General features: G+C 42.3%; 1 protein-coding gene across 2 annotated transcripts; it reads right to left on the bottom strand.

Moving 5' to 3' along the window:
* Positions 1 to 17812: 17812 nt before the first annotated feature.
* Positions 17813 to 45291, bottom strand: znf281b (zinc finger protein 281b). 2 transcript variants are annotated; one of them, XM_029629666.2, is made up of 7 exons: positions 45148 to 45291; positions 32217 to 32716; positions 31866 to 31970; positions 31545 to 31668; positions 30794 to 30877; positions 26043 to 26161; positions 17813 to 22683 (listed from the first exon to the last, which is right to left on the bottom strand). In XM_029629666.2, exons 2-7 carry the CDS (start codon positions 32658 to 32660, stop codon positions 21094 to 21096), a joined length of 2466 nt encoding a protein of 821 aa, XP_029485526.1. In that variant the 5' UTR covers positions 32661 to 32716; positions 45148 to 45291; the 3' UTR covers positions 17813 to 21093. The 2 variants fall into 2 exon arrangements, with proteins under 2 accessions (XP_029485526.1, XP_064864110.1); XM_065008038.1 differs by having other exon boundaries at positions 45152 to 45291.
* Between the last annotated feature and the right edge of the window lie 26798 nt (positions 45292 to 72089).

The raw sequence follows: 72089 nt of genomic DNA, 5'->3' as shown, positions 1-72089 counted from the left end.
ACGATAGAAAAACAGAGCTTCAAAAATTCTGCTCATTTCCTGTTTGAGGTTTCATCTTGGTTTCGCCTGTAGCATGAGTTCCGTGGCACTCACAGATAATATCTTTGCAGTTTTGAAAACGTCAGAGTGTTTTCTTTCCAAAGCTGCCAATTATATGTATAGTCGAGCATCTTTTCGTGACAAAATATTGCGCTTAAAACGGGAACGTTTATCCAATAATGAAATAGCGCCCCCATAGCTTCAACAGGTTAACACATTTTTGGTTACTACATATCTGTTATTTCATAGTTTTGATGTCTTCACTATTATTCTACAATGTAGAAAATAGTTTAAAAAAAGAAAAACTATTGAATGAGCAGGTGTGTGCAAACTTGACTGGCACTGTATGTGAGCTAAACATAAAAATTAAAAATATATAAAAACATTTTCCTTAAAGTATAATTTTAAGAAACTACTAATGTTACTGTCACAACTACAACAAAATAAATACTTAAATACATGTAATTTTGTCTTTACATTTAAATGAAATACTGTAGAATTCCATTCATTCCTATGGAGGACTGCTTTTCTGAGGAGTGCCAATATGGCCAACCAGTGCCTTCAAAGCATTTCCATGGCCAAAAAAATAACATCAGCAATCCAGGGTTTATATACATCATTGCACTGTACCCACTATAAGACAAGGCCCATTGATTGTCATAAAACTTTGACATTGGCCTCACAAGGGTCTACAGATAAGAGCAGAGACCATTGTGAGAAATGTAAACACTAGAAGAGGCTTATAGATTAACAGGCAGGCATGGCAAGGGTGCATCATCGTTACTGCTCGGAAATTGCCACTGTTGCATTCCCATGGGAAAGTCCACAGTTTCTCACGTCACTTGCGGGCAAGGCCATCTCAACCACACCCAACTCGATCATTGCAGATGGTGGCAACATACTTTAACGATGATTAGGACCACAATTTGAACACATTGGACCAAGAGTTCACTTGGCCCAGCCCTACAGTAGTTGGACAAAACTTCAGCCAACAGCTTTGACAGGGTGAGAGATAGTTAGCTTGGCTTTGACGGCAGTGTAATTACACACTGTATTTTGATGACAGAATAAATGTGTTGATAATATGAATATAATGGTAAGATACTCAAATATAAAGACTCAATGACCTAACTGGTGGTTTAAATCTAAACTTGGAGAGAGGAGACTAATAGAAAATAAAACTGTATATTTCCACATAACGCTCCAAAAGAGCCAGCATGAGGTGAATCAGAAAACATGCTTGAAATACATTTGACGATTAATTGTTTTTAGGGCAGGATGTGGATGAAAACTACACTCCAAATATCAAATGGGTTAGGGGGAGGTTGAATACTTTCTTTAAAAAAGTATTCAAGCCCTAGCCTGTTGGGGGCCCTAAGCAAAAATGTTGTTGGGGTCAGGGCCCTTGGGCACATGTCCAGTGGGTAATTAGACCATGATTAGCCTACTACAAGTTTAGATAGCTGGCTAGACTAATTTACCAATCTAAAAAAATAACTGATAACAGAAAACTGCTTAAATCAAATCTAAGTTTATTGGTCAATTATACAGATTTGCAGATGTAGCAGGTGCAGCAAAACACGTGTGTTTCTAGCTCCAACAGTGCAGTAATACCTAGCAAAATTCTTCGGGCATGGAAACAGTCGTCAATTCATATCAAGGGACCTAATGTGTGCCAGGAAATCATTCCCCAAACCATTACGCCACCAGCCTGTACCACTGACACCAGACAGAATGGGGCCATGGACTCATGCTGCATACGCCAAATCCTGACTGCCAACAGCATGACACAACAGGAACCGGATTCGTCAGACCAGGCAATGTTTTTCTCACTCATCAATCGTCCAGTGATCGTGTGCCAACTGAAGCTGCATCTTGTTGTTTTTAGATGATAGGAGTGGAACCCGATGTGGTAGCCTGCTGCAACAGCCCATCCGTGATAAGGACCGACGAGTTGTGCGTTCCACGATGCCGTTCTGCACACCACTGTTGTACTGCCCTATTATTTGTTTGAGGCTCGCCTGTTAGCTTGCACGATTCTTGACATTCTCCTTCGACCTCTCATCAACGAGCAGTTTTGGCCCACAGGATTGCCACTGACTGGATGGTTTTGTTTTCTTGCCGCACCATTCTCGGTACACCCTAGACACTGTCGTGTGTGAAAAGCCCAGGAGGCCAGTCGTTTCTGTGATACTGGAACCGGGGCGCCTGGCACTGACGAGCATACCACGCTCAAGGTCAATGGAACAGGAACTGAATGCCTCGATGCCGGGTCTGCCTGCGTTACAGAGAAAACCCCTGCTTATGTGACTCTCAGTCTGTAGAAGCGTACCATTTTCGTGAATGAAGTGGTGTACCTAATATCATGGCGTACACACGGAGTAAACCAAACATTAGAAACAACTTCCTAATATCGAGTTGCACTGCGCTCCCCCCCACCCTTTTGCCCTCAGAACAGCCTCAATTAGTCGGGGCATGGACTCTACAAGGTGTCGAAAGAGTTCCACAGGGATGCTGGTCCGTGTTGACTCCAATGCTTCCCACAGTTGTGTCAAATAGGCTGGATGTCCTTGGGTGGTGGAACATTCTTGATGCACACGGGAGACCGCTGAGCGTTAAAAGAAAGAGAGGCGTTGCAGTTGTTGACACTCAAACCGGAGCGCCTCGCACCTACTACCGTACCCCGTTCACAGATACTCCAATATTTGGTCTTTCCCATTCACCCTCTTAATGGCACACATACACATACACACACACACACACACAACTCATGTTGTGATTGTCACGAGGCTTAAAAACCCTTTCATCTACACTGAATGAAGTGGATTTAACAAGTGACATCAATATGGGATCATTGCTTTCACCTGGGTCAGCCTGGAAAAAGTTCTTCATGTTTTGTACACTCAATGTATAGACAGTATGGACAGTATATGAATAGAAAAGGTGTGTACAGCAGTAGATGTGTAGGATGAGCAATGACTAGAATCATTACTGTATGAAGAGGGTAAAATATTATGTAAACATTATTACATTGACCAGTGTTCAATGACTATGTACATAGGGCAGCAGAAGATGAAGCATAGAGTAACGGGTGGTAGCCGGCTAGTAACAGTGACGAAGGTTCAGGGCAGGCTACTGGGCCGGCTAGTGATGACTGTTTAACAGTCTGATGGCCTGGAGATAAACAGCTTCTATCAGTCTCTCGGGGCCAGTTCTGATGCACCCGTACCGTCTGTCTTCAAAACAATTTTATTTGTCACGTGCGCCGAATAGAATAGGTGTCGACCTTACAGTGGTAAGCTTACTTACAATGCCTTTAAAACCAACAATGCTTTAAGAAAAATAAGTGTTAGTTGAAACAGAAAATAAAAGCAACAAATAATTAAACAGCAGCAGTAAAATAACAATAGTGAGGCTCTATACCGGGGGTACCGGTACAGAGTCCAATGTGCGGGTGCACCGGTTAGTTGAGGTAATTGAGGTAAGATGTACATGTAGGTGGAGAAAGTGATAATAATAAACCTCTGCAGCAGCATAAAGAGGGGCCTGGGTAGAGCCCTTTGATAAGCTGTTAAGGAGTCTTATGGCTTGGGGGTAAAAGCTGTTAAGAAGTCATTTGGACCAAGACTTGGCACCCCGGTACCTCTTGCCATGCGGTAGCAGAGAGAACAGTCTATGACTTGGGTGGCTGGAGTCTTCAAACAATTTTTAGGGCCTTCCTCTGACACAGCCTGGTGTAGAGGTCCTGGAAGGCAGGAAGTTTGGCCCCAGTGATGTACTGGGCCGTACGCATTACCCTCTGTAGTGCCTTGCGGTCGGAGGCCGAGTAGTTGCCATACCAGACAGTGATGCAACCAGTCAGGATGCTCTCGATGGTGCAGCTGTAGAACCTTTTGAGGAACGGAGGACCCATGCCAAATCTTTTCAATCTCCTGAGGGGGAATAGGCTTTGTTGTGCCCTCTTCATGACTGTTTTAGTGTGCTTGGACCATGATAGTTTTTTGGTGATATGGACACCCATGAACTTGAAGCTCTCAACCTACTCCACTACAGCCACATCGATGAAAATGGGGGCGTGCTCAGTCCTCCTTTTCCTGTAGTCCACAATTATCTAATTTGTCTTGATCACGTTGAGGGAGAAGTTGTTGTTCTGGCACCACACGACCAGGTCTCTGACCTCCTCCCTATAGGCTGTCTCATCATGGTCGGTGATCAGGCTTACCACTGTTGTGACATCAGCAAACTTAATGATGGTGTTTGGAATCATGCCTGGCCATGCAGTCATGAGTGAACAGGGAATACAGGAGGGGACTGAGCATGCACCCCTGAGGGGCCCACGTGTTAAGGATCAGCGTGGCGGAAGAGTTGTTACCTACCCTTAAAACCTGGGGGTGGCCAGTCAGGAAGTCCAGGATCCAGTTGCAGAGGGAGGTGTTTAGTCCCAGGGTCCTTAGCTTAGTGATGAGCTTTGCGGGCACTATGGTGTTGAATGCTGAGCTGTAGTCAATGAATAGCATTCTCACATACAGTTGAAGTCGGAAGTTTACATACACTTAGGTTGGTGTCATTAAAACTCAATTTTCAACCACTCCACAAATTTCTTGTCAACAAGCTATAGTTTTGGCAAGTCGGTTAGGAAATCTTCTTTGTGCATGACACAAGTAATTTTTCCAACAATTGTTTACAGACAGATTATTTCACTGTATCACAATTCCAGTGGGTCAGAAGTTGACATACACAAAGTTGACTGTGCCTTTAAACAGCTTGGAAAATTCCAGAAAATGTATTTAGAAGATTCTGATAGGCTAATTGACATAATTTAAGTCAATTGGAAGTGTACCTGTGGATGTATTTCAAGGCCTACTGTCAAACTTTGCTTGACATCATGGGAAAATCAAGAGAAATCAGTCAAGACATCAGAAAAAAAATTGTAGACCTCCACAAGTCTGGTTCATCCTTGGGAGCAATTTCCAAAATCCTGAAGGTACCACATTCATCTTTACAAACAATAGTACACAAGTATAAACACCATGGGACCACACAGCCGTCATACCTCCTAGAGACGAACGTACTTTGGTGTGAAAAGTGCAAATCAACCCTAGAACAACAGCAAAGGATCTTGTGAAGATGCTGGAGGAAACAGGTACAAAAGTATCTATAGCCACAGTAAAACGAGTCCTATATCGACATAACCTGAAAGGCCGCTCAGCAAGGAAGAAGCCTTTGCTCCAAAACCGCCATAAAAAAACCAGACTACTGTTTGCAACTGCACATGGGGACAAAGATCGTACTCTGGTCTTATGAAACAAAAATAGAACTGTTTGGCCATAATGACCATTGTTATGTTTGGAGGAAAAAGGGGGATGCTTGCAAGCCGAAGAACACCATCCCAACCGTGAAGCACGGTGGTGGCAGCATCATGTTGTGGGAGTGCTTTGCTGCAGGAGGGACTGGTGCACTTCACAAAATAGATGGCATCCTGAGGTAGGAAAATTATGTTGATATATTGAAGCAACATCTCAAGACATCAGTCAGGATGTTAAAGCTTGGTCGCAAATGGGTTTTTCAAATGGACAATGACCCCAAGCATACTTCCAAAGTTATGGCAAAATGGCTTAAGGATAACAAAGTCAAGGTATTGGAGTGGCCATCACAAAGCCATGACCACAATCCTATAGAAAATTTGTGGGCAGAACTGAAAAAGCGTGTGCGAGCAAGGTGGCCTACAAACCTGACTCAGTTACACCAGCTCTGTCAGGAAGAATGGGCCAAAATTCACCAAACTTGTTGTGGGAAGCTTGTGGAAGGCTACCTGAAACTTTTGACCCAAGTTACACAATTTAAAGGCGATGCTACCAAATACTAATTGAGTGTATGTAAAGTCCTGACCCACTGGGAATGTGATTAAAGAAATAAAAGCTGAAATAAAGAATTCTCTCTCTACTATTATTCTGACATTTCACATTCTTAAAATAAAAGTGGTGATCCTAACTGACTTAAGACAGATACTTTTTACAAGGATTAAATGTCAAGAATTGTGAAAAACTAAGTTTAAATGTATTTGGCTAAGGTGGATGTAAACTTCCTACTTCAACTGTAGGTGTTCCTTTTGTCAGGGTGGGAAAGCGCAGTGTGGAGTACAATAGAGATTCTATCATCTGTGGATCTGTTTCGGGGGTTTCTGGGATAATGGTGTTGATGTGAGCCATGACCAGCCATTCAAAGCACTTCATGGCTACAGACGTGAGTGCTACGGGTTGGTAGTCATTTAGGCAGGTTACCTTAGTGTTCTTGAGCATAGGGACTATGGTGGTCTGCTTGAAACATGTTGGTATCACAGACTCAGACAGGAAGATGTTGAAAATGTCAGTGAAGACACTTGCCAGTTGGTCTGTGCATGCCAGGAGTGAACGTTCTGGTAATCCGTACGGCCTTGTGAATGTTGACCTGTGTAGAGGTCTTAGTCACATTGTTTACGGAGAGCGTGATCACACAGTCTTCCGGGCCAACTGATGCTCTCATGCATGTTTCAGTTGTACTTTCCTCAAACCGAGCATAGAAGTAATGTAGCTTGTCTGGTAGCTTGTGTCACTGGGCAGCTCGTGGCTATGCTTCCCTTTGTAGTCTGTAATAATTTGCAAGCCCTGCCACATCTGACGACTGTCGGAGGCGGTGTAGTACGATTCAATCTTAGTCCTGTATTGACGCTTTGCCTGTTTGATGGTTCGTCAGAGGGCATCAAATCAAATCGTACATCAGCTGATATCTCAAAGTGCTGTACAGAAACTCAGCCTAAAACCCCAAACAGCAGGCAATGCAGGTGTAGAAGCACAGTGGCTAGGAAAAACTCCCTAGAATGGGCAAAACCTAGGAAGAAACCAGGCTATATGGGGTGGCCAGTCCTCTTCTGGCTGTGCCGGGTGGAGATTATAGCAGAACATGGCCAAGATGTTCAAATGTTCATAAATGACCAGTGTGGTCAAATAATAATAATCACAGGCAGAACAGTTGAAACTGGAACAGCAGCACGGCCAGGTGGACTGGGGACAGCAAGGAGTCATCATGCCAGGTAGTCCTGAGGCATGGTCCTAGGGCTCAGGTCCTCCGAGAGAGAGAAAGAAAGAGAGAATTAGAATTAGTGAGAGCATACTTAAATTTACACAGGACACCGGATAGGACAGGAGAAGTACTCCAGATATAACAAACTGACCCTAGCCCCCCGACACATAAACTACTGCAGCATAAATACTGGAGGCTGAGACAGGAGGGGTCAGGAGACACTGTGGCCCCATCCGATGACACCCCCGGACAGGGCCAAACAGGAAGGATATAACCCCACCCACTTTGCCAAAGCACAGCCCCCACACCACTAGAGGGATATCTTAAACCACCAACTTACCAACCTGAGACAAGGCTGAGTATAGCCCACAAAGATCTCCGCCACGGCACAACCCAAGGGGGGGGCGCCAACCCAGACAGGAAGATCACATCAGTGACTCAACCCATTCTCAACCCATAAAATGGAGCTCTATAGGAAAAAGCCCTGCCTCCAGCTGTTTGCTTAGAAATTCTAGAGACAATTAGGAGGCCTGCGTCTTGTGACCGTAGCGTACGTGTAGGTATGTACGGCAGGACCAAATCAGAGAGATAGGTAGGAGCAAGCCCATGTAATGCTTTGTAGGTTAGCAGTAAAACCTTGAAATCAGCCCTTGCCTTGACAGGAAGCCAGTGTAGGGAGGCTAGCAGGAGTAATATGATCAACATTTTTGGTTCTAGTCAGGATTCTAGCAGCCGTATTTAGCACTAACTGAAGTTTATTTAGTGCTTTATCCGGGTAGCCGGAAAGTAGAGCATTGCAATAGTCTAACCTAGAAGTGACAAAAGCATGGATTCATTTTTCTGCATCATTTTTGGACAGAAAGTTTCTGATTTTTGTAATGTTACGTAGATGGAAAAAAGCTGTCCTTGAAACAGTCTTGATATGTTCTTCAAAAGAGAGATCAGGGTCCAGAGTAACGCCGATGTCCTTCACAGTTTTATTTGAGACGACTGTAGAACCATTAAGATTAATTGTCAGATTCAACAGAAGATCTTTGTTTCTTGGGACCTAGAACAAGCATCTCTGTTTTGTCCGAGTTAAAAGTAGAAAGTTTGCAGCCATCCACTTCCTTATGTCTGAAACATATGCTTCTAGCGAGGGCAATTTTGGGGCTTCACCATGTTTCATTGAAATGTACAGTTGTGTGTCATCCGCATAGCAGTGAAAGTTAACATTATGTTTTCGAATGACATCCCCAAGAGGTAAAATATGTAGTGAAAACAATAGTGGTCCTAAAACGGAACCTTGAGGAACACAGAAATTTACAGTTGATTTGTCAGAGGACAAACCATTCACAGAGACAAACTGATATCTTTCTGACAGATAAGATCTAAACCAGGCCAGAACTTGTCCGTGTAGACCAATTTGGGTTTCCAATCTCTCCAAAAGAATGTGGTGATCGATGGTACCAAAAGCAGCACTAAGGTCTAGGAGCATGAGGACAGATGCAGAGCCTCGGTCCGATGTCATTAAAAGGTCATTTACCACCTTCACAAGTGCAGTCTCAGTGCTATGATGGGGTCTAAAACCAGACTGAAGCATTTCATATACATTGTTTGTCTTCAGGAAGGCAGTGAGTTGCTGCAGTCTTTTCTAAAAATGTTGAGAGGAATGGAAGATTCGATATAGGCCGATAGTTTTTTATATTTTCTGGGTCAAGGTTTGGCTTTTTCAAGAGAGGCTTTATTACTGCCACTTTTAGTAAGTTTGGTACACATCCGGTGGATAGAGAGCCGTTTATTATGTTCAACACAGGAGGGCCAAGCACAGGAAGCAGTTCTTTCAGTAGTTTAGTTGGAATAGGATCTAGTATGCAGCTTGAAGGTTTAGAGGCCATGATTATTTTCATCATTGTGTCAAGAGATATAGTACTAAAACACTTGAGTGCATCTCTTGATCCTAGGTCCTGGCAAAGTTGTGCAGGACAACTGAGCTTTGAAGGAATACGCAGATTTAAAGAGGAGTCCGTAATTTGCTTTCTATTAATCATGATCTTTTCCTCAAAGAAGTTCATGAATTTATTACTACTGAAGTGAAAGCCATCCTCTCTTGGGGAATGCTGCTTTATAGTTAGCTTTGCGACAGTATCAAAAAGGAATTTCGGATTGTTCTTATTTTCCTCAATTAAGTTGGAAAAATAGGATGATCGAGCAGCATTAAGGGCTCTTCGATACTGCACGGTACTGTCTTTCCAAGCTAGTCGGAAGACTTCCAGTATGGTGTGGCGCTATTTCCATTCCAATTTTCTGGAAGCTTGCTTCAGAGCTCGGGTATTTTCTGTATACCAGGGAGCTAGTTTCTTATGAGAAATGTTTTTAGTTTTTAGGGGTGCAACTGCATCTAGGGTATTGCGCAAGGTTAAATTGAGTTCCTCAGTTAGGTGGTTAACTGATTTTTGTCCTCTGGCGTCCTTGGGTAGACAGAGGGAGTCTAGAAGGACATCAAGGAATCTTTATGTTGTCTGTCAATTTATAGCACGACTTTTGATGTTCCTTGGTTGGGGTCTGAGCAGATTTTTTGTTGCAATTGCAAAGTAATAAAATGGTGGTCCGATAGTCCAGGATTATGATGAAAAACATTAAGATCCACAACATTTATTCCATGGGACAAAACTAGGTCCAGAGTATGACTGTGACAGTGAGTAGGTCCAGAGACATGTTGGACAAAACCCACTGATGATGGCTCTGAAAGCCTTTTGGAGTGGGTCTGTGGACTTTTCCATGTGAATATTAAAGTGACCAAAGATTAGAATATTATCTGCTATGACTACAAGGTCCGATAGGAATTCAGGGAACTCAATGAGGACCGCTGTATATGGCCCAGGAGGCCTGTAAACAGTAGCTATAAAAAGTGATTGAGTAGGCTGCATAGATTTCATGATTTCACGTCAAAAGACGAAAACATTTTTTTGTGTAAATTGACATTTGCTATCGTAAATGTTAGCAACACCTCCGCCTTTACGGGATGCACGGGGGATATGGTCACTAGTGTAGCCAGGAGGCGAGGCCTCATTTAACACAGTAAATTCATCAGGCTTAAGCCATGTTTCAGTCAGGCCAATCACATCAAGATTATGATCAGTGATTAGTTCATTGACTAATTGCCTTTGAAGTAAGGGATCTAACATTAAGTAGCCCTATTTTGAGATGTGAGGTATCATGATATCTTTCAATAATGACAGGAATGGAGGAGGTCTTTATCCTAGTGAGATTGCTAAGGCGAACACCGCCATTTTTAGTTTTGCCCAACCTAGGTCGAGGCACAGACACGGTCTCAATGGGGATAGCTGAGCTGACTACACTCACTGTGCCAGTGGCAGACTCCACTATGCTGGCAGGCTGGCTAACTGCCTGGCCTGCACCCTATTTCATTGTGGAGCTAGAGGAGTTAGAGCCCTGTCTATGTTGGTAAATAAGATGAAGCACCCCTCCAGCTAGGATGGAGTCCGTCACTCCTCAGCAGGTCAGGCTTGGTCCTGTTTGTGGGCGAGTCCCAGAAAGAGGGCCAATTATCTACAAATGCTATCTTTTGGGAGGGGCAGAAAACAGTTTTCAACCAGCGATTGAGTTGTGAGACTCTGCTGTAGAGCTCATCACTCCCCCAAACTGGGAGGGGGCCAGAGACAATTACTCGATGCAGACACATCTTTTTTAGCTGATTTACACGCTGAAGCTATGTTGCGCTTGGTGATCTCTGACTGTTTCATCCTAACATCGTTGGTGCCGACGTGGATAACAATATCTCTATACTCTCTACACTCGCCAGTATTAGCTTTAGCCAGCACAGATTAGCCTTAACGTCGGTAGCCATGCCCCCTGGTAAACAGTGTATGATCGTTTTAAGTCTAATACTGAAGGTAATGGAGTCACCAATGACAGAGTTTTCAATTTGTCAGAGCTAATGGTGGGAAGCTTCGGCGTCTCAGACCCCGTAACGGGAGGAGTAGAGACAAGAGAAGGCTTGGCCTCTGACTCCGACTCATTGCTTAATGGGGAAACCCGGTTGAAAGTTTCTGTCGGCTGAATGAGCGACACTGGTTGAGCATTCCTACAGCATTTCCCTCCAGAAACCGTGAGAAAGTTGTCCGGCTGCGGGGACCGTGCGAGGGGATTTATACTAACATTACTATCTGTACCTACTGGTGGCACAGACGCTGTTTCATCCTTTCCTACACTGAAATTACCCTTGCCTAACGATTGCGTCTGAAGCTGGGCTCGTAGCACAGCTATCCTCGCCGTAAGGTGATCGTTCTCCTGTATATTATGAGTACAGCGACTGTAATTAGAAGGCATCTTGTTAAATGTTACTACTTAGCTTCGGCTGTTGGAGGTCCTGACGAACCATGTCCAGATAAAGCGTCCGGAGTGAAAAAGTTGAATGAAAAAAAAAAGTTGAGGGAAAAAAAACAAAAATATAAAACGGTAATTAAAAAGTAAAAACCGTAAAGTTGTCAGGTAGCAAAGTAAGGTTGGCAACAAAACGCACAGCAACACGGCATAGCGGGATTTCTTATAAGCATCTGGGTTCGAGTCCTGCTCCTTGAAAGCGGCAGCTCTACCATTTAGCTCAGTGGGGATGTTGCCTGTAATCCATGGTTTCTGGTTGGGGTATGTACGTGAGGTTACTCTGGGAAAAACGTCATCGATGCACTTATTGATGAAGCCAGTGACTGATGTGGTGAACTCCTCAATGCCATCGGAAAGAATCCTGGAACATATTCCAGTCTGTGCTAGCAAATCAGTCCGGTAGCTTAGCATCTGCTCCATCTGCTTGTAAGTAGGAATCAGGTCAGATTTGCCAAAAGGAGGGCGAGGGAGAGATTTGTACACGTCTCTGTGTGTGGAGTAAAGGTGGTCTAGAGTTTTTCCCCCCTCTCGTTGCACATATAACATGCTGGTAGAAATGATGTAAAACGGATTTAAGTTTCCATGCATTAAAGTCCCCGGGCATTAGGAGCGCCGCCTCTAGATGAGCGTTTTCCTGTTTGCGTACGGCCGCATACAGCTCATTGAGTTCAGTCTTAGTGCCAGCATCAGTTTGTGGTGGTAAATGGACAGCTACGAAAAATATAGATGAAAACTCTTGGTAAATAGTGTGGTCTAAAGCTTATCATGAGATACTCTACCTCAGGCGAGCAAAACCTTGAGACTTCTCTAGATTTCGTACACCCGCTGTTGTTTACAAATATACATAGGCAGTCACCCCTTGTCCTACCAGAGGCCGTTGTTCTATGCTGCCGAAAAAGCTTAAAACCCTTCAGCTATATGTTATTCATGTCGTCGTTCAGCCACAACTTGGTGAAACATAAGATTTTACCGTTTTTAATGTCCTGTTGGTAGGATATGTGCTCGTAGCTCGTCTAATTTATTACCCAATGATTGTACATTGGCTAATAGGACCAATAGTAAAGGCAGATTAACCACTCGTCGTCAGATCCTTACAAGGAACCTAGACCTTCGTCCCCGATATCTCTGTCTCTTTCTCTTGTGAATGACGGGGATGATAGCCTTGTTGGGCGTCTGAAGTAAATCCTTCCCATCCGACTCGTAAAGAAAAGGTATTCCTCCAGTACAGGGCGAGTAATCGCTGTCCTGATATCCAGAAGCTCTTTTCGGTCATAAGACACAGTGAGCAATCCGTGGCTCAGGTTGCTGAGGTCCTTGATGATGTTTGTAGCCTTCCTGTGACACTAGGTAATGTAGTTGTCCTGGAGGGCAGACAGAGTGCCAGCCCGACAGAATGATCGATGGTGTATCTGTAGAAGTTTGTGAGGGTAGGGATCTTTTGACCCTGTCCACTGCGGCCCATCTATGTGGATGGGGGTGTGCTCTCTCTGCTGTCTTCTGTAGTCCACGATCAGCTCCTTTGTTTTGTTGACGCTCAGGGAGAGGTTATTTTCCTGGCACCATCCTGGCATTCTCGTCGTTGTTAGAAATCAGGCCTACCACTGTTGTGTCAGCAGCAAACTTGACGACTGAGTTGCAGAAGTGTGTGGCCCCAATGTCATGGGGGAACAGGGAGTACAGGAGGGGGCCGAGCACACACCTCTGTGTGATGGGGCGGTATGCAAATTGTAGTGGGTCTCGGGTGTCCGTTAAGGTGATATGATCCTAAATTAGATGACAGAAGTGAGTGCTACGAGGCAATAGTCATTTAGTTCAGTTACCTTTGCTTTCTTGGGTACAGGAACAAGTGGGGACAACAGACTAGTATATGGAGAGATTGAATATGAAGCAGGCAAAGAAGGGGTTTCCCTTTATAATCCGTGACTGTCTGAAGTCCCTGCCACATACCTTGTGTCTGAGCCGTTGAATTGCGACTCCACTTTGTCCCTGTACTGTCGTTCTGCCTCTGATATCCTTATGGAGGACATAGGTGGTCTGCTAGTACAGATCCATGTTCCCAGTTACCTTGCAGTGGTTAAATGCAGCGGTTTGCACATTCCGTTTTGCACGAATGCTGCCATCTATCCATGTTTTTAGGTTTGGGTCAATTCTAAACATCACAATGGGAACAACATCCTCGATGCACTTCTTGATGAAGAGTCAGTTGATACTCTTCTCAGATGCAACACGGAACATTTCCCAGTCCATGTGATCAAAAAAATCTTGAACCATAGATTCCAATTATTCTGATGCACAACCAAATTTCGAAATTCCACCTTGTGTCTTCTACTATTCTAATTCTCAACAGTAAGTTGAGACACCGACTGACTTCCTACTATATCGGAATCTCTCTCTCTCTACACCACTTGGAAAGTATTCAGACCCCTTCACTTGTGACTTTATAGCCTAACTCTAAAATGTTTAAATAATTTCCCCCCTCAATCAATGGGGTCTGAATACTGTCAGAATGCACTCTCTCTCCCTCGTGAGTGAGTGAGTGAGCATATACACACACACACACACACACGACAGCCCGCTTGGGATATTGCCAAAAGGCACCTCAAGGCCTCTCAGACCATGAGAAAGAAGATTCTCTGGTCTGATGAAACAAAGACTGAACTATTTGGCCTGAATGACAAGTGTCACATCTGGAGGAAACCTGGCACCATCCCTAGGGTGAAGCATGGTGGTGGCAGCATCATGCTGTGGGGAAGTATTTCAGCGGCAGTGACTGGGAGACTAGTCAGGATCGAGGGAAAGGAGTGGAGCAAAGTACAGAGAGATCCTTGATAAAAACCTGCTCCAGAGCACTCAGGACCTCAGACTGGGGCGAAGGTTCACCTTCCAACATGACAACGACCCTAAGCACATAAAGGAGTGGCTGTCTTGGCTTCGGACAAGTCTCTGAATGTCCTTGAGTGGCCCAGAATGGGAGAAACTCTCCCAAATATAGGTGTGTCAAGGTGTCTGAATACTTTCTTCTGAAACTCATCAGTCTATTCTTGTCCTGAGAAATGAAGGCTATTCCATGCAAGAACTTGCCAAGAAACTGAAGATCTCTACTCCCTTCACAGAACATCGCAAAGAGTGGGAGGCCCCGGTACATTAGAGTGTCTAGTTTGAGAAACAGATGCCTCACAAGTCCTCAGCTGGCAGCTTCATTAAATAGTACCCCCAAAACACCAGTCTCAACGTCAACAGTGAAGAGGCGACTCCGGGATGCTGGCCTTCACAATGTAGAAAATATATATATTTTTAACTTTTAAAAAACTAGGTGTTCTAAAACTTTTGACCGGTAGAGTGTGTGTGTATGCATGTATGCTTGTATAAATACACCCACACAAAATATATATATATAAATGCATCATGTAAAGTGTTGGTCCCATGAGCTGAAATAAAAGATCCCAGAAATTGTCCAGCTTATATCTCTCAAATTTTGTGCACAAATTTCTTTCCATTCCTGTTAAAAAGCATTTCTCCTTTGCCAAGATAATTCATCCACCTGACATGTGGAATATCAAGAAGCTGATTAAACAGCATGATCATTACACAGGTGCACCTTGTGCTAGAGACAAAAGACAACTCTAAAATGTGCAGTTTTGTAACAATGCCACATGTCTCAAGTTGAGGGATCGTGCAATTAGCATGCTGACTGCAGGAATGTCCAACAGAACTGTTGCCAGATAATTTAATGTTAATTTCTATACCATAAGCCACCTCCAACATCGTTTTAGAGAATTCGGCAGTACGTCCAACCAGCCTCAACTGCAGACCACGTGTAACCATGCCATCCGGTTTCTTCACCTGCAGGATCATCTGAGACCAGCCACCCAGACAGCTGATGAAACTCGAGTATTTTGGTCAGTAATAAAGCCCTTTTGTGGGGAAAAACTTTGCCTAGCTCCCAATGTCTCCACTAGAGGTCGACCGATTAATCGGAATGGCTGATTAATTAGGGCCCGATTTCAAGTTTTCATAACAATCGGAAATCTGTATTTTGGGCGCCGATTTTTTATAATTTTTTTTATTTTTATATACCTTTATTTAACTAGGCAAGTCAGTTAAGAACACATTCTTATTTCCAATGACTGCCTAGGAACGGTGGGTTAAATGCCTCGTTTAGGGGCAAAACGACAGAACGACCTGCCTCTCTCTCGTTGCACTCCACAAGGAGACTGCCTGTTACGCGAATGCAGTAAGCCAAGGTAAGTTGCTAGTTAGCATTAAACTTATCTTATAAAAAACAATCAATCATGAATCAAATCAAATTTATTTATATAGCCCTTCATACATCAGCTGATATCTCAAAGCGCTGTACAGAAACCCAGCCTAAAACCCCAAACAGCAAGCATTGCATATAATCTGACTGAGCATACAAGTATCTAAGTATCTGACTGAGCGGTGGTAGGCAGAAGCAGGGGCGTAAACATGAATTCAAACAGCACTTTCGTGTGTTTTGCCAGCAGCTCTTCGTTGTGCTTCAAGCATTGCGCTGTTTATGACTTCAAGCCTATCAACTCCCGAGATGAGGCTGGTGTAACCGAAGTGAAATGGCTAGCTAATAGCGTTTCAAACGTCACTCGCTCTGAGCCTTCTAGTAGTTTTTCCCCTTGCTCTGCATGGGTAACGCTGCTTCGATGGTGGCTGTTGTGTTGCTGGTTCGAGCCCAGGGAGGAGCGAGGAGAGGGACGGAAGCTATACTGTTACACTGGCAATACTAGTGCCTATAAGAACATCCAATAGTCAAAGGTTAATGAAATACAAATGGTATAGAGGGAAATAGTCCTATAATAATTACAACCTAAAACTTCTTACCTGGTAATATTGAAGACTCATGTTAAAAGGAACCACCAGCTTTCATATGTTCTCATGTTCTGAGCAAGGAACTGAAACGTTAGCTTTCTTACACAGCCAATCTGTAAATGGAACACCCAACTACCTCATCCCCATATTATTACTTACCCTCTTGCTCTTTTGCACCCCAGTATCTCTACTTGCACATCATCATCTGCACATCACTTCAGTATTAATGCTAAATTGTAATTATTTTCACCTCTAGGGCCTATTTATTGCCTACCTCCCTACATTTGCACACAGTGTACATAGATTTTTCTATTTTTATTTTCTTATTGACTGTACGTTTGTTTATGTGTAAGTCTGTTGTTTTTGTCGCACTGCTTTGCTTTATCTTGGCCAGGTCGGAGTTGTAAAATGAGAACTTGTTCTCAACTGGCCTACCTGGTTAAATAAAGGTGAAATAAAATGTAAAGAATGTATCAAGACAGCAAACATGAACACATCAGTGGGATACATGGTTGCAGTAACTGTCAAGCTGAGAACATACGCAAAAAAGAACATGGAATATCTGAACATGAAGCTTTAGGATAAAGATGATTCCTTACAGAGGGGGAAAATGTGTACCCTGTAATGAGAGATGGTAAAGGGTTAACATTAGATAATGTCAAACTAAGTCCTAATTCATATTAATTGATATTTAACTGTCTAACTACTTATTAACCACTTACACATTTAAAGGGAACCTTAATGTAAAGTATTACCAAAACATAAGACATGGAAAAAAATGTAGTCATTTAGCAGATGTTAAGTGCCTTGCTCAAGGACACATATTTTTCACCTAGTTTCCTCAGGGATTCAAACCAGCAACCTTTCGGTTACTTGTCCAACACTTAACTGCTAGGCTACCTCGACCAACTTAAGGTTGGGTACACACAGTTGTCTGTGTTGAGGAACAAAATGGTAACTAAATGAATGGCCGAGTGTGGTAGAGAAAGACTATGGGAGAATCTCAATAGCATACTCCTCGCCTCTTTCTCAAAACCCATTGGATGAGAAAGCCAGATGTACCTCTCCTCCAACATTCTCCTCTAAACGATTTTGAGGAGGAGAGAGAGCGGAAGAGGATATGCAATTGAGATTCTCCCTATGCCAGGTCACTTACCAGTCAGTACCGATGTTAGCGTCCACTTTGAATTGAGAGCATTGATAAAGAATCTTAAAATATGATTTTAAAGAATAATCATATCAGGAAGATTTTAAAGGATTACAATAGAACATATCATGGTCCAAATTACACTAACATTGATATTTCCATTATTTTGCTCCCGTACCCCCCCCTGTAACTCAAATCTCACAATATAATTGTGAGTCAATCCAAAAATCTAAAATGTGAGCTCTTGCCCGTCTTTACTGTGGTTCAAACCCTTACAAAAATCATTGCTGACGTGTTGAGGACTTCACTATCACAATCAAGTCCAGTCTGCACAGGCATTTTTTTTTATTACCAAAAAATGTTTTTATTGGCTTCTCTAAATCGTTTTATAAATTCAATAACAGGTACAGCCCTGGAAATCATATCACAAGGGTCTTGAACAAAAAAAAAAAGACAGGGATGGGGAGGCATCTGCTACAAAATTTGGTGTTGTGGTGACGATCAGAAAAAAAGCCATAAAAACATATCATGCATATCGGTAGAAACAAAAACATAAAAATTAACATACATTTGTAGTGTTTTTGTACATTTTTGTAAACAATATCCTTCTAGAGATCATATCAACACATTTATGGCAAGTAACAAAAATAAGGGATATAACATGAGAAATGAAAGTTTCTATGAGGCATCTAGAATGCAACACTGCTTGGCGTGAAGGCTTTAGACAAAACAAATACATTTTGCAATTCAACGAGTCAATTGCTCTTCTATAATTGTAAACACAGGCATTGTTACATGATTATACAAATGTTTAACCTATACTACAAGTATGTCCACTACATACATGAAACGTGTCCCTGTTTTCTGACGCTTCAGTGATATGAGGTACATTGATCTCTGAAAGACACACTTGACAAAAATTAGCAAAAATTGCTGTATAAAATCATTCCAATACTGAGCTATATTGCATGCCGGGGAAAATACAATATTGAATACTAATACAATTGCTCAGAGAACGAAGGTGGGGGTCAAAATTATTGATACCTCTTGTTTTCAATACCTCACCTTCAGAGGATAATGGCACTGAAGCATAATCTAATATTTTTCCCCCATTTGTTTGAGAATACAATATAGCTCAGTATTTTACAGTCACTTTTATTGATCTTTATCAAGGTTGTCAATTTTGGACCCCACTGTATATTTAGGTCAATCCTATTTTTTATTTCCTCATCTGTCTCTCGCTCTCCCTCTTTTCTTTAAAAGCATAGTGTGTGTTTTGGAGTGAAGTGGCCAGTCAGTCATTATTTTGTTCCCTGTGATCTGAGCAGCTTTAAAGTCTATCAGCTGTGGTGGGGGTGGGGAGGGGGGCACACAGGAAATTAACTAAATATCAACCCTGACTGCCAGGAGAGAATGGCTTGAGCTGCGGAAGACAAAGAAGGCCATTGTTTAAAGGACTGCCTTTTTGGGGGATATATATATATATACACATACACCATAACGTTGAGCCTGTATGAGTGAGGTAATTTTTATGTATCAGGCCTGATTTCATAAAGGTACAGACAGATTGATGTACAGTGAGTACTTGCACTTCAAAAACACCCTGCAAAAATAAAAAACTCTTGCTAGGTTACAAATAAATAAAGGGAAAATAGTTTGATTTTTGCATCCAGTAGAGTCTTAGTACATCAGTGGGAAGTGTTGCAGCATATTATCCGCCCCCTCTCAAAACAACTTACACCGAACAAAAATATAAAACGCAACATGTAATGTGTTGGTCCCACATTTCATGACCTGAAATAATAAATCCCAGAAATGTTCCATACGCTCAAAAAGCTTAATTCTTTAATTTGCGCTGAGCAGTATTTTGGTATGTAATGTAATATTATTTATTTAACCTTTAACTAGGGCAAGTCAGTTAAGAACAAATTCTTATTTAAAATGACGGCCTACCCTGGATGACGCTGGGCCAATTGTGCGCCGCCCTATGAGACTCCCAATCACCAGGTACTGCAGTGACACCTCTTGCACTGGGATGCAATGTCTTAGACCACTGCGCCACTCAGGAATCAAAAATAATAAAGCCCTTCTGTGGGGAAAAACTCATTCTGATTGGCTGTGCCTGGCTCCCCAGTAAGTGGGCCTATGCCCACCCATAACTGTACCCCTGCCCAGTCATGTGAAGTCTATAGATTAGGGCATAATGAATACATTTCAATTGACTTATTTCCTTATATGAACTGTAACTCAGTCAAATCTTTGAAATTGTTGCATGTTGTTTATATTTTTGTTCGGTATCAATACAGAGATCTTCTCAGAACATTGGGTTACATACAGTAATGGCAAATCATTTGTACAACCCTTCCCCCTTGACCAAACCGTCAAAAAAACACAAACAAAAATACATCTATTCAATCCCAGTCTAACCCTCCCTACAGAACAACAAACCACCCTATCCCACCCACCCCCGTTCACAGTTCTCTCCTCTAATAAAATAAAAAATAATAATCACTTGGTTTTGCACATCCTTAATTGAGTTGGGATGTTTTCAGTTTTCAATGACAATTTTGTTTTTCAAAGTGCTTGTTTGATTTCCACTGACAAAAAAAGAAGAAGTTAACAGCCAGGAGTGGAGTGGAACCCAGTAAAAATGAGCGACAACAGTTGTTGAAACGTCGCCAACGGGGCCAGCACATTTCCTTGTCACGGGCCACTGAAGGGGCCATCCAAAAGGTGCATGGCCTAGACAAACATCACTTGACACTGTTTATAAACAAAAAAGGTTTGCGGATTGAAACCTCTTTCCGTTGAGCCTGGACTGTGTGCACTACGAGTTCTTGAGTGTATAAATGTCCGCGTCGGCGTGTGTTTTACATGTGGCCCTTTACGGGAAGGAAATGGGAACGGTCATTTTCACATTGACACAGAAGTACCGTAATCTCTACACAGCTACACGTAGAGGAAAGGGTTGTTCAATGGCGAAGAAAACTGAACAGGAAGATCCGCTGAATTTGTTTTGTCTTTTTGTTCCCCCGCTCCTCGAGGGATAAATAGTAACAAAGCTTTGTAGTCTCAAAGCACACTTTAAAAAGTGTGCTAATTGCATCTCATAATACAAAGTTTTTATTATTATTACACAATTTTGCCTTAATACCTGAGTAATACGATTCTAGTAACAGACAATATAGAACTTTTTTTGCCATTTGAATTCTGGGCCTTTCCCTGCCACAAACGTAATATTATTGAAATTATTAACATCATTCATCATTACTTTACAACTGTATGATGATTGGTAAAACAAGAGTTCAAAGAAAAATCATCAAGCTTAGCTAACCCCTAATTTTTCAGTTTAAATTACATTAAAATCTACGTTTACGTTCATATCATACCAACTACGCTAACAAAATAAAAACAAAATACAGATAAAAAAAAAAAAAAATGAATATAAAAAATTGCATTTGAGGCCTTGAAGACCTTCCCCTGGTAGAGTTCTCGTTATCAACATTTAATGGCAGTGTTTAAAAAATAAATTGACCTCGCTACAAGAACAAAATGTAGAAGGGTATAGGGACACAAAGAAAAACACAAGACCCGCAACTAGGTTCACCTCGTTTTAACCCTTACCTGAAACTTTGGCTTGTTGGGGTTTTCGATCCTGTACTTACTGGCTCGCTGACGTCAGCTAACAAACTGGTATACCCTGAGAATTCTGACACGGGAGTTCGTATTCGGTGGTCGACCTCGGCCCCAGTGCTGTAGCCCAGCGGGGTGCGGCGGCCCGACTTAAATTGGGAACCAAAGGCCTGGGCGAAGTTCTCGATCTGGTAGGTGGCCCGCAGGTCCATTTCCTTGGGCGTGTCCAGGTCGGAGTAGCTGCCGTTTCTCCCGTTGCCCTTGGCCCCCTGCTCCTTGGGGGCTCCACCGGCGGCCGTCAGCTCCTGGGGCGTGAGCTGGAACGCAGGGGAGTGGTGCTGCTTCTCCAGCTGCTCTGTGAGCTCCTGAGAGGGGATGAGCTGCTGGTGGCCAGCCGCCTCCAGGCCACTGAGGTGGAAGGCCGGCTGGGAGGGGGAGCCCACCACCATGCTGTAGTGGGACTTAGAGGAAGACAAGGAGGAGGAAGAAGAAGAGATGGAGGGGATGGGCAGTGGCGAGGAGTCGGCGGGCGGGTAGCCGCACTCCAGCGGAGACGTAGTGTAGACATGCTTATCGGAGAAGAGGGGCCCCGTAGGGCTGGAGAGCAAAGGGAAGGGCCCGCTGGGTCCCAGCGTGGAGAAGGGCCCGCTGTGGCTGGTGCGCTCCAGGGCCTGCAGAAGGAACTTGGAGTACTCACTCATGACCACCTGCTTGTCGCCGCCACTGGGCGAGTCGTCGTCCAGCTCTGGGGTGACAGGGGCCGCTGGCTGCAGGGTCACGTGGTGCGGGACGCTGTGGTCCGAGAGGTCAAAGGTCACGTCGTGGTGGTGGTGGTGCGTGCCATCCGACTTGTGGCTGTAGTGGTCCAGCAGGCTCTGGAGCACTTCGTCCGGGATGACCGACTTGTCGTGGTGCTTGAGGTCCAGGGGCGAAGTGTCCAGCATGGTGAGGGTGGGCTCGTTGTGGTGTCCCAGCGAGCCTTGGATCACGCTGCTGGCATGGGACTGGCCCATGTGGAGGGAGGGCGCCGCATAGTCGTTGCTGGCCACGTGTTGGAGGTAGCGCCGCTTCTTCACAAACTGCATGGCGTCATCGTAGTTGTTGCTTGTGGCTGATGGGCCTCGTTTTGCCCCTCCGCTGGAGGAGCCCTGGAGGAGGACCATGGCATCTAGCCCTGAGCCCCCCGCCAGCTCCATGGAGCCCTGCTTCTGAGACAGCAGCTTCTGCCCCCCGTCCTCCATGGGGACGAGGCCCTTCTTAGCCTTCTTGAACACCAGCTTGGGTGTGCGGCCCTGCAGGCTGGGGTCGGAACACTCCATTCCGTAGTCCTGCAGGCCCCCGGACGACGCGGTGGTGGCAGCAGCCTTCTTACGCTTACGATCACCGCCCTCGCCTGCGTTTTTGGACTTGCCCCTCTTGCATGCAGAGGTGGCGGTAGCGTTTCCCTGAGTGAGTGAGTAGTTGCCCTGGCCCATGTCCCCGTGGGCAAGCTCCAACATGCTGGGGTCCGGGCCCTTCTTTATGGCTTCTCCGCAGGTCCGCTTGTGCTTCAGTAACCGGTCTGTCCTCGAGAAAAACTACAGGGGAACAGGGGGGTGCAGAGTATTTGAAAACTTTCTAGTCACTGGATTGAGCAAATGGCTCAACGACAGCAAGATGCATCGGTCCACTGTTAGATGCACCCAAAGTGCTTTATGTAATACATGTATCACTGGCCACTTTAAACTATGCCACTTTATGTTTATATACCATACATTACTCATCTCATATGTATATACTGTACACTATACCATCTACTGCATCTTGCCTATGCCGTTCTGTACCATCACTCATTCATATATCTTTATGTACATATTCTTTATCCCTTTACACTTGTGTGTATAAGGTTGTAGTTGTGGAATTGTTAGGTTAGATTACTCGTTGGTTATTACTGCATTGTCGGAACTAGAAGCACAAGCATTTCGCTACCCTCGCATTAACATCTGCTAACCATGTGTATGTGACAAATAAAATTTGATTTGGCTCTTGACCAAGTGTTATGGTTTGAAATGTCTGATGACAGAGCACATAGCAAGCGTCCAACAGTGTGGAACACCCATGACATTTTGAGCAAACACATGCTAGATTGAGATAAACTGCAAACATCAAGAACTGACATCAATAACTATTGTCAATCGGACCTGGGATCAAATAAATGCGTATTCAAGTATGTTACTAAAATACATAGAACATGTGTATTTAAGTATTTTCAAATAATGTGGCCAAATCAGTTACTTCTATTTGACATATTATGTAGTATTTTCAAATAAATTCCTATAAATGGACAAAACTATTTTCAAATACTTACTTCCAAATACATTATATCAAATACACCTAGGACCAAGCAGACCTTGGTTCAAGTGTATTTAGTACTTAAACCTTTTTCCATTGGCCTATATGGATAGGGGCACAATGTTTTTACCGGAAGAAATATGCAAATAGAAACGTTAACGGAAGAAATATGAGAAGCATATGTATAATCATGGTAGCAAATGAAAGAGAACACTTTGGAAATCCACAACAGTTCACCTTACCGGACTTCAAGACTGAATCCAAACATTACACTTTTTTTTATGTGCATTTTACATTTACTATACTTTTTGCAGCATTTGTCAATGAAAGAAATCTGAAATAACACTGGTTACATTCAGTAACATGGTAAGAATATTCATGAGACTTGGGGTTAGGTGCATCAAACAAAAAAAATGACAAGGGTTTTAGTGAGAGGTCTAACTAGTGTATCCATGTAGCCACACACAAATGGACTGGTTGACTGAAGTAAGGAAATGTGTTCCAACAATGAGCTGCATTTTTTGGAATAATTGAAATTGTCACTAGTTACCACAGCCACAAAGTCAAAATGGCCTATTTAAATAATACAGAAACACAAATTACATTTTTGCTCTTCATTTAAGGTTCGGATTAGGCATAAATTTAACAATGTGGTTAAAGTTAGATTTAAAATCAGCTTTTAAGAGAAATCGTACAAAAAGCCAGGGTTTATGGCTGCGGGGACCCTACTTTGCGAACTGCTAGTGCCATTTAGAATTGGTTAGCTTAAGCTTTAACCCCCTATACAAAAACATTAGTTTGACAAAGAGCGTATATTCATCAGAATCATTATCCCTAGGCCTACTCCAGCATATTTCACCCCCCCAGTTCAAAGTGGAATTGTTATTCCATTTAGAAAATTCCAAAAGAACAGGCCAAATCGAACGGTATATTGAAAAGGACATTTGTTTGTAACCCTGAAAGACTTTGTCTTTCAACCCGTTTCAAATTAACTCTGAGAATAACTGTTCCAGACACGAGATGCGCGTCACCTCGCACTATTCCGTTCTATTTCATTCTGTTATATTATATCATGTTTTTTATACTATAAAACAGATGCGTCTAGACTGCAATATGGGCTCGGGAAATAAGAGGGTATTGTCTACTAAATTAACAAAACAAGACTATGCCATTGCACAGCCATAGGCTTCTACAAGCAAGCGCCACTGAGGGGACTACCTTTGTGAAGATCGTGTTGCATAATATAACCAGTTGATATTACGGTTTCAATAAGGGAATCTTAAATGGCACTTTTCGTTTCTTGGCTGTACAAAACATTAGGAACACCTTTATATAGAGTTGCACCCCCCTTTAACCTCAATTCAATGTGATTGGCACCTACTACCATACCCGTTCACAGGCAAAAAAAATATTTTGTCTTGCCTATTCACCCTCTGAATGGCACACATACACAATCCATGTCTCAATTGTCTCAAGGATTAAAAATCCTTATATAATGTCTCCTCCCCTTCATGTACACTGATTGAAGTGGATTAAATTAATTACATCAATAAGGGATCCTAGCTTTCACCTGGTCAGTCTGTCATGGAAAGAGCAGGTGTTCCTAATGCTTTGTACACTCAGAGTCTGAGGCAATTTAGCAATTAGGATTCGTTATCTGTAATGGTAATAAATGAGGCATTGTTGCGCACTGTTGGCATATAGATAATTAGACCATCACCCCCCCCCCCCCCCCCCCCCCCATTGTGGGCCATTTCTAAAAGGTACTTGACTACTCGAACATAAAAATGTCAAATGCCCATCGCTACTAGCGAAGTTATAAAATATGATCTTACAGTGCTAGACTTTCACAAAGAACTTCAGAGACACATCGTATTTCTGTTGGGCATAGAATAGAGTCATGAGTGCATTTGGGTGCTTGTTCTCATGATCATTCTCTTTACAATATGACCAACACCGGCTCATTCTGTTCAGAAGAACCCAGGGTATGACGCCATGTCATCCTCGTAACTGTACATTAAACAAAGCGATCATAAATGTTGATATACAAATGACAAGTTTTATCATATGGAAATGTGAAATGCACATTTGGACTCACGGACGTGTGGTTTGCTTTCATGACATCAAAGCGGTATTTTTTAAAATAATTCTCAACGTCTCAGAACACATTGATTTACAGCATTGCCCTCACTCAGACAAAACATTTGTAAAAGGAGCCCAATTAGCGGGAGGGTTGGGGGCATATTCTTGTTGCGAATAGTGCTCAGGTTTAGAAAGGCTGTCAGTTGAATCCCATACAGAGCTGAAAAGGCGGAGACCCTGAACTCTGACTTCATGTACATCTTACTGTACAGGTACTGCGTTCCATTTTAGGAGCTTATCAGTAACCAAATTTGTTGTGAGTGTTGAAGGCTACATATTTGTACTTGAAAATACTTAAAATAAATACACAACAATACTTTACAAGTATTTCCAAATACATTCAACTACATTTAAAAAAAGACTTACCTCGAAATGTGTTTGAAAGTAATTGAAATACTAAATTTCAATCTGTTCTGCTTGAGGGTAAAACCGAGTTACCCTTGTGACTGACTGACAGACTGACCTGTTGGCAGGTGTCACATCTGTATGGCTTCTCTCCGCTGTGGGTCCTCTTGTGTCGCTCCATGTGGTACTTCTGGATGAAGCACATGTTACACTGGTCACAGCTGAAGGGCTTCTCTCCTAAGGAAAGAATGGGACAACATTGACACAGAACCAAATTGTTGTTTCTCTTTGCTTATTTGAGCTGTTCTTGCCATAATATGAACTTGGTATTTTACCAAATAGGGCTATCTTCTGTATACCACCCCTACCTTGTCACAACACAACTGACTGGCTCAAAAGCATTAAGGAAAGAAAGAAATTCCACAAATGAACAAGGCACACTTATTAATTGAAATGCATTGAAGGTGACTAACTCATGAAGCTGGTTGAAGAATGCCAAGAGTGTGCAAAACTGTCATCAAGGCAAAGGGTGGCTACTTTGAAGAATATCAAATATATTTTGATTTGTTTAACACTTTTGGTTACTACATGATTCCATGTGTATTATTTCATAGTTTTTGAAGTCTTCACCAGTATTCTACAAGGTAGAAAATAGCAAAAAGAAAAGAAAACACTTGAATGAGTAGTTGTCCAAACTTTTGTGAGTGCACACACAGAAACTATCCGGACCCCTCGACTTCCCACATTTGTAACGTTACAGCCTTATTCTAAAATGGATGAAATGCATTTTTCCTCAATCTACACACAATACCCCATACGGACAAAGCAATATATATATATATATATAAAAATATAAAAAATGAAATACCTTATTTACAAAAGTATTCAGATTCTTTGCTATGAGAATCAAAATTGAGCTCAGGTGCATCCTGTTTCCTTTGATCATCCTTGAGATGTTCCTACAACTTGATTAGCAGATGTTAATAATGTGAGTGTAGCGAAATGCTTGTGCTGATAGTACTGCACTGTCGGAACTATCTAACAAGTAATCTAACAATTCCACAACTACCATATATATATATATACACACACATACACACGCACAACTGTAAAGGGATGGAATAAGAATACGTACATATAAATATATGGATGAGCGATGGCCGAGCGGCATAGGCAAGATGTGATAGTATAAAATAGAGTACAAACATAATGAGTAAAGTAAGATATATAAACATTATTAAAGTGGCATTATTTAAAGTGACGAGTGATCCATTTATTAAAGTGGCCAATGATTGAGTCTATTTAGGCAGCAGCCTCTGTGTTTAGTGATGGCTGTTTAACAGTCTGATGGCCTTGAGATAGAAGCTGTTTTTCAGTCTCCCGGTCCCAGCTTTGATGCACTTGTACTGACCTCGCCTTCTGGATGGTAGAAGGGTGAACAGGCAGTGGCTCGGGTGGTTGTTGTCCATGATGATCCTTTTGGCCTTCCTGTGACATTAGGTGCTGTAGGTGTCCTGGAGGACAGGTAGTTTGCCCTCGGTGATGCATTGTGCAGACTGCAAAACCCACTGGAGAGCCCTGCGGTTGATGGCGGTGCAGTTGCCTACCAGGCGGTGGTACAGCCCGATAGGATGCTCTCAGTTGTGCGTCTGTAAAAGTGTGTGAGGTTTTAGGTGCAAAGTAAAATTTCTTCAGCCTCCTGAGGTTGAAGAGGCGCTGTTTCGCCTCCTTCACCACAATGTCTGCATGGGCGGACCATTTCAGTTTGTCCGTGATGTGTATGCCGAGGAACTTGAAGCTTTCCACCTTCACTACTGTCCCGTCGGTGTGGATAGAGAATGCTCCTCTGCGGTTTCCTGAAGTTCACAATCATCTCCTTTGTTTTGTTGAGGTTGAGTGAGAGGTTGTTTTCCTGACTCCGAGCACCCTCACCTCCTCCCTGTAGGCTGTCTCGACTCAATGTTTCCTACCTTCACCACCTGGGGGCGGCCAGTCAGAAAGTCCAGGACCCAATTGCACAAGGCAGGGTACAGACCCAGGGACTTAAGCTTAATGATGAGCTTGGAGGGTACTATAGTGATGTGGTGTCCTTGGAGTCCACATGTGGTAAATTCAATTGGACATGATTTGGAAAAGCACACCTGTCTATATAAAAAAGTCCCACAGTTGACAGTGCATGTCAGAGCAAAAACCAAGCCATGAGGTCGAAGGAATTGTCCGTAGAGCTCCGAGACAGGATTGTGTCGAGGCACAGATCTGGGGAAGGGTACCAAAACATTTCTGCAGCATTGAAGGTCTCCAAGAACAGAGTGGCCTCCATCATTCTTAAATGGAAGTTTGAAACCAACATGTCAGAAGCCACTCCTCAGTAAAAGGCACAGCCCGCTTGGAGTTTGCCAAAGGGCACCCAAAGGACTCAAGACCATGAGAAACAAGATTCTCTGGTCTGATGAAACCAAGATTGAACTCTTTGGCCTGAATACCAAGTGTCACGCCTGGAAGAAACCAGGCACCATCCCTAAGGTGAAGCATGATGGTGGCAGCATCATGCGGTGGGGATTTTTTTACAAGGGCAGGGACTGGGAGACTAGTCAGGATTAAGGGAAAGATGAAAGGAGCAAAGTACAGAGAGAGATCTTTGATGATAACCTGCTCCAGGAGCTCAGAATGGGGCGAAGGTTCAGCTTCCAAAAGGACAATGAATGTAAGCACACAGCCAAGACAACGCAAGTCTCAATGTCCCTGAGAGGCACTGCCAGAGTTTGGACTTGAAACTGATCCAACATTTCTGGAGAGACGTGAAAATAGCTGTGCTGCGACATTCCCCAACCAAGCTTACAGAGCTTGAGAGGATCGGCAGACAAGAACAGGAGAAACTCTCCAAATACAAGTGTGCCAAGCCTGTAGCGTCATACCCAAGAAGACTAGATGTAATCACTGCCAAAGTAAGGCGTAAAGGGTCTGAATACTAACGGAAATGTGATTTCAGTTGCTAAATATTATTTGTCATTATGGGATAATTGTGTGTCGATTGATGAGTGGAAAAAAACTATTTAATCAATCTTAGAATAAGGCTGTAACATAAAATAAGGGAAAAGTTAAGGGGTCTGAATACTTTCCAAATGCACTGTGTGTGTGTATGTAGATACACACACACACACTACCAGTCAAGTTTGGATGCACCTACTCATTCAAGGGATTTTCTTAAATTTGTACCATTTTCTACATTGTAGAATAATAGTGAAGACATCAAAACTATGAAATAATTTCATATATGTTATGTTGTAAACAAAAAGGTGTTAAACAAAACAAAATATATTTTATATTTTGAGATTCTTCAAAGTAGCCAACCATTTGCCTTGATTACAGCTTTGCACACTCTTGGCATTCGCTCAACCAGCTTCATGAGGTTGTCACCTTGAATGCATTTCAATTAACAGGTGTGCCTTGTTAAAAGTTCATTTGTGGAATTTCTTTCCTTCTTAACGCGTTTGAGCCAATCAGTTGTGTTGTGACATGGTAGGGTTGGTATACAGAAGATTGCCTTATTTGGTAAAAGACCGTAGTATGGCAAGAACAGCTCAAACAAGCAAAGAGAAACAGTCCATTAGTTTAAGATAAGAAAATCAGATAATCCGGAAAATATCAGGAACTTTGAAAGTTTCTTCAGGTGCAGTAGCAAAAACCATCATGCGCTATGATGAAACTGGCTCTCGAGGACCGCCACAGGAAAGAAAGACCCAGAGTTACCTCTGCTGCAGATGATAAGTTCATTAGAGTTACCAGCCTCAGATTGCAGCCCAAATAAATGCTTCACAGAGTTCAATAACAGACATATCTCAACATCAACTGCTCAGAGGAGACAGGCCTTCATGGTCGAATTTCTGCAAAGAAACCACTATTAAAAGGACACCAATAAGAAGAAAAGACTTGCTTGGGCCAAGCAATGGTCATTAGCCCGGTGGAAATCTGTTCTTTGGTCTGATTAGTTCAATTGGAGATTTTTGGTTCCAACCACTGTGTCTTTGTGAGACGCAGAGTAGGTGAACGGAAGATTTTCACATGTGTGGTTCCCACCATGAAGCATGAAGGTGGTGTGATGGTGTGGGGTGCTTTGCCGGTGACACGGTGAGTGATTTATTTAGAATTAAAGGGACACTTAACCAGCATGGCTACCACAGCATTCTGCAGTGATACGCCATCCAATCTGGTTTGGGCCTAGTGGGACTATAATTTGTTTATCAACAGGATAATGACCCAAAACACACCTCCAGGCTGTGTAAGGGCTATTTGACCAAGGATAGTGATGAAGTCCTGCATCAGATGAGCTGGCCTCCACAATCACCCGATCGCAACCCAATTGAGATGGTTTGGGATGAGATGGACTGCAGAGTGAAGGAAAAGCAGCCAACAAGTGCTCAGCATGTGGGAACTCCTTCAAGACAGTTGGAAAAGCATTCCTTATGAAGCTGAGAGAATGCCAAGAGTGTGCAAAGCTGTCATCAAGGCAAAGGGTGGCTACTTTGAAGAATATAAAATATATTTAGATTTGTTTAAACACTTTTTTGGTTAATACATGATTCCATTTGTGATATGTCATAGTTGTGATGTATTCACTATTATTCTACAACGTAGGAAATATAAAAATAAAGAAAACCCCTTGAATGAGTAGGTGTCCAAACTTTTGGCTGGTACTATACATACATACAAAAAAATGGCATTCAGGCATGAGGGTTGGGTTCATTTCCAGTCAGGAAGTAAACTGAATTTCAAATTCAAAATGTCTCTTTGAATTTCCATTTACTTCCTGTATTGACTAAATTGAAATGGAATTGACCACAGCGCTGGCTGTCATAGGTCAAGACTCACCACTGTGGATCTTTTCGTGCCGCTGCAGCAGGTACTTCTGGATAAAGCTCATGTTACACTGACTGCACCGGAAAGGCCTCTCACCTGTGCGATCAAAAATACAATCACCCACTCTCCACATTAATTGACTATCAGTGGGGGAAAGCAAAAGTTGGCTTTATTCAAGTCTCAGTTCATTAAATTAAACTTTTTGGATAAACACTGCAGATGAAGCAAACACGCTAGGGTAAGTTACAGAGTGAAAACCTAAAGGGGATAGTTCAGCCAAATAACACATTTATTTGTTCCCTTACCTTGAAAGCAATCTCTGGACAGAATCAGCAATAAAACACTTTGCGGGAACAGTGTCTTGTTTTGCCGAAACCAATGTGGATCGCATTTTCTCCTTGTCCATAGACTACTTTCAAGGTAAAGAAATGTATATATACACACAGACATTTGTAATTTGGCTGAACATTCGCTTGAAAGAAACAGAATAAAACAGCATTCCTCACCGCGGCGACAATGAGTCAAACCTGCAAGAAATGTTTGTCATTTAGATTACCTCAACATTTACAGGACATTTGTAGCATCAAACAAATGTCATCCATGCTACTCACGTCAGTGATATTGGGTGTGTTCGTTTTAGCTCACCCTGTGCTTTGGGTGGGTGAGGATTTCACTTTAGGATCAATAGAATGACCTAAAACAAAGTGCACACTCCAGCCACCCCAAAATAATTCCCATGCAGAAAGCACTGAAAGCCTCTCACCTGTGTGGATGAGCACGTGTCTGCGGAGGTGGTAGGAGCTGCGGAAGGCAGCGTTGCAGTGCTCGCAGATGTGCGGTTTGGAGTTGGGAGAGAGGCCGGTCCCCTCGCCGTCCAACATCATGGCCTGTGCGGGGCGCGGGACAGAATGAAAGGTCAGTATAACCCGAATACAACTTTGCGTCAAAGTGTAAACATGTTGTTTAAGGGGACAAACTGCTGTTAACATGACATGACCACAGAAAAACTGATCTGCTGTGCGACTTTTTGGTAGCTTTGATTCTAAAAATGCTTATTAATGAAAATGCTAGAGATGTGCTCTACCTTGGGTTCTCCACGTTTTCTTCTGGCTTTCCCCTCCCCATCACTGTTGCTCTTCCGTCTTCTTCCCGACGTCTCTTTCGGCCCTTTCTCTGGTCTTCCAGACATCTGAGGACAAAGCAGAGGAGGTTGGCCATGTAGACAGATACGTGCTTACACACACACAGTGTGAATATCCTCAAAGGAGCGATAGGTGCTATACTGATAACTCATGTTGATCTTCACAGAGAGAGTACAGTACCAAAGACAAAAATATCAAAGCACACATGATAACTCTACAGAAAATATCTATTGAGTGAGGCCCCCTTTCAGCCACTAAAACTACAACGCTACAAATAAACATGGGTCCCTCACCGGCTCTCCCATTCGGACATTGCCGAGGCTGAGGTCGTGCAGAAGCATGTTCTGATGGTTGTGGTGGTGGCCTCCACCAAACTGCATCTCCAGCATCTCGTTGCCCTTCCCCACGCCCCCTCCGCCACAGCTGCCACCCAGCCCTCCTCCTCCCCCGCCAGCTCCGCTATAAAGGGGCATGCGGTAGTCCAGCTCGCTCATCCGCTCTTGCTTGATGCCCATGCCGTGGAGGAAGCCGTGGGCGTTGGGTGGCGAGTCGCGCTCCTTCTTCAGGATCATCTCTTGTGGCAGGTCGCCCCCCATGACCGACTGCGAGGCCAGGCGGGTGAAGCTGGTGACGGGCGGCAGGTGGCTGAACATGAGCATGCCGGGGGCAAAGTTTGGGTCCATGCCCCCATTGCCTCGCAGAAACTCGTTGCCTAGCTTATCTTGGATAATACTCATGGTTGGTCAGCACGTGTAGAAAGGGGAAACACTAAATGGGGCCAGGTGGGGATGTCCTGGAAGAGAAGGGAGGAGAAGAGGCTAAGTATAGAACCACATTATCAGTTTTACAGTTTACAATTGTTATTTAGTACACACTCTTATACAGAGCAACTTAACTTTTTAGGGATAGGGGGCAGCATTTTCACTTTGGATGAATAGCGTGCCCAGAGTGAATTGCCTCCTACTCTGTCCCAGATGTGAATATATGCATATTATTATTACTATTTGATAGAAAATACTCTGAAGTTTCTAAAACTGTTTGAATGATGTCTGTGAGTATAAGAGAACTCATATGGCAGGCGAATACCTGAGAGAAATCCAACCAGGAAGTGGGATATCGGAGGTTGGTCGATATCTGAGGTTCAACTCATCGCCTATTGAAATCCCAGTGGGATATGGATCTGTTTGCACTTCCTACAGCTTCCACTAGATGTCAACAGTCTATAGGACCTTGAATGAAGCTTCTACTCTGATGTGGGGCCGGATGAGAGGCGAATGAGTCAGTGGTCTGGCACAGAGCCAGGTCAGGCGCATTCCACATGATATCAACTTGCAGTTCCATTACTTCTATAGACACAAAGGAATTCTCCGGTTGGAACGTTATTGAATATTTATGATAACAACATCCTAAAGATTGATTCTACACTTAGTCTGACAAGTTTATTCGACCTGTAATATAACTTTTTGAAGTTTTCGTCCGACTTTCGCCTGGACCTGCACGAGTGTTTGGATATGTGTACTAAACGTGCTAACAAAAGTAGCTACTTGGACATAAAATAATGGACATTATCGAACAAAACAACAATTTATTGTGGAACTAGGATTCCCGGGAGTGCATTCTGATGAAGATCATCAAAGGTAAGGGAATATTTATAATGTAATTTCGTATTTCTGTTGACTCCAACATGGCGGAGAAATGTTGTTTCTATCTGAGCGCCGTCTCTGATTATAGCATGGTTTGCTTTTTCCGTAAAGTTTTTTTGAAATCTGACACAGCGGTTGCATTAAGAACAAGTGTATCTTTTATTCTATGTAAAACATGTATCTTTCATCAAAGTTTATGATGAGTATTTCTGTTATTTGATGTGGCTCTCTGCAATATTTTGGAGGCATTTCTGAACATGACGCAAATGTAAAAGGATTTTGGGATATAAATATGCACATTATCGAACAAAACATACATGTATTGTGTAACAGGATGTCCTATGAGTGTCATCTGATGAAGATCATCAAAGGTCAGTGATTAATTTAATCTCTATCTCTGTTTTTTGTGACTCCTATCTTTGGCTGGGAAAATGGCTGTGTTTTTTGGACTTGGCGGTGATCTAACATAATCATATGTTGTGTTTTTGCTGTAAAGCATTTTTTAAAATTATTATATATAGTTTTTTTTAAATCGGACACGATGGGTAGATTAACAAGATGTTTCTTTCATTTGCTGTATTGGACTTAATGTGTGAAAGTTACACATTTCAAAAAAATATATTTTTTGAATTTTGCGTGCTCGCTTTTCAGCGGAATGTTGTCGAGGGGGTTTGTCCTAGAAAGGTTAAAGGATTAATTAGGGTTAAAGGGACATTTCACAATTGTTCAACTTCATATTCATCATCTCCAGCAGGGATGTTTCCAATGACATCATTGACTTTAACCAATGAGTAGGCATTGCCTACTAATTGGTCGACGTCATTGGAAACCCTTCTCTTCCATCTTTTTGACTACAAAAATTAGAAATGTACTATTAGCACATGTTGATGTTGGGGTGGTGCTGGTGAAATGTCCCTTTAACTGCCTTGCTTGAGGGCACGTTGACAGATTTTTCTATATCTTGAGTTGAGAGAATATAATAGAAAATGTGTTTTCTCCTGTGGCTTTTTTGCGCGAGAAAAAAAAAACAGGACAGTTATTCCGAGGAAGATATAGGCTGCAAGCCTGCAATCTTGTAAAGTAATCTTGTAACCCTGACCTCAGGGCTAGACTGGTCACAGGTGGAGTCAGCGTGTCCTCCATTTCCCCAGTCATCCATTAATTACTTGATTGGATTTATTGGGCTTTGCCTATCTGGAACAGGATGCATATGAGCAATTCTATTTCTATGGAGTGAGGCTATGATATAGTGGCTGGGTTATGGTTATCAAGCAAAACTTATGTGGCTCCTTTGAAGACCTTTTAAACATCCCGCCTCTTGTTCACTTGAAGCAATGTAATGGTCTAATGTTCGATGTAGGATAGCTCACATTTCCAAATGCCAGGCGGCAATGGCTAAATCAAATGGCCATGATTAAAGAGGGCAAAATAACTATGCTGTTAAAGCAGGGACTAATTTGCCTAGTCCAGTGCTATCATGCAAAGCACTAGCGGAGCGACATGCGTTATATCAATGTCACATAAGGTTCACAGCACCGCACCAAAATCAAGGCCATTACTAACCATGCTAAGTCTCTCTCACCGGGTCAACAAAGATTAAAGAAATGACTTAAGCTAAAGCATAGCTTAACCCCTTGACTGCAGGCAGCATACACCCAACAATGGACCAAGGCCAGCAGCTGTGGCAGTCTGAATGGAATATCTGCCTAATAAATGGTGCTGAAGATTTTGTTCTTGAAAACCCAACGCATTAAAAAGGCATTCTGCCTTATCCCGTGGGTTCTCAGCTATAAGCACTGCTTACCGGTGGGACCATGCGAAATAAAATCCTAACGCTCCGTTTTAATGTTTAGAAACGTCAATAAATCAGCGCTTGCGATGCGCCCTGCACACCCATTTTCAGGCACTAGACTACCGAACAGTGGACATCCCCTGCAGCCGGACCTTCATATCAAATAGGAATGTAGATTGATATGGAGACTTACGAAAAAGATTCACCCAGTTTGAACGTTATATTGTTTTTGTGAATCTGAGTGAAACTATCGATTCCTTGGGTCATTTCACGTGTATCTGAGCTATTATCGTTCAAGCCGGCAGAAGATCGGTCGGTATGATGTAGCATTGCGATAACGCCGCTCTCACTACACTGGAAGTTAGTAAGTTGACTTTTAGACTGCATACATCTCAGATTTCAACACTGTCCGATGTCATAATGCAGTAGGTTCTCTTTTTCGTTTTTGTTCAATTCCTATCTTGAGAAATGTGTCATTTAACAGAGGCGATAAAACATTTCTCCTATTTGTCTGCCTTTTCAGTCCAGGGTGCATTGCATGTTGTTGTTGCGAATGTCAGACTCCACTTTGAGGCACATCGATCTCCAGGTTGAACATGGTGAGATTGTAGACTCCTAAATTAATAGTGCAGTTTTTGTTCAGGTGATTTTACAGCTAACTAGCCACGTCACATGTTGATATTGACTTTGGTATTACTGTGAGCTGCAACATTTGCTAGCTAGCTAGCCAGCCAGTAGAGAGAGCATTGTGGGTTTTGTCATCAACTTGAGCTGCAACAGATTTCCACAACAAATGTTCATGTTGCTTCCAACCTTAACAAAATGAAACATTTCACAAAAAAATATTGTTCTCACATATTAGTGTAACACTAAGTTATAGGAATTAATGGTTTCGGAGGATTCTTTAAGTTGTCTGCATGCTCCCATCCAAAACATTTTGTGCATTTATTATGACAACATTTTGGTCTTTGGCAAGGATTTTGTGCACAAACATTTTTCTCGAGGCAAGCCCAAGTTCGGGAGCTGAAGTCTACGGCCCTTTGTTGGTTCATTGGTCAACAGTAGGCATTCTTCAATTAAGTGTTTGTCATTCAACGATACTCATTTTCATGCAAATGTGTCCACTTCAGGAAAAACTGCATCATAGATGTAAAATTGTGCGACTAAGATCTCCTCTGCAAAAAACATCAAAAGTAATGACAGATTTCTTGAGTTATCTTAGATTAATTTGGACTATTTTGAGGAAGTGTATACTGGCACTGGTGTCTCAAGAGACATAAACCGTGCTATTGTGGGGTTTTTCAAGTTTTTCAAGAGAAGGTCTTTAAAGGGAGTATGCGACTTGGGCTGACGCCATTCGAGTCAACAGGTCGATTATATGCACGCAGCTCTTTCTCCTACACCCTCCTTTTTCTTTAACTAATTGTTATTACAATTATTATGATCATCATAATAAGTCATGTCATTTGTATGCTTCTTATACACTGCTCAAAAAAACAAAGGGAACACTTAAACAACACAATGTAACTCCAATTCAATCACACTTCTGTGAAATCAAACTGTCCACTTAGGAAGCAACACTGATTGACAATAAATTTCACATACTGTTGTGCAAATGGAATAGACAACAGGTGGAAATGATAGGCAATTAGCAAGACACCCCCAATAAAGGAGTGGTTCTGCAGGTGGTGACCACAGACCAATTCTCAGTTCCTATGCTTCCTGGCTGATGTTTTGGTCACTTTTGAATGCTGGCGGTGCTTTCACTCTAGTGGTAGCATGAGACGGAGTCTACAACCCACACAAGTGGCTCAGGTAGTGCAGCTCATCCAGGATGGAACATCAATGCGAGCTGTGGCAAGAAGGTTTGCTGTGTCTGTCAGCGTAGTGTCCAGAGCATGGAGGCGCTACCAGGAGACAGGCCAGTACATCAGGAGACGTGGAGGAGGCCGTAGGAGGGCAACAACCCAGCAGCAGGACCGCTACCTCCGCCTTTGTGCAAGGAGGAGCACTGCCAGAGCCCTGCAAAATGACCTCCAGCAGGCCACAAATGTGCATGTGTCTGCTCAAACGGTCAGAAACATGAGGGTGGTATGAAGGCCCGACGTCCACAGGTGGGGGTTGTGCTTACAGCCCAACACCGTGCAGGACGTTTGGCATTTGCCAGAGAACACCAAGATTGGCAAATTCGCCACTGGTGCCCTGTGCTCTTCACAGATTAAAGCAGGTTCACACTGAGCACGTGACAGAGTCTGGAGACGCCGTGGAAAATGTTCTGCTGCCTGCAACATCCTCCAGCATGACCGGTTTGGCAGTGGGTCATTCATGGTGTGGGGTGGCATTTCTTTGGGGGGCCGCACAGCCCTCCATGTGCTCGCAAGAGGTAGCCTGACTGCCATTAGGTACCGAGATGAGATCCTCAGACCCCGTGTGAGACCATATGCTGGTGCGGTTGGCCCTGGGTTCCTCCTAATGCAAGACAATGCTAGACCTCATGTGGCTGGAGTGTGTTAGCAGTTCCTGCAAGAGGAAGGCATTGATGCTATGGACTGGGCCGCCCGTTCCGCAGACCTGAATCCAATTGAGCACATCTGGGACATCATGTCTCGCTTCATCCACCAACGCCACGTTGCACCACAGACTGTCCAGGAGTTGGCGGATGCTTTAGTCCAGGTCTGGGAGGAGATCGCTCAGGAGACCATGCGCCACCTCATCAGGAGCATGAACCAGGCGTTGTAGGGAGGTCATACAGGCACGTGGAGGCCACACACACTACTGAGCCTCATTTTGACTTGTTTTAAGGACATTACATCAAAGTTGGATCAGCCTGTAGTGTGGTTTTACACTTTAATTTTGAGTGTGACTCCAAATTCAGACCTCCATGGGTTGATAAATTTGATTTCCATTGATAATTTTTGCGTGATTTTGTTGTCAGCACATTCAACTATGTAATGAAAAAAGTATTCAATAAGATTATTTCATTCATTCAGATCTAGGATGTGTTATTTTAGGGTTCCCTTTATTTTTTTGAGCAGTGTACATTGATTGCATTCGGGAAGTATTTAGACCCCTTGACTTTCTCTACATTTTGTTACAGCCTTATTCTAAAATTGATTAAATTGTTTTCCCCTACATCAATCTACACACAATACCCTATAATGACAACATCTCTCCAGAGATGTTGGATTGGGTTCAAGTCCGGGCTCTAGCTCAAGGACATTCAGAGACTTGTCCTGAAGCCACTCCTGCGTTGTTGTCTTGGCTGTGTGCTTAAGGTCGTTGTCCCGTTGGAAGGTGAATCTCCGCCCCAGTCTGAGGTCCTGAGTGCTCTGGGGCAGGTTTTAAATGAAGGATCTCACTGTACTTTGCTCCGTTCATCTGTCCCTTTAACGTGAATAGTCTCCCAGTCCGTTGCTGAAAAACATCCCCACAGCATGATGCTGTCACGACCATGCTTCACCGTAGGGATGCTATCGGCCAGTTGATGAGTGCTGCCTGGTTTCCTCCAGACGTGACGCTTAGCATTAATTTCAAATAGTTTTATCTTGGTTTCATCAGACCAGAGAATCTTTTGGCGAACTCCAAGCGGGATTTCATGTGCCTTTTACCGAGGGAGGAGTGGCTTCCATTTGAGCGTTGGGCCAGTAACCGAAAGGTTGTTGGATCGAATCCCTGAGCTGACTAGGTAAAAAAGTGTCGTCCTGCCCGAGCAAAGCAGTTAAGCCACTATTCCCTGGGTGCCGAAGACGTGGATGTCGCTTAAGGCAGCCCCCCAAACCTCTCCGATTCAGAGGGGTTGGGTTAAATGCGGAAGACACATTTCAGTTGAACGCATTCAGTTGTACAACTGACTAGGTATCCGCCTTTCCTTTTCCTCTGTCTACTACCATAAAGGCCTGATTGGTGGAGTGTTGCAGAGATGGCTGTCCTTCTGGAAGGTTCTCCCATCTCCACAGAGGAACTCTGGAGTGTTGTCAGAGTGACCATTGGGTTCTTGGTCACCTCCCTGACCAAGGCCCTTCTCCCCTGATTGTTCAGTTTGGTTGGGCAGCCAGCTCCAGGAAGAGTCATGTTGGTTCCAAATGTCTTCCATTTAAGAATGATGGAGGCCTCTGTGTTCTTGGGGACCGTCAATGCTGCAGAATGTGGTACCCTTCCCCAGATCCAGATCTGTGCCTCGACACAATCCAGTCTCGGAGCTCCACAGACAATTCCTTCAAACTTATGGCTTGGTTTTTGCTCTGCCGAGCACGGTCAACTGTGGGACCCTAGGTGTTAGGCGCCTTTCCAAATCATGTCCAATCAATTGAATTTACCACAGGTGGACTCCAATCAAGTTGTAGAAACATCAAGGATAATCAATGGAGACAGGATGCACCGGAGCTAAATTTCGAGTCTCATAGCAAAGGGTCTGAACACTTATGTAAATAAGGTGGGGGAGGGGGGTTGTAATAAAATGTTGTATTTGATCCATTTTAGCATAAGGCTATAACATAACAAAATGCGTAAAAAGTGAAGGGGTCTGAATGCTTTACAAAGGCACTGTACACGGCAAAGAAAAATTGACCAATCGATTGGTCGACAGAACAATAATAGGCTACACTGATAACTCATGCTTGACTGCCAAACGTATACATGTCCCCATAATATTTAAATTAAGGAACTGTGGCAATTCATGGTATATGCCCTCCCCCTAATAAAAATGCTTCCCATCCTGCTGATTTGAGCTGCTGAACAGTATTTGCACATGAGCCGCATTTATGGATGAGAAAGTGAAATTGCGCTTTTCAATAAATTTTGCACAGCGGGGAATCGGGGATGCTCTGCGTTGCGATCTATTGCCTAGGACATCAACAGCCAGGAATTAATTAAAGAAGATATGTAGGCACAGCACTTTTTGCCCATTTTGGCCTAATTCAATTGACGCATTTGGCAATGATGAACTTCAATTCCACTTGAGCATTGTAGAATAGCTTAGCCATACTCATTAATAGCATAATCTATACTTAATATACTCTTGGTAAATTTACATGGCAATGCAAGATAAGACATTGCGAGATACAAATTAAAGATATAGCCTACGCGCACAGTTACGACTGACTGTCTCCCCCTTGCCTGCTCTTTATCTTAGCTATGAAAGATGCAAGTGTGTGTTCAGTCTTCGGTCTGTTGCATCTAGAATACCTTAGCCTACTCATTGATAACCCCTACTCATTGATAACCCCTACTTTTGTGAACTTGAGACATTTCAAGTCAAGAAATTGACAGATACAGCATTGCAAGATACAGCATTTGAATACCGACGCATGGTTAGGATTGTCTTGCCTGGTTGTCGACTTGCTCATCTATGCCCCCCCCAGCTCCTTATTTGCTGTGAAAGACGCAAAAAAGTTTGTCATGGAAGTAGCCGACTTTAACTACGATGGGTAAGGAGACGAGGAATTGAGTCATTTGGCGCCGACTCTCAACGACTACTTGTTTATCCATGGTCTACGCAAATGTTACAAGTGTTTATACCACAGCATTGTAGAATACTAATTTCTGATTGGTTAGAAGGGCATTCTGAAATGGACATTAAAACCAGGTAACGGGACACTTGTAAAAGATATCGGGACACCTTGCAATCCTGACGCAATATGCACCTACACATGCAGACCATACTAAATACAAAGTTACAGAAAGCTAAACCAACAACCACACTACATTGTAAATGCAGATCCATCGAGGAAAACCTTAGCTAGCTAGTATTGATGTTTTAGCAAAGATGTGTTTTTTTTGGAGCATTTGATAGCCTAAAGTGGTGAGTGATGAACTAGAATTTCTCCGGTCCCTATGTTGCAGTATCTAGATTGTCATATCGTCATACCGTTCTTCTCTCACACTGTGATTTCTGTTATAAGCGGTTTAGTACACAAGTGGGCACCAAAAAACAAGAAAAAGCCCATTTGGCGTCTATATATAGCGAAGCTGCATGGGGGCTGCTAGCTAAATATGCTAACAATATGCAAAGACGGGTAATCAAGCTCAAAAAGTTCTACATATCTAGGTAGGAGCTCATTTTTGTTGAGTTTGGACATTACAAGCGAATGTGAATGAGACATTGTGCAAATTAACAAAGTTTTGACGAATTGCAGCACTGGCGCTCCAGCAGCATGTCTACAAAATGTGTGGAGTCTGGAGTCGCTAGGGTAACTGGCCTGCCTGCTCTAAGATGAGGGGGGAGGAGCAGACGGGCTGAGAACAGAGAAGAGAAAAATACAAGGAAATCAAGATAGCAATGGCAGCTGTACAAATAACTCATCCAAAAGGGCTTACCATCTCAAACACGGCAGAAAGCTAACACAATATGATTCTCCGTCACCTTATTAATTCAGCCACTTTTAGATACCAAAAAAACAGGGGCCGTGTCTACGCATAATTGAGTGTTTTTCAAACATTAGAAATATGATGACCATGCATAGTTTTATTTATTTATTGTAAGCTCATTTACTTGTGTGGCTGCCAGCCAAATAGTGTTGTCATCTGATGAAAATGGAAGCCATTTTATGTCGAATGTGTTGCACTAATGTATTTTCTGTGATGGAAAACGATAGTTGCACGTCCCTGATTACCCCAGTGAAGCAATAAAACACTACTTTCAATATAAATCTTGACCCCCTGTCAATACACAGCTGGACTCATCTGCTCCCGCTTTCTCCTGTTGTGCTATTTAAGTGATAATGCCGAGAAGCCAGGGTTTGGAGGATATATTGGCACGGGTGTTAGGCCCGAGACGAAGCCGAGGGCTGGCAAACCGTGCCGATTTATCTTCCAAACGTCGGCATCAATGGCATTATCACTTTTATTCAACGGGTTAACATATTCAAATAATGATTGACATATTTTCACAAAAACGTTATGTTGAGGAATTTATTCATACTAGTTCATCCTTCCACAAGATACAGTCTAATGAGGCGCGATTATACCTTGCATAGAAAATGTGTTCTCTCGTCAGAAAACCAGTGTTCAGAGGAGCTAGCCTACAACACAGCTAACACAATCACCTCAAACTGAAGCTGGAATGACTGCAAACTAGCTGCACTAGTTTACATGTCTTTGTATATATATATATATATATATATATCCATAAAAATTACGCCAGCCGATTCATGGTTTCGACTGTCTGACAATGTTACAAATGTCAAACACAGATAGCAAGGTTTATAAAAATCTTATCAGTTGAAAACTAAAAGAAATGCGAGATAATGTCTAGATGCTTTTTATAGTGGAGTATGAGAGTGGATTGCACAGTCAGATGGAACACAGTAAATAGGCATTTTAACATTATAGATTTAGCCGGTAGTAAGTTGTGAAATAGACATCGGCTGAAATGCGGTTTTAACCAATCAACATTAGACCCAACACGTAGTGCCTAGATACAGCCCTTAGCCGTGGTATATTGGCCATATACCACAAAACCCTGAGGTGCATTATTGCTATTATAAACTGGTTACCAACGTAATAAGAGCAGCATTCAGGGCTCGAACCACCCAGCTCATAATTACAAACAAACATGTGGCTCAACTGTGCTTGGGAACTAAGTAACTAAGTAATTCAAAATGTAAAATAACGTGACAGGTGAAATAAGAACGCAATCTGCTTCATCTAACGCATTGCACAAGTTGCCTGCAGGTATTTACTTAAAGTAGCGACAAATATTATATATATATTTTTTAAACTTCACAGCATTGATGTTATTGAAAACTCATCCTGTGGCTATTTCCAAACACTATGAGGTACACCTCCTAGGCCTATTTCTGATTGGCTGGAAGGGCTTTTACAGAGCATGCATGAAAGGTATATCCTCACAGTAGAATTCAAAGGCTATAGTTCATGCTTACTTGTTCTATGTTTGACCTGCTTTTGATAGCAAAAGTCGAATTAAAAACATTACTGGCATTGCTGAATTGGATTTTCATAATAGCAAGCTGATGGTTTGGTTAGCTAAACTAGCGAGTCTGTTTGGTTACCCAGGCAACTACTATATATATCTTGTAAACTTGCTAACTACTTGAGTGGATGTTGAACACATTTCTACAGACAAATGAAGAATTATACCATTGGGTATAAAAGGAATTATAAACTGGGTGATTCGAGCCCTGAATGCTGATTGGCTGAAAACCGTGGTATATCAGGCACTATACCACAGGTTTAACTCTTACTGCTCCAATTACGTTGGTAACCAGTTTATAATAGCAATAAGGCATCTTGGAGGTTTGTGGTATATGGTCAATATAACACACCCCCTCGTGCATTATTGCCTAATAATCAGCTCAGGGCTCTATGTGTTCTATAGAAAATATTCCATGACGGAAGTTGTTTTCCTTCGATGCGCTAGCAGCCCCTTGTTGATTATCTCTTCCTTATTGTGGTCCTAAATGCATCATAATAAAACGTTGCCCAAGATTCTAACTCTCTCAAATGACATTGTGCTCGCCCATTGCCAATTAGACATCACCATAACATTAGGTCCGTGAAGAACAGTGTAGCCAGCCATCACCAATCAAATGTAGGCTAGCTACTTCTGAAACATTATCCAAATCACGTGTTACGTGCGACATTTTGTATATCACATGCAGCCAAACAAAAATCGTTGATGCAATGTAAAAATGTGCACTTTTATGTTCTCCATTTCAAATTACACCGTCTGGTTGACAATCGATTAAAATGTATTACCCGGGATGTGAACACCCTTGAATTTGCTGCCCTTGACAATTTATAAGAAGAACCACAGGCTTCAGTCACTACCTGTGATAAACACATCAAATTACACGGTCCACTAGTCTAAAACAAACCATATTTCACCTTGAATTTAGTAACAATGTAGTATAACGTTAAAACTACTATTTGGCTGACTTTTCCAGCTGGATCCTGAACGGCTCAGGCGCAATTGTATTGTTTAGTCTAGCCTACCATTTGTCTACGCGACATCGAATTATACGGAAAGCGGATGGGCTTTTGTGATGCATAGCTAGCTAGCTGGCTACAATGAAACGAATTACGTTAGCTACCTACCTAGATGTCCTCGCCAGTTTTGCTGATACAAAACACACTTCTGTCACACAAATGCAATACTATTAAAACACAATAACACAGGACAACAAATCGACTCATACATTATGAAAATAGAACCTAGATGGCGACGGCTCAATAATAGTGGTTAACGTTCGCTAGTTGTGCTAGCTAAATCCAAGTAACGTTAATCTCAAACTGACAAAACATTACATTACCCTGGGATTCAATGGCTTTACAGGTCGACCTTAATAAAAACTCAAATACTGACATTAGCTCAGGTTTTTATTAGCCCATTTATGAAAAACGATTGGTTTGCTGTCCTTGGTTGGGACCAGGCTCGAGAAATACATTCTGGTCATCTCTGGCGTTCGAGTAATATTTATCAGACTACTACTTAACTAGTTAGTTATAACTGTAGCTAATTCTAGCTAGCAATTACCGCTGCATTTAGTAATACATTATGTACTGTTTGGGATCTAAAGTTAAATTGCACCGCATTCTGCAAATAGTAACTACGGATGCTATGAGCCAAATGAGTGCATACCAGTTTGTTAAAGCTAACGAGCTAGCCGCTCCAACTGAAACCCCGCATTACTATGATCCATGCAACAGAGAAACAATGATGCTCGGCTTTGAGTGAATCTCTCGCTGTTTGAAACGATTTGCGTTTGACATTTCCACGTAACTCGACAAATTTCAACAAATACTCCAAATTAAATGGAAATGTATATTTACCTACACATGACCGCTATTTGCATTAAACGTTCGTATTTTCTTCCCTTTCTCGTTGTTTTTAGGTTTTATAGCCAAAACATTGTTGTCTTGGGGCCCCTGCTTTCTTCCATCTTGTCTTGGCGCGGGGAATTATGGGTCTAGCGAGCGGACGGGTCCTGAGAGGGGAGGAGACAGGGGTTTCCCCCTAGAGTCAGCGCTATCTGGGGTCCTTGGGACGTCCATACCGTGAATCAAAAACCTTAACCCTTTACCTTTAACAATTTTACATTTAAACTTCAATGAGGAAGGGATTTCTCACCGAACCCGGAAAGCAATGGGCTTTCCACGAGCTTTGATAGCCACAAAGTCAGATTCCACAGCCGCAAAGCCCAAATGGGCAAATAAACCAAACTTAATTTAAGGTTTAGGTTAGGAATACGGTTAGCAGTGTGGTTAGATATAAGGTTAGGGTTAGGTTTAAAATTAAATTTTAAGAAGATATATTGTATGAATATGCTGGGTTTATGCCTTTGTGGCAATAGAAGCTAGTGACGACTGAAGGTCACAACATCCTTTTCCACTGTCAGGTCGATATTGTTGACTGGAATATTATCCACTATATTTTGTTTTATTTTATTGTGGTTAAATTGTAATCCTGTTAGGTAAATCATCATTGCAACTGTAGATTAAACAAATGCAGATGGGCTTCTGATGATAGAAGTCACAACATTCTGAATATTGAGTTAATGTGGTCTTTTGCATCATTATTTGAAACAAATGTGATCGGCTAGATCTCTGCCCATCTCTCTCTCACACATTAACTGATTGATTAAGTAAACAAACTATCACACACAAACATACATACACTTCCTTGCCCTTACACACACACACACACACACACACACACACACACACACACACACACACACACACACACACACACACACACACACACACACACACACACACACACGTTTACATTTTCTGGTCAATCACGTTCTCTAAGTGTTCATTTCATTCAAAAAGTAAAGAGGTAGTTCTTCATCAATATTGCAATGTTTCCAGATGTTTTTCAATGTAATAATGTTTCAGTGAAGCAAGTTTTAAGAAAGTTTCAATGATTGGGGTCCCTCCTTTGGGTTCAAGTTCCAGCTGTGTTGGGGACAGATTTCTGTGTAGCACCTTTAGTCTGGTGAGCTTGAAGCACAGCCACTTCCTCATCCACATTGGACCACAGGGATTCTTGGAACATCAGCATGTGGAGCAACTCAGAGTCTTGTAACTCCAGCAGCATGTCTGTGATCTTCTTAGACTGGCAGGGGGGCATGTTCTGTATGAGGGTGAAGAGATTCTCACCCAGCATTTGCTTCTGTTCCTGAGGAGGAAGAGCAGCAGCCAGCACAGAGGCCATCAGAGGCTCCTGGACTTGAATATGGAAAGCTGTGGGTATTGGGTTGCTTTGTAATGTTGTACTCCTGGATGTGGGAAGATATGAGAAATGATTCCCAAGGACACCAAAGCTTGCTTCAGTTACATTTGTAATGAACGAGAAGCTTGCTGTGCGCTCCTTCTATAGGAATTTCTTGACATCTGTAACGGCTCTCGTTGGTAGAAGAAGACCAAGGCGCAGCGTGGTAGGCGTACATCGTAACTTTATTGATGACAGCAAACAAAATAACAAGGTCAAAAAACGAAAGCGCACAGTTCTGTCAGGCTACAGAAACTAAACAGAAAATAAGATTCCACAACCTAATGGTGGGAAAAAGGGCTGCCTAAGTATGATCCACAATCAGAGACAACGATTGGGAACCACACTCGGCCAAAAACAAAAAAACAGAAGACATAGAATTTCCCACCCGAGTCACACCCTGACCTAACCAAACATAGAGAATAATAAGGATCTCTAAGGTCAGGGCGTGACAACATCAAAAGAGCTAGGGATTTTTCTGCCATTGAAATCCTTGGGCCAGAGAGTGTAATATTTAAAAAAATATATATACATATACCTTTTTTTTCCCAGTAAAATTTCAGAATGAAAAAACGCTTTCAGTGAAAACATAAACTAGTAAAACCAGATATATATAGTATGTAGAAAAGATAATGGACCTATATATTTCTAAATAATTTAATCTCTGAGAACTAACAACTAAGTAAAAGCTAGACAGTTTTTCACAGCTCCATGGCAAAATGTGTAGAATTGCAGGAAATTTATTTTAAAATGGAAAAATTGTTTCTCAGTTCCAAGGAGAAATTTGTAGAATTGAAGGACATTGGCTTAAAAATGCCAAAATTACTCTAAACCGCCAAGGGCGGGGATCTCTAAAATTGTATCTACGTTTTGTCCATGCAGACGGTCCAACCGTGCCCCCTGCCACGCCCACCATCCAAGCCATTTTTTGATCCAGAAAAAAACCCTGAGGACACAGATCGTACATGTATTATCACACTCAGATGAATGATTATCATATTGCTTAATGGTACACTTAATTCTGTATGAATACATTTATGTATTAATTTCATTCAAAAGTAAAGAAGTGCTTCTATATCAATATTGCAGTGTTTCCAGATGTTTTTCAACGTAAAAATGTTTTCTGACATTTTTACGGATGTCTTATTTTTTCAAGGAAGTTTCAAGGATCGTGGTCCCTTCCTTGGGTTCAAGCTCCAGCTGTGTTGTGGACAGATTTCTGTGTAGCAGCTTTAGCCTGGCGAGCTTGAAGCACAGCCACTGCCTCATCCACCTTGCTGTGCTCTCCCTCTATAGGAATTTCTTGACATCAAAAGAGCCAGGGATATTTCTGCCATTGAAATCCCTGGGTGGGCCGTTTCGGGTCACCGAGTCCAAACAGTGTAAAAAAAAATGTTTTCAGCTTTTTTCCCCAATGACATTTCTGAATAAAAAATTCAAACGAGTAAAAACCAGACATAAAGTATGTAGAAAAGATAACGGACCTATTTATTTTTAAATAATGTCATCTATAAGAACTAACAATCAGCTAAACATCACTTTATGCTGTACAAACACATTTATGTAGTCCCTTCCTGCAGTCAAATGACCAAATCGCCCTCCAGTGGACACATGGGTGGAATGTTATTAATATTTAATATAATCCAGTGTTTTCTCAAACGGTTATGTTATAGTTCAGTCTTCTGTGATGTATACAAAGTGTAGTACTGGGATACAAACTCCAAATGTAATACAGTTCAAGTCTATATCTGACATGATACTGGTGTCTTATTTTTTTAAGACCCCATAACCATGTGTGTGAGGTGTATACTTTTGTTTCAAAGTAGACTTGTTTAAGACTACCAAGGAACACTCTGTGTGACCCTGATGTAGCCCATTGCAGTAAAAGGTTAACAAGGCACATTTCATTCTATCATACATACAGTGCATTCGAAAAGGATTCAGACCCCTTCACTTTTTCCACATTTTTTCCCCACATGTTACTTTTACAGCCTTATTCTAAAATGGATTAAATAAACAATGTTCCTCATCAATCTACACACAACACCCCATAATGACAAAGCGAAAACAGGTTTTTATGAATGTTTGCTATTTTATTAAAGAAATATATACAGAAATACCTTATTTATTTAAGTAATTAGACCCATTGCCTTGAGCATTGAAATTGAGCTCAGGTGCATCCTGTTCAAATTGATACGTTTTTTAGATGTTTCTACAACTTGATTGGAGTCCACCTGTGGTAAATTCAATTGATTGAACATGATTTGGAAAAGCACACACCTGTCTATATAAGGTCCCACAGTTGACAGTGCATGTCAGAGCAAAAACAAAGCCATATGGTCAAAATAATTGTCCTTAGAGCTCCAAGATAAGATTGTGTCAAGGCATAGATCTGGCGATGTTTACCAAAACATTTCTACAGCATTGAAGGTCCCCAAGAACACAGTGGCCTCCATCATTCTTGAATGGAAGAAGTTTGGAAAAACCATGACGCTTCCTGGAGCTGGCCGCCTGGAAAAACTGAGCAAATGAGGAAGAAGGGCCTTGGTCAGGGAGGTAACCAAGAACCCGATGGTCACTCTGACATAGCTCCAAAGTTCCTCTGTGGAGATGGGAGAACCTTCTAGAAGGACAACAATCTCTGCAGCACTCCACCAATCAGGTCTTTATGGTAGAGTGGCCAGGTGGAAGCCACTCCTCAGGAAAAAGCACATGACAACTCGCTTTGCCTAAAGGCACCTAAAGGACTCTCAGACCATAAGAAACTAGATTCTCTGGTCTGATGAAACCAAGATTGATCCCTTTGTCCTGAATGCCAAGCGGCACGTATGGAGGAAACCAGGCACCGCTCATCACCTGGCCAATACCATCCCTACTGTGAAGCATGGTGATGGCAGCATCATGCTGCGGGGATGTTTTTCAGCGGCAGGGACTGGGAGACTAGTCAGGATCAAGGGAAAGATGAACGGAGCAAAATACAGAGAGATCCTTGATGCAAACCTGCTCCAGAGAGCTCAGGACCTCTGACTGGGGCTAAGGTTCACTTTCCAACAGGACAACGACCCTAAGCACACAGCCAAGACAAAGCAGGAGTGGCTTTGGGACGAGTCTCTGAATGTCTTTGAGTTGCCCAGCCAGAGCCTAGACTTGAACCCGATCTATGCTAGGCAAGAAGCATGGGGAAATAATGTTTTGATGCTTTTCTCCACGGGTGAGGAGTTTATGAATGCCTGGCTGTGCAGCGATGCTCCCCATGAAACCTGACAGAACTTGAGAGGATCTGCAGAGAAGAATGTGAGAAACCCCCCAAATATAGGTGTGCCACGCTTGTAGCATCATACCCTAGAAGACTCGAGGGTGTAATCACTGCCAAAGGTTCTTCAACAAAGTACTGAGTAAAGGATCTGAATACTTATGTAAATGTCATATTTCAGTTTTAAAAAATTATACATTTGCAAGAAATTCGAAACAGTTTCTGGTTTGTCATTATTGGGCATTGTGTTTAGATTGATGAGTAAAACAAACAATTTAATCAATTTTAGAATAAGGCTGTAACATAACAAAATGTGGAAAAAGTGAAGGGGTCTGAATACTTTCCGAATGCACTGTACGTAGCCTACTTGTACTGAGGCTTGCTCATGGTTGTCAGTGTGTCTGCTCTGGCTCTGGGCTGGGGCCATGTATAGTGACTTGGTGCCCACGATGCGGCCGTTCATCTCCGCCACTGCCTTGGTTGCTGAGGAAGCCAAAAAAAGCCCCAAAGTGGCATCCAAATACTGCTGTGGACTGGATTCATGTGACCTGTGTTACTGCCATTCTAGGAGAGATTAATTCATTTCATAGTAGGAATATTTCAACGGAGACTGTAAATCACTCCATCAGTGAGGCTAGTCCTAAAATAGATAGATGGTGGGGAGGCCAACAGCAGATTCCATACTGTGCAAAGAGTCCCAACTGCAAGAGTTCTCTGAGTCCAATGTGTTAACCAAGGGGAGGAGGTTGGGAGAGGGCCCCAAATCAAATTCCAAATAGCTTGCACTTCCCCTGGGGAGACCTGGCCCATTTTAAAGCCAAGAAGAACACACTGAAGAAAGACATGGTGACGCAACTCTACTTAAATAATATTGTAATGATGTTTCAGCAGAAATGTTTTTTGCTCACACTGAAACATCAAGCCGACAATAAGTGGTAACTCAAGACATCTTGGCTGAAGACGTGGCTCAGGATATTATCAGGGAATGCACACTTCAGTCTCCATCAAAAGAGGACTTCTAAGGCTGGTCATCCTCTCTGACATTGAGTTGTCTCTGGAGGTCTGCAGGATTGTTGTCATAATCTTACTTGATGCTGCAGACCTTTATAACTTCAGGAAAGATGTCCAGCCCAAATTACCCAAACAAGTTGCTGACATGCCTGGACAAAGGAGGGGAACTGAAGTTCAGGGAGGAGCACCAGTACTCTTTTGATGAAGAGTGCAAGTGTGCTTACCCTTTCAATGTCCTGAGTAGATTATATTAATTTCTCCATTATTTATTAATGGATCATTATAGATGAAGAAATATGGTAAATTATTGATTGATGATGATTGCCTAGCACAGGGAAAATGTATCAAATGCTTGCTGAAATCCTTGCTCCATAGGGCTCCCGAGAGGCGCAGCGGTCTAAGTCAGTGTAAGAGGTGTCACTGTAGTCCCTGGTTCGAATCCAGGCTGCATCATATCCGGCTGTCATTGGGAGTCCTGTAGGGCGGTGCACAGTTGGCCAGGGTAGGCTGTCATTGTAAATAAGAATTTGTTCTTAACTGACTTGCCAAGTTTAATATAAAAGAGTTCCTTTTTCAGGACCCTGTCTTTCAAAGATAATTAGTTAAAATCCAAATAACTTCACAGATCGTCATTGTAAAGAGTTTAACACTGTTTCCCATGCTTGCTCAATGAACCACAAACCATAAATTAATGAACATGCACCTGTTGAACGGTCGTTAAGACACTAACAGCTTACAGACTGTAGGCAATTAAGGTCACGGTTATGAAAACTTAGGACACTAAAGAGGCCTTTCTACTCACTCTGAAAAACACCAAAAGAAAGACGCTGTGAGATGTTACCCCACTCATCCACCAAGGACATTTCTGGAGGGAATGGCCCTAGCCCTAACCTTCCGATCTGATGTTTTTCAGAGTGAGTAGAAAGGCCTCTTTAGTGTCCTAGGTTTTCATAACTGTGACCTTAATTGTCTACCGTCTGTGAGCTGTTGGTGTCTTAACGACTGTTCCACAGGTGCATGTTCATTAATTGTTTATGGTTCATTGAACAAGCATGGGAAACAGTGTTTAAACCCTTTACAATGAAGGTCTGTGAAGTTATTTGGATTTTTACGAATTATCTTTGAAAGACAGGGTTCTGAAAACGGGACGTTTCTTTTTTTTCTGAGTTTCTTTTTTTTAAAGTATATTTTTCTAAGCATACCTCTTGAGCTTTCTGTATCCTCCTGACTGGTGGTTCTTTTTTTAAAGAAACTAAATATGCTTGTCCGCATCTTTGCTCAAATCTGGATAAAAGATTGAAGGGAATGTGTGTCTTATTCAGTACATTTAGTTATTGATTGTTTTACTAAAGTCTACTAACTTTGCCAGCAGGCAAGCCAGCTACGATAGTTAGACAAGCTAGCTACTCTAACTTGATTCATAGCCTGAAATGGCTTCTTGGTACCTAGTTATGAGGTTGGGAAATGGGGAACCTATCCGGGCTAGATAAAGCCAGCTTCATAAAATTACTAAGTGGTTATTAGTATTGCAGAGAAAACAATTATTTTTTCTTTTTTAAACAGGACAAATCTGAGGAGGCACGCGACCCTGTGCCCTCTAAAGATGGGTTAGCTAAAAATGTCACGGAAACGATGTGTGCGCGCCCATGGGGCAGAGGTCAGCGTGTTGTTGTGATTCTGAATGGACAGATTGTTAGCAAGGACGACAAGAAACTGCCACGTGGGGAATCGCAAGTGGGTCATTTCATCTTGTTATTGAAACCATATCTTGTTTTGAGGTGTTTTGACTGATTTAATGTCAATGGTAATATGGCTAAAATTCTCTAGCGTGCTAACTTACAACTGTAGCAATGTATTGGAGAGACAACAAGTGCTCATTGCTCATATTTATGTTTTCAATAAACATTGAAGGCTAAATATAGCTTACATGTTGTTAACAATCTAAGTCAAACCAATCTGTTTTGCCCCATAGTGGCGCACACCTCGGTTTGTTGCTAAACAACCAACCCGTGTATCGGCATGACACCATTGTAATGGAAGGTCACAATGTTGGAGAGGATGACTTAGGAGTAAACCAAAGTCACTTAGAAGTAACCCAACTTCATTCTCTGCATCTCCGCGTGTCTGCAATATTGTAAAAAAACAACAACAACAACAACGTAAAAATAAGAGTCCCCGTTGCCTAGAGATCTTTCCCTATATTGTACATGGTTTGACACTGATGGGGTGATTTACAATGTTGTGCAATAGTATTGACTGATTGCTGGAAACGGTGAACACACTTTAACAGAGACAGATCTGGAAGCAGATTGTGCAGTCAACCTTTCTACCTGTTTTTGATTATGGTGATACCATTTATCAAAGTGCAGCTGCTTCTACTCTTAAACCCTTGAATGTCGTTTTTCATTGTGCCCTTCGTTTTATCACAGGAGACAGTTGTATTATTCAGCGCTGTATTCTTTACCAAAAGGTTGGCAGGACCTCTTTGAAATCCCGTAGATCAAATCGTTATGTTATTTTTGTTTACGAAGCCCTGCTCCACAAACTTCTGGCTTACCTAACATCACTGTTAAGATTTTAAATTATATTTAAAAAAGTGATCAAACCTGTTCACAGGGTTGGTTAACTCTGAACACTCCTTTGGTGTCTAGAGAGTCAAGCAAATCAGCCTTTAATTTCCTTGCACCTTATGTGTGGAATGATCTACAATACACTTTAAAATGTGAGGAATTGGTGCGTCTAGAGCATTTCAAACGGTTGTTAGGGGACCTTTTTATTGCGTCTGTTTTTTATGATTGTGTTTTGCTTTTAGTTTATTATTGTGCATACTAACGTGTATTTTATTGTGTTTATGAATGTGTTGTTTAATGTGTTTATTGTATTGTGGTTGTATACAGGGCTCATCTGGAAAAGAGACCTTGGTCGCAACATTGGCTCCCTGTCAAAATAAAGTTTAAATTAAGAAAATTGCATACATTTCTCTTCGGATGAAAACAGCTACTATTCTGTGAACAAAACACTTAAAAGTGAATTTTGTATTATGTGAAGGTAGCTCAAAGTGGATTTCTATTGATTATTCCATCCAGAGGGAGCGGGTGCTTCTCGTCACTCGCCTAGGGACAAGACCTGCGAATTGTTTTGCTCTCAGGAGCAGGGTGCCATTGAAAGTGACACACGCCGTTTGGTGCGACGCATACCCAGTGGCGAGCGAGCGTGGTGAAACTGACAAGACATGGTCTGTCCTTTTGAGTTTTGAAGTCTTTACCTGATAAAGTCTTGTTAGGATAGGTCAGTTATCCCGTGAGAGCTTTTGTGCCAAACCCACTAAGGGATTTCAGATGCCACGCTTATGGTCATGTACGTGTAGCAGCAGAGTGTAGGATGAGAGATTCTGAGACGTGAGAAGTGTGCAGGAGGGCATGGGACAAAGGAATGTGTAGTATTAGTGGGAAAAACAGTGTGTGTCAATTGTGGGGGTGCCCATGTTGCTGGGGATCACAATTGTCCGGTGCGAGAGAGACAGGTTGGGGGGTCAGAGTGGAACAGAGGGGGTCATATGCTGAGACAGTGAAGAGAGTAGAGGATGATGGGTCAATGGTGAGTAGTAGGCTCAGGCCAATACAGAGTGATATGAATTTGTGCTTCAGTTAGATTGGCTTCTTAGCATTCATTCATTGCCATTGTTATCAAATGTACCGCAGCAATGGAACGTAAATCACAGAGAATGTTGTGGTGGCAGCTGCAGAGAAGTACTTGGGTGTACATGGTTTTACTGCAGGAGAGTTACAAGGTGTGTTGAATCAAAGAGTCCCGTCCTCCCAGGCCATTTGCCTGGTGTAGGATCAGTTAGGGTCAAAGTAGTGGAATGGAGTGGTGATATTTTTATTTGATGAAATATTGGTGGTGGTGCTTTTCTATTTTTGTATGACAGAATGTAACGTGATCCACCACACACTACCACACAGTAGGTAGCGGCATGCAGAAACAATGTGCAAAGCCATGACACTGTGAAGGAAATTTTATCATGTGAAGAGACAACCTTGAAAATGTTAATCTGGTCTTTCGTGTCATAAATAATCCTTGGCTCCTGCCTGTTCTTGGTAAAGAATTGGAGGGAGTGGGGGTGACATGGCCCACTCCTTAGGACCATCTGGCAGAACGCCATGAATATGTTCTATAAGTTAAGATAGGAGACGGTGCCAGACACATGTCGGAACCAACCCTATGAGCTATGCCTATGTAATGTGTCTGTAACCAGTATGTAAGAGATCTAACAGGACTGCCCCAGGAGAGCTCCCGACAGACATGGACTATACTTTTTTGGTTACTACATGATTCCTTATGTGTTATTTAATAGTTTTGATGTCTTCACTATTATTCTACAATGTAGAAAATAGTTTAAAAAAAGTAAAAACCTTGAATGAGTACTTACGATTCAGTACTACACAAATAGGTTTAATTTAAATGATAACACAGGATAAACATACACACTTAATACGTTAGAAACAGGTCCCTAGCGGATTGACACAATTTGGCAGCTTGTTACAAAAGACAAGGAAGGGGTGAGAGAGACAGAGACATAATACTTTGATACATTTAGATACAGTAATCATATACTTTGCACTCGAACCCATTTGGAATAAGAAATCATGAATGTATTTACGTGTAAATGTCTTGGTTCTTCGTGGATTTCAGTCGGAACCAGGCTTTCTTGGAAAGGTTGTTGGGCCAGTTTGCGGCATGCTTGTAAAGGCTCTGATTGTCCAAAAGGGGTCCCGACTTGTCTCGTACTGTTGCTCTCCTCTACCTTCGCCTGGCATCCGGTGACCTGTTGTGTAGTCCCGAACAGAACTACAGAGTTCACTCTTCCTCCACTCTCTCTGGAAGATGTTCATTTGAAGATAGGCTAGCCAGCCGTGTCGATGGTTCTCAGTGGTGATAAGAGTAGAAGAATACAATCGTTTGAATAGAGTAGTAGAATTGTGCCACTTAAATGAGCTTTTCTAGATACTTTATTTAGGACAGCTCATCAACCGTACCAGTGATTGTCCGGAAGGTGACTTCATCGTCTCTACCTCTACCTTATTCCAAATGTATTAAATTAAGTGTTTTCCTCATCAATTTACAAGCAATAACCCATAATGATAAAGTGATAACAGGTTTTTAGAAATGTTTGAAAATGTATTACAATAAAAAACAGAAATACCTTATTTACATACGTTTTCAGACCTTTTTCTATGAGACTCAAATTTAAGCTCAGGTGCATCCTGTTTCCATTGATCATCCTTGAGATGTTTCTACAACTTGATAAGCCCACCTGTGGTAAATTCAATTGATTGGAAATTACTTGGAAAAGCACACACCTGTCTATATAAGGTCCCACAGTTGACAGTGCATGTCAAAGCAAAAACCAAGCCATGAGGTCGAAAGAATTGTCCGTAAAGCTCTGAGACAGGATTATGTCGAGGCACAGATCTGGGGAAGGGTACCAAAACATTTCTGCGGCATTGAAGGTCCACAAGAACACTGTAGCGTCCATCATTTTTAAATGCAAGAAGTTTGGAACAAACAAGACTCTTCCTAGAGCTGGCTGCCCTCCCAAACTGAGCAATAGGGGGAGAAGGGCCTTGGTCAGGGAGGTGACCAAGTACCCGATGGTCACTTTGACAGAGCTCCAGAGTTCCTCTGTGGAGTTGGGAGAACCTCCCAGAAGGACAACCATTTCTGCAGCACTACACCAATCAGGCCTTTATGGTAGAGTGGCGAGGCGGAAGCCACTCCTCAGTAAAAGGTACATGACAGCCCACTTGGAGTTTGCCAGAAGGCACCTAAAGTACTCTCAGACCATGAGATACAAGATTATCTGGTCTAAAGAAACCAAGATTGAACTCTTTGGCCTTAATGCCAGTGTCATGTCTAGAGGAAACCTTGAGTGGCCCAGACAGAGCCCTGTCTTGAACCCGATCGAACATCTCTGGAGAGAACTGAAAATAGCTGTGCAGCGACACTACCCATCCAACCTGACAGAGCTTGAGAGGACATTCAAATCAGCATTGAAAAAAGGCACAAGTTTAAGTTTGTTCCACCTGAGCGAGTCTGACCACAAGTCAACTATGATGACACACCAAATATATTTGATGTATCGCCGGAAAATATCAAGAATAGGCTTTTTAGGCTACAGTCCAAGCTATGTCTTCCAATGGTGGAACTGCTGTTGGCATCCAAAGATTATTCAACTTGAATAAACACTTAGAGGTAAGGATGGCAGCAGTGGTGATGTCTACGGCGATCTGTATATCACTTATTATTCATATCTACATAGCGCAATAATGTGAATCACGCTGCTGCTTTCTCATTTAGATATTTGTGACGTACGGATTGTGGTTGTTGTGGATAGATGTTCACAAATCTAAATGTGTATTTGAACCCAATAATGGTTGAATTCAAGAAGTTTAAGCTGCCTATCAATCATTATTTTTAAAACCAGTGGACAGCCAGTGAAAAATGCTCTCTTGCAACAGCTGCATAGTGCGGATCAAAGCCTATGGAAAAAAGGGGGAGTTTAATTGCTCAATCTAATTCATGCTGATAAAAAAAATCCATAGGCCTAATGGACACACATGCAAACATGCACACTTTTGATAGACTTAAAGGGTGAATCTGTAGTTGCTACATCCATTTTTAGACTTGTAAATTATATATACAGTACCATTCAAAAGTTTGGACACACCTACTCATTCCAGGGATTTTCTTTATTTTTCTATTTTCTACATTGTAGAATAAGAGTGAAGACATCAAAACTATGAAATAGTTAACACTTCGTTGGTTACTACATGATTCCATATGTGTTATTATAGTTTTGATGTCTTCACTATTATTCTACAATGTAGAAAATAGTACAAATTAAGAAAAACCCTTGAAGGAGTAGGTGTGTCCAAACTTTTGACTGGTACTGTATATATATATATATATATATATATATGTATACTGTACAGTGAGGGAAAAAAGTATTTGATCCCCTGCTGATTTTGTACGTTTGCCCACTGACAAATACATTATCAGTCTTGGCCCCATACATCGTCCCTTTGATGCGGTGAAGTTGTCCTGTCCCTTTAGCAGAAAAACACCCCCAAAGCATAATGCTTCCACCTCCATGTTTGACGGTGGGGATGGTGTTCTTGGGGTCATAGGCAGCATTCCTCCTCCTCCAAACACGGCAAGTTGAGTTGATGGCAAATAGCTGGAATTTGGTCTCATCTGACCACAACACTTTCAACCAGTTGTCCTCTGAATCTTTCAGATGTTCATTGGCAAACTTCAGACGGGCATGTATATGTGCTTTCTTGAGCAGGGGGGCCTTGGGGGCGCTGCAGGATTTCAGTCCTTCACGGCGTAGTGTGTTACCAATTGTTTTCTTGGTGGCTATGGTCCCAGCTGCCTTGAGATCATTGACAAGATCCCCCCGTGTAGTTATGGGCTGATTCCTCACCGTTCTCATGATCATTGCAACTCCACGAGGTGAGATCTTGCATGGAGCCCCAGGCAGAGGGAGATTGACAGTTCATTTGTGTTTCTTCCATTTGCGAATAATCGCACCAACTGTTGTCACCTTCTCATCAAGCTGCTTGGCGATGGTCTTGTAGCCCATTCCAGCCTTGTGTAGGTCTACAATCTTGTCCCTGACAACCTTGGAGAGCTCTTTGGTCTTGGCCATGGTGGAGAGTTTGGAATCTGATTGATTGATTGATTGATTGATTCTGTGGACAGGTGTCATTTATACAGGTAACAAACTGAGATAAGGAGCACTCCCTTTAAGAGTGTGCTCCTAATCTCAGCTCGTTACCTGTATAAAAGACGCCTGGGAGCCAGAAATCTTTTTGATTGAGAGGGGGTCAAATACTTATTTCCCTCATTAAAATGCAAATCAATTTATAACATTTTTTGACGTGTGTTTTTCAGGATTTATTTGTTGTTATTCTGTCTCTCACTGTTCAAATAAACCTACCTTTAAAATGATAGACGGATCATGATAGACGGTCAGTGGGCAAACGTACAAAATCAGCAGGGGATCAAATACTTTTTTCCCCTCACTGTATATACAGTTGAAGTCGGAAGTTTACATATACTTAGGTTGGAGTCATGAAAACTGTTTTTCAACCACTCTACAAATTTCTTGTTAACAAACTATAGTTTTGACAAGTTGGTTTAGACATCTACATGACACAAGTAATTATTCCAACAATTGTTTACAGGCAGATTATTTCACTTAGAATTCACTGTATCAAATTCCAATGGGTCAGAAGTTTAGTACATGACTGTGCCTATAAACAGCTTGGAAAATTCCAGAAAATGATGTCATGGCTTTAGAAGCTCCTGATAGGCTAATTGACATCATTTGAGTCAATTGGAGGTGTACCTGTGGATGTATTTCAAGGCCTACCTTCAAACTCAGTGCCTTTTTGCTTGACATCATGGGAAAATCAAAAGAAATCAGCCAGGACCTAAGGTTACTCCTTGGGAGAAATTTCCAAATGCCTGAAGGTACCACATTCATCTGTACAAACAATAATACGCAAATATAAACATCGTGGGACCACACAGCCGTCATACCGCTCTGGAGATGAATGTACTTTGGTGTGGAAAGTGCAAATCAATCCCAGAACAACAGCAAAGGACCTTGTGGAGATGCTGGTGGAAACAGGTATGAAAGTATCTATATCCACATTAAAACGAATCCTTTATCGACCTAACCTGAAAGGCCTCTCAGCAAGGAAGAAGCCACTGCTACAAAACCGCCATAAAAAAAGCCAGACTACGGTTTGCAACTGCACATGGGGACAAAGATCTTACTTTTTGGAGAAATGTCCTCTGGTCTGATGAAACAAAAATAGAACTGTTTGGCCAAAATGACCATTGTTATGTTTGGAGGAAAAAGGGGGAGGCTTGCAAGCCAAAGAACACCATCCCAACCGTGAAGCACGGGGGTGGCAGCATCATGTTGTGCGGGTGCTTTGCTGCAGGAGGGACTGGTGCACTTCACAAAATAGATAGCATCATGAGGTTGGAAAATTATGTTGATATATTGAAGGAACATCTCAAGACATCAGTCAGGAAGTTAAAGCTTGGTTGCAAATGGGTCTTCCAAATGGACAATGACCCCAAGCATACTTCCAAAGTTGTGGCAAAATGGCTTAAGGACAACAAAGTCAAGATATTGGAGTGGCCATCACAAAGCCCTGACCACAATCGTATAGAAAATTTGTGGGCAGAAATGAAAAAGCGTGTGCGAGCAAGGAGGCCTACAAACTTGCCTCAGTTACACCAGCTCTGTCAAGAGGAATGAGCCAAAATTCACCCAACTTAATGTGGGAAGCTTGTGGAAGGCTACCCGAAACGTTTGACCCAAGTTAAACAATTTAAAGGCAATGCAACCAAATAATAACTGAGTGTATGTAAACTTCTGACCCACTGGGAATGTGATGAAAGAAAAAAAAGCTGAAAGAAAAAATTATCTCTACTATTATTCTGACATTTCACATTCTTAAAATAACATTTATTGGAATGACTGGAATTCTGATAGACTTTGTTTGTGAATGTAAAGATATAATTTAATCATATTATATGTAGTAGAAAGCGATGGGTTAGAAGAAGCCTTCATAACCAACCCATAAATGTAAACTTTAACATTGATTCATCCTGCAATGGATGTTGTTCAATTGGTAACATACATTTGTGTCTTCTTCTAATGCCTCTTAAGAGGAAATCAGATTATGTTACTAGTTCGGGCAACCCAAAAGTTGTTACTGATTCCAATTTTAGACAAGTAACTAGTAATTGTAACGGATCACATTTTGAAAGTAACATACCCAACCCTGCAAATGGGGCCCGTGATGAGAAAAGTACTGTATATCAATGTAAATCTACATTCTGACAGTATCAGTGTGTGCTAAATTGAGGGTCTTAAAATTCTAAGTGAGAGACCCAACGTGAAGCACTAAGGGCTGTCATTCTAAATTTGGGTTGGATAACTTATCAATAGTTCTAATTATGATTTGGAAAGGCGAGGTTTCGAGAGACAAAAAGATGGCACCAAAATGTGAGGAGAGCCACTAGATTGTAGCTTTGGCTAACCTTGCCCCAATCTCATTCTTATCAAGGTTGGTGTGAAACTGTTATAACATGTGTTCTCTCTCTTCCCTGTGAAAGTCAACATGGTTTCTAGGTTGTGTGGAACATGTGAGTGATCATTGAGAGGGATTGTTGGAAACGGACACATTTTTTGGAACTGACTAATTGACTTGAGCAAGTTATTAGTGTGTTTTTAACTATATAAGTGGAGTAATTCATGTGTTATGGGTTAGATGGAATGATTTATGTGCAAATGTATTTGTGGCCGGAGGCAAAGTAGAAGGGATCCTGAGAGAAAGGGACCAACGCCGGCCCGGAGTATCTGCCCAGAAGTAGATGGTCATCGTGGAAGAGGAGGCCTGCTGGCTCCTGGGTTGAGTCCGGTTAAGTGGTGAACTTTACTATAGCATTGATATGAAAAAATCATTTTAAGACTATGACCAACAATGTGCCCTAGATCAAATTCGGGAGATCTCTTGAGATGTAGAGAACATTGTCAATGCTAAAAGAATTGCGTAAATTGGCTGTGTAAAACAGAGAGACTCTTGACTCTCTTTCGGGTGGTCAAGGGGGCACTTGTGCAATCATTGTGTCAAGACTTCCGCCGAAGTCGGTCCCTCTCCTTGTTCGTGGCGTTGTTCGGCGGTCGATGTCACCGACCTTCTAGCCATCACTGATCCATTTTTCATTTTCCATTGGTTTTGTCTTGTCTTCCATCACACCTGGTTCCAATCCCATCAATTACATGTTGTGTATTTAACCCTCTGTTTCCCCTCATGTCCTTGTCGGTGATTGTTTATTGTATGTATTGGTGTTCTGGTGTGCGACGGGTTTTGTACCCACGTTTATTATTTTGTATATGTTGGTTTTCGGAGTTTGTGAGCACTTATTAAACGACTTTATACCAAGTTCGTTCTCCTGCGCCTGACTTCTCTGCCACCAGCACGCACCCATTACACATTGGTGATGAATGTTGTACTTTTGTCCCAGATCACTCTTCTAATATGACTGATCTCACCGAATCCATTGCCACTGTTGCTAAGAATAATTCGCCACAACCAGTGGAAGCCTTCAACTTGGTAGGAATCACTGTTTGGAAGTTGGGGATCCCAAATTGCCAAATGTGCTGCAGCGTCTTTTTTTGCTTAGTTTGCCTATTTGTGTTATTTAACATGCTGTGCATGTGTGTGTATTTTTGATAAATGCACTCCCACTAATGGAAGTATAACCTTTATTATGATGATAGTATTACCATACTAATTTGATTGTATCGCCCAGAATGAAGGGTTTGAAATGATGAAGTGTCTGGTTTTACATGTTGATTTCCCTTACTATAATAGAAGTAGAGAAACTTTTGATAGAAGCAAATATTTAAAGCTTACCTTTTACCTTGTGGGGAGACAGCCTTGAAAATGTTCATCTTGTCTTTTGTGTCATAAATAATCCTTGGTTACTGCATGTGCTAGGTGAAGATATGAGGGGGGAGCGACGACCATCTAGCAGAATGCCCAGAACATGTTCTATAAGTTAAGATAGAAGACGGTGCCGGAACCAACCCTCTGAACTATGTAACGTGTCTGTAACCAGTGTATAAGAGATCTAACTGGACGGCCCCGGGAGAGCTGATTTCAGACCGGTACTTTATGTATCCAAGTTTGATTGTGACTTCTCCAGCTTGCTGGTAATAAACAATGATTAATTTAAGATTGACTTCGAGTGTCACATGCGTAACATTTCCATAACAATACCAAAGAAGAAGAAGACGAAGCAGAGAAAAATAGGTTAGCTCTGGTGGGTAAGGGCTTTTTCTTCTGACCAATCAGCTGAGGTGTTGTCATTCTGGAATGTGCTTTCAAACAGGGGTCCAGGGTTCCGGTCTAGAAGCATGCTTTGGACTTCGCTTAATATGTATCAAATTAGTTACAAAATTACAAAATGATATGCAAAGAATTTGACAACTACAGCAAGGTGTTTGTGAGAAAAATGATGGGAAGAATTCAAAATAGTGTTCCAACATAGCAAAACCGTTACAAAGCTGATGCTAGCTTGCTAGCTAGCGAGCTAGCCTCTTTTCAATTGAAATTGCATGGCTGGTTAACAAGCTAGCATTAGAACCTTCTGGCTAGCCTGTATCTAGTGGTTCTTACATTGTTTAACAGAGCAATAGTATGTAGTATGTACTTGTAATTTGGTTAAGACTAACATTAGATTAGAAAATAATTGCTTGCTCTGTGTATATTTGGTGTGTAAAGTAGTTGGTTGGCTTTGCTAGTTAGCAAGCTGAGATCTCTGCTCAAGATGGTTGAAGTTAGCTAGCTTGCTAATAATGTTTTAAGGAGAACAGGCTAGCTTCATGTAGAATCAAGACAAGAGTGGATGGCAAAGAAGATTAGATGTTCAGTTGCTTCAATTGGCTGATGTAGTACCCAGACGAGATAACTGCTATAGAGATAAAAAGGTGAGATCTCTCAGATTACATCTTGATTAGCTTGCCAGATGTCAATGTCGAACCAATGCAAGGATATATATTTTATCGGCTTGCTATATGAGCTGTTTTTCCTGAAAATGTCTATCTGATACAGCAAGCTAGTTTTGCGCTAGTGCAATGTTTTTTTAAATGTTACAGACACAAAATTATGATCATGTAGTCATGCATCTGCAGACCAGCGAGGAGGAGAAAAGCCTGCTTTGGGTGAGCTACTTCAACTAGCTAGCTATAATATCAGATAGACATTTTCAGGAAAAGCATGGCTAGACATAGCTTTCTGTAGGAACATTATTACTTGAAACCACCACATGGACATCCTCTGTATCTTTGCTACATTCCATATTATCAATTAAAACAAATTGTATTGGTCACATACACAGGGTTAGCAGATGTTAATGCGAGTGTAGCGAAATGCTTGTGCTTCTCGTTTCCAGACAGTGCAGTAATATCTAATAAGCAATCTAATTCCCCAACAACTTCCTAATGAACACAAATCTAAAGGGGGGAATGAGAATATGTACATATAAATATATGGATGAGCGATAGCCGAGAGGCATAGGCAAGGTAGATGGTATAAAATACAGTATATACATTTGAAGTCGGAAATTTACATACACCTCAGCCAAATACAGTTAAACTTTTTTTTCTCACAATTCCTGACATTTAACCCTCGTAACAATTCCCTGGCTTACGTCAGTTAGGATCACCACTTTATTTTAAGAATGTGAAATGTCAGAATAATAGTAGAGATAATTATTTATTTCAGCTTTTATTTCTTTCATCACATTCCCAGTGGGTCAGAAGTTTACATACACTCAATTAGTATTTGGTAGCCTTTACATTGTTTATTTTGGGCCAAACGTTTTGGGTAGCCTTCCACAAGCTTCCCACAATAAGTTGGGTGAATTTTGGTCCATTCCTCCTGACAGAGCTGGTGTAACTGAGTCAAGTTTGTAGGCCTCCTTGCTTGCACACGCTTTCAGTTCTGCCCACACATTTTCTATATGATTGTGGTCAGGGCATTGTGGCCACTCCAATACCTTGAATTTGTTGTCCTTAAGCCATTTTGCCACAACTTTGGAAGTATGCTTGGGGTCATTGTCCATTTGGAAGACCCATTTGCAACCAAGCTTTAACTTCCTGACTGATGTCTTGAGATGTTGCTTCAATGTATAAATGTCATTTTCCGTCCTTGATTTGCACTTTTCACACCAAAGTACGTTCATCTCTAGGAGACAGAATGCGTCTTCTTCCTGAGCGGTATTACGGCTGCGTGGTCCCATGGTGTTTAAACTTGCGTACTATTGTTTGTACAGATGAACGTGGTACCTACAGGCGTTTGGAAATTGCTCTCAAGGATGAAGCAGACTTGTGGAGGTCTACAATTTTTTGTCTGATTCCTTTAAATTTTCCCAAGATGTCAAGCAAGGAGGCACTGAGTTTGAAGGTAGGCCTTTAAATACATCCATTTGACTCAAATTATGTCAGTTAGTCTATCAGAAGATTTTAAAGCCATGACATCATTTTCTGGAATTTTCCAAGCTGTTTAAAGGCACGGTCAACATAGTGCATGTAAACTTCCGACTTCAACTGTACATATGAAATGAGTAGTGTAAGATATGTAAACATTATTAAAGTGGCGTTATTTAATGTGCCATTGTTTAAAGTGACTGGTGATCCATTTATTAAAGTGGCCAGTGATCGGGTCTCAATGTAGACAGCAGCCTCTCTGAGTTAGTGATTGCTGTTTAGTGGTCTGATGGCCTTGAGATATAATCTGTTTTTCAGTCTCTCTGTCCCAGCTTTGATGTACCTGTACTGACCTCACCTTCGGGATGGTAGCGGTGTGAACAGGCATTGGCTCTGGTGGTTGTTGTCCTTGATGATATTTTTGGCCTTCCTGTGACATCGGGTGCTGTAGGTGTCATGGACGGCAGGTAGTTTGCCCCCGGTGATGCGTTGGGCAGACTGCACCACCCTCTGGAGAGCCTTGCGGTTCAGAGCTTTGCATTTGCCATACCAGGCTGTGATACAGCCCAACAGGATGCTCTCGATTGTGCATCTGTAAAGGTTTGTCAAGGTTTTGGGTGTTCCTCTTGCCCAGATGGAATAGGGCAGTGTCCAGTGTGATGGCGATTGCATCGTCTGTGGACCTGTTGGGGGGACCTGTTGGGGTGATATGCAAACTGAAGTGGGTCTAGGGTGGCCGGTAAGGTTGAGGTGATATGGTCCTTGACTAGTCTCTCAAAGCATAGTCTCTAGTCTCTAGTCTCTCAAAATGCTACGGGCCGGTAGTTCAGTTATCTTTGCCTTCTTGGGTACAGGAACAATGGTGGCTATCTCAAAGCATGTGAGGACAGCAGACTGTGATAGGGAGCGATTTAATATGTCCGTAAACACACCAGCCAGCTGGTCTGTGTATGCTCTGAGGACGTGGCTAGGGACGTAGTCCTTGTTAGCGGGCCTCGACGGTGGCGATGTATTGTCCTCAAAGCGGGCAAGGAAGGTGTTTAGTTTGTCTGGAAGCGTGACGTCAGTGACCGTGACATGGCTGGTTTTCTTTTTGTAGTCCGTGATTTCCTGTAGACCCTGCCACATACGTTTCATGTCTGAGAAATTGAATTGCGAGTCCACTTTGTCCCTGTACCGGTATTCCGCTTGTTTGATTGCCTTGCGGAGGGAATAACTACGCGGTTTATATTCAGCCCTATTCCCAGACCTCTTTCCATGGTTAAATGCTGTGGTTCACACTTTCAGTTTTGTGCGAATTCTGCCATCCATCCATGGGTTCTGGTTAGGGTAGGTTTTAATAGTCACAGTGGGTACAATATCTCCAATGCACTTCCTTATAAACTCACACATCAAGTCAGCGTATAGATCAATGTTGTTCTCTGAGGCTGACTGGAACATATCCTAGTTCGCGTGATCAAAACAATCTTGAAGCGTGGATTCCGATTGGTCAGACCAGCGTTGAATGGTTCTAGTCACTGGTACATCCTGTTTGAGTTTCTGCCTATAAGATGGTAGGAGCAAGATGGCATCGTGGTTGGATTTGCCGAAGGGAGGGCGGGGGAAGGCTTTGTATGCATCGCGGAAGTTAGAGTAGATGTGATCGAGTGTATTACCCTGCACGTAGTGCAATCAATATGCCTATATAATTTAGGTAGCCTTGTTCTCAAATTTGCTTTGTTAAAATCCCCAGCTACAATAAATGCAGCCTCAGGATATGTGGTTTCCAGTTTCAATAGTCCAGTGAAGTTCCTCAAGGGCCGTCTTGGTGTCTGCTTGAGGGGGATGTACACAGCTGTGACGATAACTGACAAGAATTCTCTTGGGAGGTAATATGGCCGGCATTTGGTTGTATGGAATTCTAGGTCGGTGAGCAGAAGGTTGTTATGATTACACCACGAGTCGTTAATCACAAAACATATACCCCCACCCTTCCTCTTCCCAGAGAGGTGTTTATCTCTGTTCGGGGCAAATGCATGGAGAAGCCCGGTGACTGAACCTGTTTCCGTGAAACAGAGAATGTGACAATATCTGATGTCTCTCTGGAAGGCAACCCTTGCTCGAATTATGTCTACCTTGTTGTCAAGAGACTGGACATTGGCGAGTAGTGTACTCGGGAGCGGTGGGCGATGTGCATGCCTACAGAGTCTGACCAGGAGGACGCTCCGTCTGCCCCTTTTGCGGCGCTTCTGGGATTAGATCCATTGTCCTGGGTGGTGGTCCAAACAGAGGATCCGCTTCAGGAAAGTCATATTCTTGGTTGTAATGTTGGTAGGTTGACGTCGCTCTTATGTCCAATAGTTCTTCCTGGATGTATGTAATAAGACTTAAGATTTCCTGGGGTAACAATGTTAGAAATGATACATAAAAAAACGAAATACTGCATAGTTTCTCTGTCGGTGCCATCAGTCAATATGTTTTAATATATTCGTACTCTATTGCTCTCTGTCTCAAGTTGCACAAATCAATAGCATGAAGAATACTGAATTCCATTGAATTGTCAAGTGGACTGAATTCTCATTAAAATATTGTTGTGTGTCTCTTTCATATCACAGCTCTGCCTCTGCTAGCCACACGAACACTACCTTAGAGTGGTTGGGTAAGCTCCCTCCTGCTTGGTCTGTCTGGGGGTGACATTGAATGGGGACACAGTGTCTCCCAACCCCCCTAGTCTCAGTCCCCCAGTAACTTGGGGCCAAAGCCAGGACACTGGTACTTTTCACCCGGCATTTACATAACTATAGCTAACTGTGAACTTTAACACCTTCTCACAAAGCAACTGTTTTGATTATGCAGAGATTGTTGATTCTGCTCTTCACAAGTCCTCACAATCAGTCCTAGCTATGGAAATACAATTTCCCTAGTATAACATATGGGTGTATACACTAGTGTAACAATGGTGCTAAAGTCGATAAGCAGCATTGGATGTGTTGTGAATATGGGCCCTGTGTAATGTGTGGCCTTAGGCATGCTCCCATGGCTCCAGCAGACCTGCTCTCACTTGGGGCCAAAGCCAGGCCACTGGTACTTTTCAGCCAGCATTTACATAACTATAGCTAACTGTGAACTTTAACACCTTCTCACAAAGAAACTGTTTTGATTATGCAGAGGTTGTTGATTCTGCTCTTCACAAGTCTTCACTGTCAGTCCTAGCTATGGAAACACATTTTCCCAAGCATAAGCGTATAGTCGAAAAGCAGCATTGGATGCTTTGTGAATATGGGCCCTGGTGTAATATGTGATATTAGGCATTGTCCCCAGTGAGATATTCACTGTCCCGCCCCTCCCCCACACATTTTCTCTCCCTCTCTCTCATGATTAAACTGATCCTGTGGTTGGAATGCTTCGTGGCAGTCATCCCTTTTGGCACACTAGTGGCCATCTTCACTTTGTGGTTTGGCATCTCCGTGGGCAGAGGCCTGTGAGTTTCAGCTATCAATCACAATGTCTGTATGAATAGCTATTTCAGGTAATCTTACATTGTGTACATTTCCCTTCTGTGTTTGCAATCTATTTCACACTGGTATAACCATCATAGGAAACATAGCACACTTACAAAGGTCTAACAATGTCTTGATGAGTTTCTATGCTACTCTCTGTACTCCAGGCAGATCCATGAACATTCCTTCTTCATCCATCCCATGCCCGGTATTGTCAAAGGGGGGCATCATGCCCTTTGGCTGCAACTATCTCCAGCTAATTGTTTTATCCTCAACAACATCTGGTAAGAACAAGGTTCTCAATCAGGAGCATGAATTTGCCTAGTGGTGGTTGTATAATGATTCCTAAAGAAAATAACAAGTCATTAATAGATTATTAATGTGTAATTAACATTTACAATCTAACTAATAAGTAAATACATAATCATGTATTTGAACTAAGGCCACTCAGCCACTGAGCAAGGAGACTGAATTTGATTGATTGTTGAGTATTTTCAACAACAACAAAATGTTCACCCTGTGTACTACATGTTTGGGTTCCTGTTCCTGGTGTTAATAATTTCCCTCATCACCCACTCCGAGTCCACCATCCCATTTTGCTACTTCTACTTGTGTGCAGAGGTGGGTGGAGCCATACATACAGTTGAAGACGAGAGTTTACATACACCTTAGACAACTACATTTAAACTCCGTTTTTCACATTTCCTGACATTTAATCTGAGGAAAAAATTCTGTGTCTTAGGTCAGTTAGGATCACCACTTTGTTTTAAGAATGTGAAATGTCAGAATAATAGTAGAGAGAATGATTTATTTCAGCTTTCATTTCTTTCATCACATTCTCAGTGGTCAGAAGTTTACATACACTCAATTAGAATTTGGTAGCATTGCCTTTACATTGTTTAACTTGGGTCAAACATTTCAAGTAGCCTTCCACAAGCTTCCCACAATAAGTTGGGTGAATTTTGGCCCATTCCTCCTAACAGAGCTGGTGTAACTGAGTCAGGTTTGATGGCCTCCTTGCTCGCACACACTTTTTCATTTCTGCCCACTAATTTTCTATGGGATTGAGGTCAGGCTTTGTTGTCCTTAAGCCATTTTGCCACAACTTTGAGTGTATGCTTGAGGTCATTGTCCATTTGGAAGTCCCATTTGTGACCAAGCCTTTCAGGTTATGTCGATGTAGGACTTGTTTAACTGTGGTTATAGATACTTTTGTACCAGTTTCATTTTTAACACCAAAGAACGTTCACCTCTAGGAGACAGAATTCATCTTCTTCCTGAGCGGTATGATGGCTGCGTGGTCCCGTGGTGTTTATACTTGCGTACTATTGTTTGTACAGATGAAAGTGGTACCTTCAGGCGTTTGGAAATTGCTCCCAAGGATGAACAAGACTTGTGGAGGTCTACCATTTTTTCCTGAGGTCTTGGCTGATTTCTCCTGATTTTCCCATGATGTCAAGCAAAAAGGCATTGAGTTTGAAGGGAGGCCTTGAAATACACCCACAGGTACATCTCCAATTGACTCAAATGATGTCAATTAGCCTATCTGAAGCTTCTAAAGCCATGACATAATTTTCTGGAATCCAAGCTGTTTAAAGGTACAGTCAACTTAGTGTATATAAACTTCTGACCCACTGGAATTCTGATAAGGGGAAATAATCTGTCTGTAAACAATTGTTGGAATTGTTACTTGTGTCCTGCACAAAGTAGATGTCCTAACCGACTTGCCAAAACTATAGTTTGTTAACAAGAAATTTGTGGAGTGGTTGAAAAATGAGTTTTAATGACTCCAACCAAAGTGTATGTAAACTTTCGACTTCAACTGTACATGGGTCTGGTTATCACAATAATTGCATACTGTGCTCTCTCTCTCTTTCAATGTAAATGCATTGTGTAATATTTTAAAACGTATTTGCAACGTTTCCACTTTGCCAGATTATTTGTGCCGGTATGTTTATGTTACATTCCCCAGCAAGAAAACCAAATAATTTCGCTCAAACAAAGGCAAAACAGGTGGGGTTTTAGGAGTGGTTCTGAAAGACACTCGTGGGGGTGTGAATTGAAAGTTGACTAGCAACAACAACTGGAACCTAAAAGACACCCTCTATGAGCGCCCACTAAATTTGCCCAGGAGGAGGCAACAAAAAATAAACCACCTAGAAAATCAAATAGTGGAGCAAAACAAAAACAGGGACATCAGATAAAGGATCAAAAGAGAATCAACTGAAGGTGTTAACTGTCCATATCACTAAAGCATCACTTCCGGCGTAAACAGAGATGGCCGCCTCGCTTCACGTTCCTAGGAAACTATGTAGTATTTCGTTTTTTTATGTTATTTCTTCCATTGTTACCCCAGGTAATCTTAGGTTTTATTACATACAGTCGGGAGGAACTATTGGATATAATAGCAACGTCAACTCACCAACATTACGACCAGGACTTTCCCGAAGCGGATCCTCTGTTTGGCCTTACATCCCAGGACAATGGATCGGATCCCAGCCGGCGACCCAAAACAACGATGCCGTAGAAGGGGCAGACAGAGCAGTCTTCTGGTCAGGCTCCGTAGACGGGCACATCGCGCACCACTCCCGAGCACACTACTCGCCAATGTCCAGTGTATTGACAACAAGGTAGACGAAATCCGAGCATGGGTAGCATTCCAGAGAGACATCCGAGACTGTAACGTTCTTTGTTTCACGGAAACATAGCTCACTCGAGACACGCAATCTGAGTCGGTACAGCCACCTGGTTTCTTCACGCATCGAGCCGACAGAAACAAGCATCTCTCTGGTAAGAAGATGGGCGGGAATGAATGCCTTATGATTAACGAGATGTGGTGTGTTCATAACAACATAAAGGAACTCAAGTCCTTTTGTTCACCTGACTTAGAATTACTCACAATCAAATGCCGAACGCATTATATACCAAGGGAATTCTCTTCGATCATAATCACAGTCGTGTACATCCCCTCCCCCAAAGCAGACACATCGACGGCCCTGAAAGAACTTCTTTGGACTCTATGTAAACTGGAAACCACATATCCTGAGGCTGCATTTATTGTAGCCGGGGATTTTAACAAGGCTAATCTGAAAACAAGGCTCCCCAAATTCTATCAGCATATTGATTGTGCTACCAGGGCTGGCAAAACCCTAGACCACCGTTATTCTAACTTCCACGACGTATATAACGCCCTCCCTTTGGAAAAGCTGACCGTGAAACCGTGGATTGATGGCAAAACTGAATGCCCGAACCACTGCTTTTAATCAGGGCAAGGTGACCGGAAACATGACCGAATACAAACAGTGTAGCTATTCCCTCCGCAAGGCAATCAAACAAGCTAAGCGTCAGTACAGAGACAAAGTGGAGTCGCAATTCAACGGCTCAGACACGAGAGGTATGTGGCAGGGTCTACAGTCAATCACGGACTACAAATGAAAACCCACATGCTTCAAGAGGGCCACCATTGTTCCTGTTCCCAAGAAAGCTAAGGTAACTGAGCTAAATGACTACCGCCCTGTAGCACTCACTTCCGTCATCATGAAGTGCTTTGAGAGACTAGTCAAGGACCATATCATCTCCACCCTACCTGACACCCTAGACCCACTCCAATTTTCTTACCGCCCCAATACGTCCACAGACGACACAATCACCATCACACTGCACACT

Source organism: Oncorhynchus nerka, linkage group LG23 (assembly GCF_034236695.1).
Source record: "Oncorhynchus nerka isolate Pitt River linkage group LG23, Oner_Uvic_2.0, whole genome shotgun sequence".
NCBI lineage: Eukaryota > Metazoa > Chordata > Actinopteri > Salmoniformes > Salmonidae > Oncorhynchus > Oncorhynchus nerka.
This window is presented reverse-complemented; position numbering and strand designations above follow the sequence as displayed.

Bases quoted from the DNA above. Each gene is read 5' to 3' on its own strand.
- znf281b (XM_029629666.2), bottom strand. From the start codon at position 32,660: ATGAGTATTATCCAAGATAAGCTAGGCAACGAGTTTCTGCGAGGCAAT. The intron at 31,971-32,216 runs GTGAGGGACCCA...CTTTGTCCTCAG, and splicing joins ATGTCCGAATGGGAGAGCCG to ATGTCTGGAAGACCAGAGAA. The intron at 31,669-31,865 runs GTAGAGCACATC...CGCCCCGCACAG, and splicing joins GAAAACGTGGAGAACCCAAG to GCCATGATGTTGGACGGCGA.